The sequence below is a fragment of the Hydra viridissima genome, unplaced genomic scaffold (assembly GCF_058129835.1).
Source record: "Hydra viridissima isolate aposymbiotic clone 2 unplaced genomic scaffold, HvirCarnegie_v1 scaffold_13, whole genome shotgun sequence".
Lineage (NCBI taxonomy): Eukaryota > Metazoa > Cnidaria > Hydrozoa > Anthoathecata > Hydridae > Hydra > Hydra viridissima.
In genome coordinates, this window is record NW_028324312.1 from 7,399,061 (window position 1) to 7,471,149 (window position 72,089).

Below are 72,089 nucleotides of genomic sequence, written 5' to 3' on the forward strand. Positions count from 1 at the left end.
TTATGCAAGGATTTCCATTTTCTGGCAAGTTCTACTTTATATTTTGTGCATGTATATGTGTCGCATAAAAATTGCTTTGTGTATTTATTATGATCAATAAATGACAAAATTACCAGTTGACTTGTTGCGTCACTGTTGTTATACATTTCCACGAGTTTTTCAATTTCATCCGGAATCTGGAAAAAATTGTTATCGATGGCCTAACCAGAAAGATAGCATTGTATATTCTGATGACAGCATCTTATGTAAAATAAGTCCCCCGACTCCAATTAATCAAGCTGGCGATTACTTCTTAACAACAAATGATTTTGAAGACGCTAACAAATTAATGAACAAATGAGCTTAAAAAATAAGTTAAGAAATTAACTGTAAAACAACATGTATGCTTTTTTGAATAACTATCAAATATGCGCATACCCCACAACTATTATTTTTCTATCTGATCATTAAAAGAACAATGTTCACGTTTCTCTTATACTATTTCTTGTAAACCCAGGGCTTTAGCCATTATGTGGTCACGAAAAATGCGCCAAATGACTAAACTTTCATTTTTCAGTTGGATTTTGCGATTAAGCCTTTACTTGCCCATAGTTTTTTTTATATTTTAAGGTAATTAACTAGTTGAAGATTTGTAATTAAAAAAAAAAATTATGGGATTCTCGCGGCTTTAGATGAAAACGAAGATTCAAAAAGACTAAAAATAAATTTTGGCGTACTTTTGATGCGTGATATTTAGACAGGCCAAAGTCTTTGTTTTATCTAATTTATAATTTTTAAGTCTAAACTAGCCAATAAACAATAATCAAGCGCAATTCCTAATTTAAAGTATTTAGTTTGTACTTTTTTTAAGTTTAAAAATGCTTACCGCACCATTTAGTCAATATTTCTAAAAATTTACTCAAACTTTGAAATCCAATATCTAGAGAACCAATGAATATTTTCTGTAAAAATTTTGGAATTGAGCTTCTAGCGTGAATATCAACAACATATAAAAAAATTAGTGATTTTGAAGAGGGTCACTCTAAAAAAGTTGTATTTTTGCCTGATTCTTACTGAAAGTTTCTCTTAAACATGAAACTACAAGATATCTATACTCATCCAAGGAAGAATTATCTAATATTTAAAGGTAGACTAGCTAAAGCTAAGAGAGAAAATTATGCTAGTGCTGGCAATGCAACTCTTTCTAACAATGAATTGATGTGTTTTTTTACTAACATCAAGTGATTACTAGGAGATAAAGAAATCGAATCATCTAATCATCCAGGCCAGTGTTCAACTATGCTTGGTTTACTAAAACATACTGATAACAAGTCTCATGTATTGAATCAACAACGGCAAAGAGATGCATAAATAGTATTATCTGTTGCTGGCAACTCTTCTTTTGCTGTTAGACATGTATATATTTATCAAGGTCAAGTTCTGATTAATACATTTAGTTTAAAGGTATAGTTACGTCCTATCTTCGGATTATGTATAAATTATCTTAAGGTTGTTCATGATATTAAGCACGCTCTTCCCTTAATAAGAAAATCAGGTGATGGTGCCATTACAGGATAAAACATAGCAGACGCTAAAAATTAACACTTGATGGAATATATTTTGGATTTCTCAAGTCAAGCCTTCTTTTGATGAACAGTTTAAATTTCTCACTGAAATAGAATGTAAAGTAACATTACCGTTAGCTTAAGGAATAAGGCAGTGATCGTGCGGGTATAACAGGATCATTTAACTTTACTGGAAGTCTCTCTATAAAATCAATACCAGCGGTACCAAGTTACATTGTAATTGCTTTCCAAACTCAGGGGCGTGTCTAGGGGATGTCCACTACGTCGCTGGACATACCCAAAGTGTCTATATGAATATATATATATATATATATATATATATATATATATATATATATATATATATATATATATATATATATATATATATATATATATATATATATATATATATATATATATATATATATATATATATATATATTTCACAACTTCATTATTTTGCTGAATAAATATGATGCGTCGGTAAATAGAAGCAAACAGAGCGAATGATTATAGCAAACTAAAGCAATAATTAAGCAAAGTATACAAGGTTAATTGTTCGAACGGATGGTAAGAAGTTATTAATCCGGGCTAACAATTAGATTTACAGTTTAGTATTTTATTATAGTGCTTGTCAAATCGAGAACGGTCTATAGTTTATTAAAAAAAAAAAGATTTATATACTTAAACGGAGGTTGTTTTAATTTTTGACTTATATAAATTAATAAGAAACTTAAATGGACATACCTTTTTTTATTAAGTTATAGAGTACTTCATTTTTTAAATATTTTCTTTTATTAATTTAAAAAAAATAAAAGTAATTATTTCTTAGAGAACAAATTCCGGACTTCCCTTTCTAATTACACCCTGAGTAAAGTTTTAGTCAAATTCTATTGATATTTATCATCAGTAGGAGAACACTATAGTTAACAACAAGCATATATTAAAATATATCAATGGACATCCCCAATTATTTTATACAAAGCTGTGTATCTTTTTAATTACTTGCATTTTGAACAATATTAAAAGGAAAGAAAGGGTTTAAAATATTAAAAATTAAATTCGGACTTCCCTTAGTACATACACTCTGTTTGGTATGCATTTATTAAACACTTATTAAACATAAATTTTAGACAGTTTAATTATTCGCATAAATTTCGACCAACTCTCAAGTTCAAATAACTCTCCAAACAAAATGTTAATCGGAGTTAGTCCATTGGAAAGAAAGATTGGAAAAAAATATTACTTGTTTTAAAGTCAATAATATTTGGATGTTTGTCTATAAAACAAGTAATATTTTTTTGATATAAGAATAGTTCGTGTGTAATTGTTAAGCGTTGGTGCTGACTATGGTTATCATAATTTTCTTCTAAAATAGATAGCGTGCGAAGCGATGATGCTTGATAATGGTTAGCATCATGTGCGATAAAATATTGGGCGATTGCTAAGCCGTCTTACCTCACATATGTGTTTGTCAATGAGGAAGGGGGGATGCTAAAACTTAACATTTTTGGGGAGGGGTTAAAATTGCGACTTACCCAAGAAAATTCCTGTACATGCCCCTGAAACTAGTCATGATAATGATCAGTTTCAGACTCCATCATTCTATCGTAATGAAAACTTGACAAATGCTTACGCAGCATCGATTTTAACTGGATCTCCTACTGCTGACTATGATATTCATTTTGCATAACAAAAGTTGGGTCGCGCGTCTGGTGACTAAATACCATTCAGATCAGAGTTTACAATGCAGATGAGCATGTATCAAATCCGAATTTAACATAATCTAATTTAAAAACGATTTCCCCACCGTTTGTTTTTGATGTAAGTAAACAGGTTTAGTGGATAAAGTCATCTGTTACTGAAAACCATGTAAAGTTCTGTTTTTCACCAAATGCTCTCGCTGGAGCACAAGCTTATGCTGTTGTTATTAGTGACAGAACTAAAAACCGTCAGCCTAATAATGAGAAGTTTAGACTGCTGTTTTGATTCGAAAATAAAATCGATTGCTTAATGAAAATGATTAATTAAAATCCAAAGATTTAATACATTAGTTTTATTAAGTAATGTATCACATTTTGATGTTAAGCGGGTGTGCAAATCCGAAGTATTTCTCCAGCTCGCAAGCATTCCAATCTGGAATAAAGTTTATGTATATATAAAAAAAAGATAAAGCCAAGAGTTGAAAAAGTTATTTAAAGATAACCTAAAATGAATAGTCTAATCTTAAAAAACAAAAAATGATATACCAGTAGGATTTGAACTGCTCAGAAACAGTCGTATGAAGTGGCGAAACGGCTTTTGACAAGAAACTTTTGTTAGCACAATTTGAGCGGATTTTATTATGAAGGAAATTGAGAGGATTTTGAGAAGTATAAATTGTATGTAAAAGCTATGTAAAAGAGAGAAGAGAAAATTTAGAACTGTAATTTTAAGTTCGGTGCGTGTAAGCTACACTCCTCAATAATAAAACTTAGTCGGATTCAGTAAAAGGATATTAAAAACAAAAGTTCCACTAATGAATATTGGTTAGCTGACGAGCATACCTCAAGCGGACAAAATATTTTATCAATAGCTTAGTGAAGCAGACCAAGCACGAGAAATCGCAGACGGTTCGCCTGAAATTCTGTTGAAAAAGGAAAAGAAGTTGATTTTTGTCGCTTGCACAAATTTCTCAGTTTATATGTAAGAGATATAGGACAAAATTGTTTAAGGATGTTTGGAAGTGCATTAATAAATATGGAATTAATGTTGAGAATAGTTGTTGTTCGAACCAAAGATAAATCTCAAACTTTCATTTGGTATGAACTGAAAAAACGGTCTTATAAGAAATGGGAGACGGTAAAAGAATCATGAAGTGGTGCGTAGGAGTTTTGCGTAACTGGTTTTTCATGACCTAGGCCAACTTGATTAAATTAACAAACCTACATTCATCTGGGGAGCGAATTACAGCATTATTAGATCAAATGGATCAGACAGATCTAACAGATCTTATAATATAATTTTATGTGATGACAGATTAAACTCAAAGTCATCAACTGTAAAAGAATTACGAAGAGAAGCGAAGGAGTGTAGCGTAACTGGTTATTCACGATTAAGAAGGCTGAGGTCATTAAATTAACAGATGAACCCGCTAGATTAAACCCACGCGCTACTAACATTAATGATAAGTAGATTTCTCAAATTAACTCTTATATTTGAAAGGGTCAGGGCGAAAACAGGGGATGTCAGTTTTTGACAATTTTGAGATTTTTTTATTAACATGTTAAACAAATCATAGGCTGCATTCTATATTGAATTTTTTATTAACATGTTATACAAATCATAGGCTGCATTCTATATTGAATTTGAAGCAAAAAAAAAAAAAACTAAGGGGAAAATTTAGGGATTAAAGAATACCCCTGCTCAGTGCCGGATTAAGGCTTTGTTGGCCCTAAGGCACATTTTAGTAAGTGGCCTGAAAATACAGATAATACGGACTTTCCCACAAAAAGAAGAAAAGTAAAATTTAAAAAAGAATATTTATTAGGCAAAAACTACATAATTTAAAATTTTCGCGCTTTTATAACTGCAAACTTGTCAATTTGTTCTTTGAAGTTGGCTTTGTTGAGCAAATCACTTTCAATACACAGAAGTGAAAGTACAGAAAGACGCCGTTGAGCCATTGTTGATCGTTTTGCATCTTTATTTCTTTTCAATTGAGAAAACGAACGTTCTCCTGAACAATTGGTTGACATCAGACATAAGTAGATCCGGAGTGCTATTTCAGTATTTGGAAATGCTTGATATACACCAGAATTGTGCAGCATTTTAAACATCTTCTGAGCACTTGAATCAACTTGATTCTGTGCACTTGATCCTTCTTCACAGTTTCTCTGTTCTTTATACCAGCACATAAATTGTCGAAATTCTGTTGGAAAATCAGAACAAAGGTCTTTCGAGTACACAGTAACCATTCCTTTAATAGCAATGTCAATATCTTCATCGGTCATGGAGTCATACTCAGTCAAAACTCCAAATCTCTGCAGCACAATTTAGTAAGCTTTAATACGTTTCTTTAATGCATTTTTCAGCTGATCGATGATGACATAGAAGGTATTGACCTTGAAGTTTTGCTGGCTTGACATCCCTTCCATAGCATCTGCGGCATCTCCGTCATTGATTTGTCTCTTACGCTTTGGTTGTCTTCGACTTTCAGATTTATATGTGCTGATTTATATTTACATGTATAGTGTATATACGTTTTCTATGTTATAGCAAGAACTAATTTATAAATTAAAATAATATTAATTAGAATATGTAAAATGGATATGTGATATAATAATGATTAAACATATTGTTTTATGTATATATGATAAAAAATCATACATATATATGTAGATAATAATGTATGAAAGTGAAAGTCAAAATGAAAGTCACTCAGTATAGTTGAGATACATGGATCTAATCCATATTATATTAGTGAGCTTTATTATATTAATATCAACAATAAATAAAATATGTGACAAATATGTTTTGATAGAAAAGTTTAAAACATAGCATTTTGAACAAAAAAGCTATACCCAGTTCTTTCTGCAGTAAATATGATGCTTTTTTCTTCTTTAAAACTACTAATAAATTTAAAGGATTACAATTTTGCTAAAACCATTAATTTTATTACTACGCTTTGTTATTGTTTACGAAAGAGTTCCACTGTTTAAAACAAATGTTATCGAATTTCAAAAATACAAAAAAACACAATATTTTTCGAATATTTTATTTGAAATATTTTAAATCAATATTTTAGAAGAAAAAAATTATCACATAAGAATGAATTAGTTACAACTTTTGACATCGTAAAATTGATATATGAACAAAATGTGTATAATAATTGGAATAATTATAATAATTTCATCAATAAAGATAAGACATAAATATAAATTTATGTATAAATTTTATGTGGCCTGGATTTTTTGCTGGCCTTAAGGCATGTGCTTCATTTGCCTAAGGGTTAATCCGGCACTGCCCCTGCTATGTAAAAGCAGGGAATGCATAGACGATAATTTGTCTGACTTTTTTTCCCATGAACTTTGGGAAGTCAGACGAGAAAACTTTGGTTATTTAAAAAAAAGAATAATGGCGAAATATAATTACGTTTCGCATGTTTAAGGACGGGGGTAATAAACTTTTTAAAAATCAACTATTTTCAACCAATTATCAACCATTTTGCCAAATATAAATATACGTCGAATATATTTTGTAAACCCGTATTTTGAACTTTCAAATTAAAGTTTTTCACAGCCTGTTGGTCGGCAAACAAAACAATCTATGCCATTGCTGAGAGCTATTAAAGCTTCTTTTTGGTAATCCTTTAAAGATATAATAAAAGATAAATCACAAACTGTTTTAAAAGCATACTCTAAATTATCCTTTTCGTTTGTCATATTGCTTCTGAATAGCACTGACAATTTAATTAACTAAATTTTGGCGCAACCTTTAATTAACCCCCCGAAACTTTACGATATTTCATTAAGATCAGAGAAAAGCCGCAGGAACATATTTGTTCCAGTAGATGAAAAATTGCATTAGCGCAAAAACCAAAGTTTTCTCGTCTGACTTCCCAAAGTTCACGGGAACTGCCCAAAGTTCAAGGGAGCTGCCCAAAGTTCCCGTGAACTTCCCAAAGTTCACGGGAAAAAAAAGTCAGACGAATTATCGTCTAGGAATGTATTGCTGTTGCAACCGTAAAAGCAGGAATGTTACATATTTTTTGTTTTGAAAAGGATAAATACGGCCAAAAAAATAATGGCAGACGCATATCCTGAAATCATAAAAAAAACTTAGAAAAAGATAAGTAAATGGGAGAAAAGGAGATAGTAAAAAAAAAAAATGAAATTTTCAGGTCATATAATGGGCGAGTCTTATAACTGCATTCGTTTAAAGTGTTTTAAAGTTATTAGTTTACAAGATAGACAAACAATTTTGGACAAGTTTAATCAAATATCATGTAAAGACCAACAGGATGCTTTTTTGACATCGATTATAACTCCAATGGAAGTGAGACAAAGAAGACCTAGAATACGAAGTAATGAGAAAGATTTGCACCGCTATTCTTATCAATATCATTTATTAATAGCAAGAGACTCCCTTGTAAAAATTCAAATCTGTTATAAAGCATTACTTTCTATATTTAACATAAGCAAATCTAGACTTGAAAGAATACAGAAGGTCTTAACAACGGCTGGTAAGTAATTGTACATTTTCATAAAGCAAGTAATTTTTTTTCAAAATATTTTCAGGGTACACACAAACCTATTTATTGGCAAGTTAGTGCAAAAGCAAAGTCAAAACTAATAAAAAAGTTGTCAAGTACATTATTAAATGTTTATTGGATTATGATTAAAAAAATGTTCATAAGTTTTTGGTATAATATACCACCATAAACCAATGAGCATATATTGGATTTTTATTTGTAATTTATAATAAAACTAGAATAATTTAAAGTTTCAGAATATAAATATAAAAATGTTTTTCAGCCTAGTAATCATAATCGTCATATCCATTTTCCACTTTCAGTTTTAGTTCTTTTAGTTTAAGAATTGGTTTGCTCTCTTTTTAAATTCTGTTAAAACATATTACTTTTTTTAAAGGAATGTCACCCAAAGATTAAAGAGGGAAACACATGAACCATCCTCGAAGTTTTACAAAAGACAAAAATGAGAGGATCATAAATCATATCCAATCTTTTAGAGGGCAGCAGTCTCATTACTCTCTCAAAGATTCTAAGAAAGTCTACCTTCCTGAAGATTTTAATCTTAGCAAGATGCATGCAATGTATTTAGAAAGTCACTCAGGTGAATCCTGTTCAAGAGAAAGTTATTGGTAAGCAAAAAAACAAAACAAAAATTTTTTGTGGCTGATTTTTGAGCAATATTTATAACATTGTAGGTAGTTCTTATTTATCTTAATAATATCAAATTTTATTAGTATTATTATTTTTTTATATTCAGATGCATATTTAATAAGAAGTTTAACATTGCCTTTGGTAACACAAGAAAAGACACATGTTCAACATGCGATAGATTTAAACTAGATTTGTCAAATAGTCATCCTCAACATGAACTAGAAAAACTTCTAGCTGAGCGAGAGCTTCACTGGAGGAAAGGAAAAATTTTTTATGAAAGGAAAACTGTTGCTGTACACAGTGCACACTCTTTGACCTGGTTTGCTGCAATTGCGTTTGATTTTTGGAAGAATCTTCCTTGCCCTAATATTACAACCAATGACACATATTACAAACTAAAACTTTCTTTGTATACTTTTAACATACATAATCTGGGAGTTAATAAGGTTTACCTTTTTTCCTATGATGAGACAATCGAATGATGTAGCATCAATGTTGTTGCACTACTTTATTAAAATCCTGTCTAAAGTAGTTATTCACCTTCAACTCTTCTGTGATTCATGTCCTGGACAGAATAAAAATTGGACTATGCAACGATTTCTTCACTACATGGTCTATCTTTTCCTATTAGAGGACATTCTTATATGGAATGTGATCTAGGCATGATCGTAATCAATCAAAAGATGCATATAGACACTCCAGCTGACTGGCGTAGGCACTTTGAGGATGCAAGAAAAAGCCCTTCTCCTTTTCATATGATTTCAGTTGAAAACACTATGCTGCTAAATATAAAAAAGCACATTAGAACTTTATATTTTACCTCATCTCCAATTCAAACTCAGCCACTTCGAGAAATTGTAATTTCAAAAACCCACCCAGATAAAATAATTTACAGAGATAGCTGGAATGGACCATTCCTTGAAGTTACTGTCACAAAACCAATTAAAAAGAAGAGAATATTGTTGGAGCCCCTTCAGCCTTTAAACAGAGTCCTCATACCTATTTCATCAGCAAAGTATAAAGACCTACAACATCTCGAACTCTTTTGCAAGCTTGATGCACAAGAATTTTATGAATATATTCCGTATGAAAGAGATGGCCAACCATCTCCTGTAAATAATTACTCTGACTTTGATGAAGAAGAAATTGAACTGTAAAACTTAAATTTAATCTTGTTTTTTACTTTTTGATTGATGGTATATATCATATATTCTTGTTATCATTCTTTGAAATGTATAAGTTCGTTGAATACATATATTCGTATATATATATATATATATATATATATATATATATATATATATATATATATATATATATATATATATATATATATATATATATATATATATATATTCTTATATTCTTTATATATTCTTATATATTCTTTTGAATATTCGTTGAAATAAAAAGTAACTTAAAAAAAAAAGATATTATTGGTTTCTGAAGGGATATTAGAGCTTAAATTGCTCAAAAGTAACCCGAGTTTTAAAGAAATGTGTTGTGCAAATCAAAAACAGGTAACGTCATATTTAGAGACAGGTTGCAAAATTCAATAGCAAACCAACAGTTTTAGTAAGTATTTGAAAACATTACATTTTTTCATTCATCCTAAGGTCAATAAAAAAAATAAAAAAATCAAGATCAAACTTCTTCTTGTAAGATTAAGGGGTAAAGGAAGTCTTTGAAAATTGATTTTTGAGTTTTCTCAGTTTGCGAAAAACTGACATCCCCTGTTTCTGCCCTGATCCCTTCATTTATAAACTGGAAATATGATATTGCAGTTTTTGGGATGTGTGGCAAGATAATATTGATGAAAAATAGGCGAGGTGGCGAAATACTAACAGAGAAGATGTTAACCATGATCCAAACTCTCTAAGAGAAAAGGTTGAAGAAAAAAGTTGAAAGCTAAAAATAGAAAATCAAGGAAAAATAAATCTAAAAGAATATTTCTAATCCAAGAGCAGATGTCTGCCTTTAAAGAGATTAAAAATGTAATAGTTGTTGATGCAGATGAATTACAACGAGTTAAAGACGAAACTTATGATCCTGTATCTTTTCTTTCAAAGCAACAACAGCTATAGCTACCATTTATTTCAAAAATAAACAAAAAAAACCGAGCCGAAACCAATTTTTAAATGTATAATGCAAAAAGAGAGTATTTTTAAGAGATAATGTGATTTCTGAAGAAGTTGATTTTTATGCTAAAGTAGAAATAAATTTGGAAGGAACCACCTTAAACATTCATAAAACTCACAATAAAGACACAATTAATAAAAATAGAATTTTATTTCAATTTCTCTAAACTCTTCATATGAAAGAAAGGCAACAATTTTCGGAACAGCCGGAGTAACCTTCTTTTTTGCACATAAGAAAGCTGTAAATGAAAAAAAACAATAAATCAATTTAATTATTCTTAAATTTTAATTTTAGGGCTTTAGAACAATTAGCTAATAGTTGTATTATCACATGCATGAATACTAAATGCAAACAGAGCCGTCAGGATACGGTGGGCAAGATAGATATTTGCCCAGAGCCATCCGCTAATAGGAGCCCACATAGTGGAGCATATAATTGTTTTAAAATGGCTGATCAATCTTTGAGCAGTAGCACTATTCTCCAAAGAGGCTCAGAGCGGGCGTTTTCATCGGAGCGCTCTGATTCTGAGGAACGATTTGTACCTAATAAACCATATGAGTAAACATCTGTAAAGTCCATATTTCTCTCAGGAAGCGCTTAAAAGTGACACAGAAAGTGTAAGAAAGTACCTTCTGCACTTCACAGAGAATGGACTTTCTTCCAGTCAAATAAATGCTGAGCAGACTGCAAAAAAACTAGACAAATAGAAAAAGATTTCAAAAACATGGACCAGAAGAACATCTACAAATGTTTTGTTCTAAGTCAGTAGAAGAATTAGAAACTGCACAGTCCAAATGAGGCATTTAGAAGAGAATTTATTCTTCCTTTAGTGGACTCAGCCCTCAGAAGTCTCAAAGGTTGCTTTGCAAAAATGGAAGATGAGTATGGACTGTATAGTTTTCTGCTCTCACTGGAAAACATCACACAAACAGATATGGGGAAAAAACTGATAGAGAGATGCAGAATATTTGAAAAAGCATTTCAGCATTGAAATTGTTTAGCTATTCACATCTTTCTCGACCACGTCTCATCCTTTACGCAAGACACGCTGAACTGTGAGTGAGCAGCTTCTAGAGTTGTACTGCAGTCTCAGCAACTTCTTGAGTTGTACTGCAGTCACAGTTGCGTCAGAAGAAAGAAGCTTCTCTGCTCTAAAACTGATCAAATCAAGCCGAGATAATCCATGTCACAAGAGAGGCTCAAATGACTTTTGTCAAACAGTTTTTTCTGAGGTGCTAAATGCTTTGCAAAGCTTGATAATCACAGCAGAAGGCTACGGAGTAAAATGGTATGCAAGTGCAAAATTATATCCACATTACTTGTTTGTGCACGTTGTAAAGTTCTTTTTCCTTTTAAATTATATTTTAAACTGCTTGTTTTAATTAAGTTGTTAAAACCTGATCTAGAATTGAAAATTTGATTAGGCTATGCATGTTTAGGTGCACTGCATTGAAAATTAATTATTTTTGATATAGGCTCCCGTAATGTCTAGAAACGGCTCTGCATACAAGTATCGCATATAAAAATATTGCATCAAAAAGTTACAGTAACTGAACTGTATCAAAATGAGAAAAAGTATAAACATCAAAAAGTTTTTCACGCCATTTAAGTCTTATATGGGAAACAAAAATTTTCCTACCACAGAATGTTTAACGGATTTTTCTCACAACGAGATGGTAAAACCACTAAACAGAAAAAGAAAAAAGTTAACTCGCTGAAGCTGCATGAAAGCAAAGGATTAAAAGTTTTAATCGCAAAACAGGTAGAGAAATTATTCAACATACATGTTCTTTTTTCAATAAAGTCATCGTTGTCAAAATCCTCGTTATAATCATTTCTGCGACCCTCAATTGCAATTAATGCAATTGCAAGGCAGAATAGAAATACAATACAACTTTTCATCACGGCTAACAGATTGTCAAAACCAAAACTTAATAGCAATCTCTGTTCACGGGTGTAGTTGGTTTAAAGAGCTGTAAACAGGTTGAACCAAATCCTTTTTCAATGCACCTTTAAGTTGATCTTAAAATGTTTTGTTTAAAATCCGCTTTCTTAATTTTCTAAGGAACCGAAGAATGCTAATGATAATTCTGAAAAGAATGTTGACACCAGATTACTTGAACTCAGATCCCTCTTTGAAGTTATCTATCTCGACATAAGGAAAGGGAGTTTGGCGAAACAGAACCAGTTTACTAGCATTAATCTCATCCACTAGATGGTTTGTTAGGTCTAGCGCACCTCTTTCTCTTTTTTAAAATCTTAGATGGCTTATTAATTATTCAAACCTAGTTTCTTTTTTAAAAACATCCTAATGAATTTGGCAAAGTTATCAGCAGTTGGTAAATTACAACCTTATAGCTTTCGTTTTATCGCAGCGTTTTTCCTTATCAAGTACTAAAATTGCCGAATTCTAAGCGATATGAATTTTCCCGAAAGAATATGAAAAAACCAAGATTGCGCACTTGCTTCGCGGTGCAAATTACTAGCTCCCGTTTTTGATATATTTTGTTTTAGCCTCAATATCGAACTCGAACAACTTTTGTATCTAATATGTTGAAAGTAAATAGCTTTTATGATAACATAAATATGTTACTAGCATTTCTTTTCTTTTTTTTTTTTTGAAAACATTCTCATCACTTTTTAGTAATTATGTGCAGTCCAGAGTATGACTAACGCTTTAAGATTGATAAACGTTCTTTTTTTTCAATTAGGGTTCCAACATTATTAATCCCAGATTCAAAGATTAAGTTTTATCAAACATAATATTTTTTTCAGATTCATCAAATAGAATTAGCCTATAGGAAAAAAAAAAAAAAAAAGAACAACTGTGTTATCATTACTACTAAAAAAAGAACAACTATGTTGTTATTACTACTATTAACTTGTTAATATATGTACTCGGCTAAAATAGTCGCGAGTTAAACTATTTTACAAAAACGACTTCTGATGTATATCTTGTAGAGTTGGTTAACTAAAACCTGGTTAGAATGACGTTATGAATAAATGAATGAATGAAACTTAACATTTTGTAAAAGGCGAATGTTTTTGGCGTGTTATTAAGACAGCTAAGAGTTTTTGTTACGAAACTTACTTTGCCATTTGTCACGTTTTAAGTTTGGATCTGTTTTGCCTTTAAAACTTTATGCTGTTTGGATATGAATTTTTTAAACGCAAGTTTTTAACGAGTAATAAATGTTTAAACTTTGTTTATTTTCAAGAAAAATGAAAAGCGTTTTATAAATCTCTTTCTACTCTTTTTAATTGTTTTGAATACATGCAGATCAACAGATAAAAAATGTTATTTCAAATAGACGCTTTGGCGACATCTAAATGTTTGTCTGACACTTTTAATATGCCATTGACAAGTTAAAGTGCTACAAAACCTTTTAATTTAAATCTAAATATTTACAAGTTTAACTCAAGCTTTCAAAAAACCGTTTTACTTTTAAAAGTTTTGAAACATGCCTCAGAAATTTTTCTCCTGAATAAACTCACATTAACGGAGTAGTTAATGTTAGCAATATCATAGCTAGATGCAGGCCATGCAAGACCCAAACGACTTCTAACGTGAATCACGATCCGGAGTCAATCCAAAAAAGACTTACGGAAATTAGTAAAAACAGACCTGTACCACAACCTTTAAAAATGACAATTAATACTAACTTTATGTCCCTAGGAAACTCCTATAGGGGTAATAGTATATGGGTACAAGGTTCACTACAAGAAATTTCAAATTCTAATATGGGCGTCCAAGCGAGGTATTCACATTCAAAGTTTTTGGTCCATAAATCTCATTTTTGCCATACAGATATTGTCAAAAGTTAACACATTTTTTTTTTTCTATATTTAGAAGCTATTTATTGCTGCTAATAGAAACAGTAACTATTTGCACAATTGGTACCACAACCATGTACTTGGCAGATTGAATATACTAGGGTGTAAGTTTTAACCATATCATGTTTTTTAAGCCAAAACATGAAACAGACAAGTAAGGGTGACAAATGAAATTTTTTTTTGGTCAACTCATTTCAGCATGTATAAAGAACAAACTCTGAAGCTACAATTTCTGCCATTCCACATAAATTTCCATATATTTACTGTTTAAGTCCACAACACATTGTAACAGTTGAAAATTGTAATCAGTATGAGTTTGACTCCTCTTTATTTGCTGCCAATGATTAGCAAAAATGGAATGCATTTCCTCAGTTGTTTGTTCACTAAAGAGTCTCAAAGAATAGTTATTTCTAGAAATGAACTGAAGAACATGGTGGAAAAAAGCATAAACTTTTGGTATCAAAGTTATTAGAAGGAACAAAGATTTGAATGCCTCAATCTTCTGAATGTAGTAGGTTCCCAAATAGTTTCCAAAAAAGCCTGATAAAGAGACATGAAGTGTTGGAAAGACACCAGTGAGCTTTGCCACTTCTTGAGCTCTGTCAATTGGTGCAAGAGACTCCAACAGAGCAAACTTTTCCAAAAACATATTTCACTCGTTTCCATTGAACTGAAGCCCATGGTATGGTTGCATGCTAATGTGTAGCTTCGAAGGCCATTTTTTGGCACCTGGCCACACTTGAAGCATGCCCTTGAACATGTGATTAACAACTCGCAACATGAGATGCAGGGCCGGATTAGGACATTTTTAGGCCTGGGGCTGTAAGTATAGGAGGGCCTAATGTGGCGGTAAGGTAGTATAAAAAAAAACAATAAATATAAATTGTAGCATAATTTATGTACTATTTAGTTAATCAATTAACTTTAAAATAGTTTTTTATATATTGACTTTTCTGGCCTTTTTTGAAGCAAACTTCTTGATCACTACTGTGAAATCTCTTGATCTAACTATGTCACTTTCAAGAGAATGAACAAAATCACCCAAAGAACGAAGCAGTTCCGTAGCGGTGTTGAGATCCATGTCTGCCCCTTGTAAGTAATTGCTAGTGAAATTGAACCTATTCAGAATTTTTGACCAAAATTGAACTAGGATACCTGTTTCATGATGACTCATTATATCTTTCAATCCTGCGGCTTCAAGTCGTGTTTCTGGCTTTTGGGACATATCTAGACACATGATATCCAGTGTAGACTTCACTTGCGCATCATAATGTGCTGACCATCTGGTATCAGATAACCTTTTTAAGGTAGGCATATTAAGTGGCTTTAAAACTGCCATCAAACGATTCCAACGAGAGATGGAGGCAGAAAAAAATACAAACAGCTTATTTACAAAGTTAAAAAACGTTACAGCCTCAGAACAACATCCTACAGCACATTGACCAACAAGGTTAAGCGAATGAGCACAACATGGTATGTATTCAGCTAAGTTATTATGTTCTTTTATTTTTGCTTGCATGCCATTGAAACGGCCACTCATGTTGGCAGCATTATCGTAGGATTGACCGCGGCAGTCTTTAATTGAAATGCCAGTATTTTCCATAAAATCAAGTAACTTTGTTGTTAATCCTTCCCCAGTGTGCTCTTCTATAGGGATAAATGTCACAAAACGTTCAACTGGTCCTTTAGAAGTCATGTAACGGATTATAATGGTAAGCTGATCTACATGTGAAATATTTGGTGTTGAGTCAACACTAACTGCAAAGTATTTTGCTTCTTTAATCTCAGTTAAAATGTGGTCCAAAACGTCACGACTTAACACATGAATAAATTCTTCACATATAGTTGATGACAGATATGACACATGACCTCGGCCTTTGTTCGCTCTTTTCTGAATATGTTCTGCAAGCAATGGGTGAAACTCAGCCACTAGCTCTAAGCAACCTAAATAATTGCCATTGTGGACAGAACCCACAATTTCGTTACTGCCACGGAATGACAACCCACGCGATGCTAACATTTTGATTACGGTAAGAATACGCAACAGTATGTCATTCCAGTACTTTTTCTCTGATTCAAATTGCTCTGTGAGCCTCTTACTAATGTGCTCTCCAGCTTTCCTACGTGTTAAAAGGGTTTCAATTGATTGAATGTGGGTTTCACTTGTTTCATGGCGAGCTAAGTCTCTTGCAGCGTGTTTCCAATCATCATATCCTGATGACATCAAAGCAGATGCTCCAATTCCACATTTTGAATTAAATAATTTACAATGGGCGCAGAAAACCTTACCAGTTGATGGGGAATAGCAAATCCAGTCTCTCTTAATTTTCTCACCATTCACTTTTTCCCGGAAAAAAAGGGACTTTGTACACTGTCGTTTAAACTTAAAAGTGTCACCAGGCAGTACTTTAGTAGATAATTTAAAATCGCTATCCATATGTTGGCATGATAAAAACCCATCTGCACTTTTGCTGAAATACTCACGCAGATCGTCGGTTATAATCCACTCAGCCACATCGGTGTTTACAGTGTGGGTCGTCAGAGCCAGGGGTAACACTGCTGAGATAGTTGAGACGCTTGAACTTGCTGTAGCTGAGTCTGCAGGGACACTATTAGCACTACCTGGAACTGGTGCTGACATTATTGACATAGTTAGTGAATTTGAACTCGCTCTCGCTGTAGCTGATACCGAGACACTACTTGCAGTATTACAAAATTCAGTCATTTTTTTATTTTTGTTCAATAATTCATTTGATTGAATCTCATTCTTCTTCTTTTTTTGCATTTTGTCCCAACCGCTCAGGCCGCTCCTTTTCATTTTTTATTTTAATTTTGTAAACGAATGAGCAATGCTGTAATTTTCTGCGGTAACGGAAGTGATCATAAAATAAAATAAAATTAATTTTTTTTTGATGTTTTAATGTTTGAGAACATTCAAGTTTATTTATGTTTCCATCTATGTCCGCACAACTATTAGTTTTTTAAATACACGCTAAAAAATTAACTTCGTGACAAATTTTCTAATCAAATAGGTTTTATAAGAGAGTGCTTTAAAATCATTCACTAATATAATTGTTTTTCCTTTGAAAGGTTTTTACATCAACGAATGTTTTAAAAGCATTCTCTTATAAAACCTATTTAATTAAAAAATTTATGTCACGAAGTTAATTTTTTTAGCGTGTTTTTTAAAAACTGATAGTTGTGCGGACATAGATGGAAACATAAATAACTTGAATGTTCTCAAAACATCTTTATGCGGAAAGATAATTTAAAAAATATTTGCGAATACCAAAATTCCGCCAAATATACGAAGATAGAGATATAGTATATCTCTATTCATTTATTTATTCACAACGCCTCCGCAGCTCCCAATAAATTGATTTAAAAAAACTGAGAAGCATAGGATATTTATCTGGTTTCCTAAAAAAAAAAAAAAAAAAAGTAAAAAAAAAAAAAAAAAGTCACGGGCCTTAGGGCCTATTTTTTTTATAAGGGCCTGGGGCTGCAGCCCCATCCGCCCCCGCCTTAATACGGCCATGATGAGATGCAATTCTACAGGCAGAATCAGGTAAAGAATCAATGATAACTCATTTCCTGGAATGATTAACCAAAAACATTGAATTTAAATGTCTCACTTGGACGACCATTTTTGATTTTGAAATTTCTTGTGGTGAACCTTGTACCCATATACTATTTACCCCTAAAGGGATTACCCGGAGACATGAAGTTGGTATTAATTGTCATTTTTACAGGGTGTGGTACTTTCAAATTGCAACTTACGACGCACTGTGAGTCAGAAAGGTGAAAAAACGGCAAAAATTGTATAACCATCTAAAAAAAACAAGTTATAAATTAATGCTAGTATTTTTGGGTCAGAAAAGTTATATTTGTTAATAGAAATAAATTTTACGCGTACCCAAGACGTGCATAACGCATGCTTAAGCATCTCAGTATCATTTACGAGCGAATATAATTTCTGTAAAAATTTGGATTCCTCGATCCTAAATATCATATAATACCATCTATAAAATATGAGCCACGTATTTTTAAAATAAACTTTACATTTATCTAAAGCGCGTACAACACATGCGTATGATTGTTACTTTCACAAAGGTTATTTTAAATTAAAAAATTTAGGTTTCTCAAACCAAAATATACATACTAGTTAAAATAAAGAATTTAGATTCAAAAAATACCTTACTATCTTATCTTATCATTCTATGAGCAAATCAAAAATGGAAAGAAGTATTATTTGTAAAAGCAGCTTTATTTTGCTATTACGTCATTAAAAAGACGAAACATCGGTGGAAGCGGTTTTCCATTTTCATATTTGTGATATTTGAAACTAATACGGTTAGTGAAACTGCAATTTTCAGAGATCGTTTTCTGCTTCATCTAACTTTACCTCAAAATTGACCAGTCAACTCATTTCTGCTTTAAGATGTTCATCTTCGTTTCTGATCAACTCTTTTGTTTCTTATTGGAGATGTATGTAATAATGATGTGTACTAGAGGATTTCTTTTTTAAACAACCTGTTTCTTTTATAATTGTTATTTAAGTGGAAAAATAGCTGTTTAAAAAAGTCTTTGATCAATAACTTGGTTCTCTCTAGTATTTGTATCACTATGTTTTTGTTTATACACGCTTTAGAGACACCATCAAAAAACCCTTAAGTGAAGAACACCTTAAAATCTTCCCTCACTCTCAGCAAATATTCTCATAGAGTCTTGGCATTCAGTAAAAGCTAGTATCCTTGTCAGAGTATGATAAACATACTCCGTAGAGGAGTTTAAGCAGACATTTTTATCAGAACTATACCCTCAGTAGAACATTTCTGTCTAGACCCCCAATCCACGAAACTGAAGTGGAAGAGCCTCAAGAAATTATCATGATTAATTCCTAACTCTTGAATGATAGGAACTAAATTTGTTCTTATCGTGTTGAATGTAACCAATTAAGTACTATTCGTTATTTTGAATATAAGTTTTATTTTTAAACGTTTAATTCAGACAGTAGGCAGTCAAATCATACAACTTTTATTTTTTGAGGTTTGAAGTTTAACATGATTTGTTTGAAAATGAGTTTTTGAGTGTTTGATTTTGAATTATTACAAATTAACTTTGTAGTGCTAATGTACTGTGAAAAATGTGTGAAAAATAATCAACATAAAATTTTACATCTGACTTTTTTTAAAAGGTTGTATATTGACTTATTTTACATGTAACATTTTTTAAAAGGTTGTATATTGGGGCAAGTTAGGCCAACTGATTTTATAACTACCTATCATTGGGAAAATGTCAAAACTATTTTGGAATTTGGTGGAGTGTCTTAGTTTTTCAGCCAAACTCATGATTAAATAAACAAAAAAAGAATCAATATGGGGAACTTTATTTAAGATCTTAGGAATGACAATCTAAAATCAAAATGCAGTGTCAAAAATATTGTTTGCAGTTAAAAAAAATCTTTAACATATGCCTTCAATTTAAATTTTGAACTGTTTTACCCGTATCAACCTTAAAAGAGTGATACTAATGCGAACATTTTGTGCGCGAGTTTCGCGATAAAAAACAAATTAAGTAATGTGTCTGGAAAAGGTGCAAAAAATGGTCAATACTTAAAAGTTAACCAAAAAAACATTAGTTCCAGTTTTCTTGTGTTATTTGTTACATTACAACTCAATTTATTAGTTCCAAGTTATTGTTATTTGTTGGGGGTTTTTGCCAGTTTCTTGGATTTTGAGCCTCTGCACAACGCTGTAAATACAGACCTTTAAAAATTTAAATTTTTTCTGTAAATACAAAGTATAGACCGGTATTTCTGTAATTTTTTGCTATTGGCTAAAGTTGTTAGGGTAAGTTAACTTACCCCCTAACAACTTTAGTTACAAAAAGTAACGACTGCAAGTTACAAAACTTTTAGTTTTTTTGCGAGTTGCAAAGTTAAAAACTTTTAGTTTTGTAACTTGCTGCTTGAAAAATGAACAATACAAGCTTGAACAATAAAAATTTTAAATAACACTTTACAAAGCCATCTACCAGCATGAAATTAGAATATCGCAAACAGTCTTTTGAATTATTCACCAATAAAGCATTAAATTAGAGGTGCAAATGAAGTTATTGGTTGTCATGGATGGGCTTGCTTAATTTTTTAATCATGTGATCTTCCTATATCTTCAAATTTAGAGGATCCATAAGTAGAATTGATAAAGTGCAGTAGCATATGGCATTTATCCTGACGCTATATCATGTGGGGTCTCTGAATGGCGTCTTATCAAGTTATGTTTTCTTCAATGACTGGTTGTGTAAATTCAGAAATTCAGATTAATTTCGGTCATTAGAAGTTTTCTGGAAATTGCCACAGTGTTTACAGGTTTACACTACTTAGAGTTTCTGATTTTCAGAACCCTCAGTACTCAGATGCTTTCAGTATTTCTTATAAAGTGTACTTCGTACATTCAATATCCATATACAGTATTTTACGACTGATCCTGGCTGGATATTTATAGTGCGAATGCTTAGCAATCGAATTTTTCTTTTTTTTTTTTGTTATCAATACTTTTTTTTTTTTTGATATTTCTTTTTTCTAAGATCTTTAAACTCCCCGAAATAGGCATATATCTACTTCCAATAACTAAATTAATATATTATATAGAGTCACCCCGCCTTAAGGGCCCCTTAAGGGTCCTTTTGTGGTTCAGGGTATCCTATGAGCAACTTTTCTCAAATAATTTTTTTCATCAAAGCTTAAGTATAGTAGCTTATGTTTCTTTTCAGTACAAAACTAGTATATTTTTATTGATTTTTTTAAATTAAGGTGTGTTTAGGGCGGATCATAAAAAAAAATTCATCTGTTAAATGAGCAAGTGCTGAAATTTCAGATCAAATGACCATTGCTAACTCAAGAAACTGTGCTTTGAAGTTTAACCAAAAACGAAAAAATGCGAACTGGGATAAACAGCTTTGAAAAATTCTTGATATATTATTTACATAATTTACATTCATTTATAGCTTAAGAAAGATAAATTATTTAGCTCTGAAACTTTAGCTTAACGTTCTTTGATTAATTTGACACATATTTTACACAAAATTGAAAAACTCAAAAAAATTCATAGTTTCCTTGTTTTTTTGGTGTTTACCACCTTAAACTAGCTATGTTAAATAAGAGTAAGTAAGTAAAAAATATGCAATTAAGATTGTTTTAATTTTTAAACATTCCTCTATTAATCTTTATTTTTGTCTTGACAACTGTCAAAGTACGCTTTGTTCGAAAAATAATTTTAATTGAAATTTTTTAAGAACTTTAACATAAAATGAACTATTTAAGTTTGTCGGTATTACCAGAAAGTTTTCTTTTTTTCAGAATTCCTACTTCTGGCTGAAATTGTGGTTGAGGAAGGTATAAGGTACGACGTTATGATGTTGTCTATTTTGTATTCAATCATTAAGACAACTGTTGGTAATTTCCGTCTAATACTAAAGTTAAAGTTAACTTGACCATATCAAAAGTGGCATTCATCTAATTTGCTTTTAGCGACGAAGAAGCTGTTAAGCTCATCTCAATAGATACGCTGGGGCACAGCGAATGAAGTTTAGAGTTTAAAGATGCAAGAAACGTTACTTCTTTAATACATTTAGAATATATTTATCCTCAAAGATTTGAAACTTTTTTTGCTCGTGAAAGACATTTTATTCAATAGCGTAATTGATAAATTGAAAGACTTGCATGAAATAAAGACGAAATAATTGCGCAAATAAAAAAATTCCTTCTTCTCATCCTCACTAGAACTTCAGTCATTGAGGCTGGATGTAAACCTAGATTCAAACAGTGATGAAGATGATGGCAATGATCCGTTTTGTACAAAGTTAATGTCTTTTGAGTATGGTGGAGGAGAATTTCTTCCTGTTTGTGTTGGACATTCAGTTCTGAAGAAACTACATCGAACTGAAGTATTCATTCGAAAATGGACTCGTCCTTTGAATTATCAATACTTCCGGAACATACTTCCAGATGTAATAACAACGATGTGTAAATCATGTTATAAGGTAAAACCAAGTTGTATTATTAACTTCTATTCTATTAGTAATAATAAAACATAATCTAGGTGTGTCTATACCCACACTAATGCTTGTTTGATACGCATTTCGCCGACCTTAATGTGATTTTGAGACGTTCGCATTGAAAAGCAAGTTTTTTAAAACTGCGATAATGTTTGTTCTTTTATCAAACTAATTATTTCTGTACATTTATATATATATATATATACATATATATACATACATATATATATATATATATATATATATATATATATATATATATATATATATATATATATATATATATATATATATATATATATATATATATATATATATATATATATATATAGTTAAACTTTTCTGCTTTATGAAAGATTCAAAATAATTGTTAAATTGAGCTAATAAAATCATTATAATTGTTAAATTAAACTATATTATTGTTAAATTGAACTAGCAACTAAAAATTTTGATCCAATAGAAAAGAATAAAAAAAAAAATCAGAAGGCAAGACAGGCATTATTCTTATTATTCTGATGGAAGTTATATGAAAACTACCATACTTTTGCTAAAAACTAAATAAATAATCAAAAAATGTTCCAAGCAATAAATATATTTAAAAAAATGACGCAAGCATGTATGGAAAACTCTAAAATTTGTCTCATTTAACCAAAATTGCTGCAGGGTTAATTCTTGTTTGTTCTTGGTCTCATTTTTTTAGTTTTCCTATAATTAATATAGAAATCAGAGAGAATAATTGAGTTTCTAAAAAACTTATTTTCACTCCACCCTAGCGTAAGTTAGAAAAAATGGAATACCAGTGATTAGACTTCACAGAGAAATAGTATATTGCCGTTTTTACTTTTGACTTGTAGTCTATAATCTTACAGAAACTGCGTACCTTTTCTTCGTTAAATAACTGACAAGAATTGAGGTTTTTGTAACACCTTGAATGTTTGTAAAACAGAACTTGAAATATCAGACCTATTTCGTTTTTCAAGTCCTTTTTAGAACATTCTGCAATTCCTACCTTCTTAAAGATTATACAATTATAATCTTTTACAATTAAAGATACAATTAAAGATTTTATTTAAGCCATCATTTTATAAAAATTGCTATTATAAACTAGTACCAATAGAGATATTCCAATTAGAACGTGGAACTTTTTAATTGAAAGATTTACCATTAACACATATCTTTATTATCGCATAAATTTTGCTAGATGAATTAGAAAAGTAGAATCAAAATGACGTCAAATAAAAATAAAAACAGTTTTGTAAGCGGATTATGAAAGCCCTTTTGTTAACAATTATTTGATGTACCAGAAAATGGCAAACGAATTGTAGTGTATGCAATGTAAAAAGCCACAATATTGTAAATGTCAAATGTGGAAATCCAATTTGTTGTAATATGTCTGCTGTTAAAAAGAAAACGCAATCAAAAACTTGTAAACGATACATTAACTTAAATTTGTATGAAATTCATTGTGTTGTGAATAAAAGTTGTATTATATATTATCAAAGCCTTAGCCAACTAACGTATGACTAGATGTAACCACCTAATGTATGACTATTCGTGAAGTACAACCAAGACACCATTTAAAATGAGTTCTAAATTACCAAGTGTTTCAAATTCCAATTCAATGAATAACAAAACACTTTTCAAAAAATTAAAGGTAAAATATTATCTTGCACGCATTAAAATTGTACTCTCAACACAGCAAGTACACGATGTTGAAACAACATTGAAATAACGTTGGTCGACGTTGATCAACGTTATTTCAAAATTGTTTCAACGTCGTGTGCTTTCTGGGAAGGAAATTAGATGAAATTAGGTAAATTCAGTCAATAAGGTAAAAAAATTTCAGAAACTTTATTTGGATTATAAATGATACAAAATTTTTGTAGAAAAAAAACATAGCTGTTTTGATTAGTTATGATTTAGTTTCAATACAATTTCGTTTTAGGGTAAAGAATTTGTGTGTACTTATATTTGGCAGTTATGCATTTCTGTACGCTGTCTATGGCATCTCAGAAACAAATGGTGAAAACCATAACTTTAACATTTGTTTAGCATACCTACTGAAAATAGTAACTTTTATAAGAAAACTATAAATAATAAAATAATTGTCTAACTTAACAGGTTGTCAAATGCAAAGGTGATCTCTTAAATTAGATATTTATTTTATTACTTATAATGTTTTTATAAGCTTGAGAGAAATACCAGCTCTCCACATCTCATAGAAATTATATCAAAATTTCTTCAACATTTAAAGCGCTTATATTATTTCTTTGATATCAAAGTGGCTGGAGTTCTTGCAACAAATAATAAATGCACTGAATCATGAGAATATAATGAATATGTTGAAAAGCAAGTAGAAATATTCCAATTAGAACGTGCCATCAAAGATATAGATAAGGAAACCTTTCTTATTCAAGTAGCAAGTGCAATCGAAGTACATTGTAACCCTGAAAATACGGATTACTTAAAATTGATTTACGAAGATAGAATTGGACTGTTAGAATTGGCGAGAACAGAATATATATCCATAACTATATCAAACGAAAGGGTGCAACAGGAAAACCAGTGATGTGCAATTTTCGGATTTTTCGAGTTATACTCCCTACTATATAGCAAGTATGTTGCTGCATCATTACAATTAAATAAATCATTAAAAAAAATTCACCCCTAAATTTATGCATGAAAAAAAATACCACAAGAAATAAACCGGTGATGTCCATATCTTTTAAGCTGTAAAAGAGCGCTGTTCATAATTAAGCCAATCAAAATCTTTTTAGGATAACGTTATCCTTAACTGTTTATTAAAATGGTTGATAAATATAAATTTCCTGTTATTACAGAAAATCCAAAAAAAAGACAAAAACTTGGTCGAAAGTGGGGAAAAGAGAGAAATGAACGATTATCATCACATGTAATGGGCCTTACCTTCTACTGCAACAGTTATAAATGTTTTCAAATAATGACAGCGGAAGAGAGGGAATTTTCACTAAAACAGTTTAACAAAGTAAAATATAAAGATCACCAAGACATCTCTCTTGCTTTGATGATTGAGGTTTTTAATATAAAACAATGAAGACCTCGAAGAGTAGAAGAAATATCATTACTAAATGACCATTCATTCTCTTATTGAATCAAAGTGGCAACAGTAGGGATTCCAGTTTGTATTAATACGTTTTTATCAGAGATAACAGTACTGTAGGGATTCCAGTTTGTATTAATACGTTTTTATCAGAGATAACAGTACTGTAGGGATTCCAGTTTGTATTAATACGTTTTTATTAGAGATAACAGTACTGTAGGAATTCCAGTTTGTATTAATACGTTTTTATCAGAGATAACAGTACTGTAGGAATTCCAGTTTGTATTAATACGTTTTTATCAGAGATAACAGTACTGTAGGGATTCCAGTTTGTATTAATACGTTTTTATCAATCTTTGTCGTTAGAAAAGCAAGACTAGAAAGAATCAGAAAGGCTCTTGCAAAGACTGATGAGTATACAAGAATATTTAAAATATTATTTACTAAATATTGATTCAAGTAAATAATCAAAAAATTAATATAACAATGTACAAAATGTAATTTTCTCTCAAAATTTATAATATAAACTATTCTTTGTATAGTTTGATGGCTAACAATCTTAAATAGTTTAACAATCAATTATATTGCTTGAGAAATTGCTTATTTTTTTAGGAATTCCTCTTATGAGCCTGCAAAGAAAAAAGAAACCGTCCTCTTGCCTTTTCTGCACATTGTGAAGTAAGTACTAACCGCATGGAAGTTAAAGCTTTTGCTAAAACTACTTCTGTACAGGTGGTTTTTGAAAGTAAAATATGTTGCCACAGAAAGAGAGCATATTCTATATCGTGTTGCATATCCACTGAACTTCACTTTATATAAGGCCTGAAAACTGCACCGGATGATAAGCAAGGACGATATAAGGAAAACTAATTTTATTAATGGTATGCAGAGAGGAGAATACCAAATATAATTTCGTGTTGTCAAACCAATTCTTATTTTCTAAATTTCAAATAGAAAATAGAAAATATAATTTTCTTCAAAAAAAGAAAACCGTTTTTTCTTAACTTAAATTTATGGTGAAGTATGCAAAAAAAAACTGCAAGTGACATTTGGGCGCTGTCCATAAATAAAATCATTATGTTGATTGAAGTCTTTTATTACTTTTTAAGGTTAGACTTCTGATTTTAGTTTTAGAAAAAACTAGAGAAATTCTAATACTAATATCTGGATGACAAGATTAAAAAGAACATAATAATTGTTGATCATTCATGAATTCCTTAGATAATTTTTTAATTTCATTAGCAGAATTGAGAATTCGGAAGCCCATTTCTTTAGCCTAACTGGTTAATTAACAATAAAAAAGGCTGAGTTAATTAAATTAATAAAGCCGTTTGCATCTGATGAAATAATTGCATCTTTTATTAGATCGATCAAATCTAACAGGCCTGATGATTCACGTTCATTTGATGACAGATTAAATTCAAAATCATCAACGTTAAAAGAATTAAAAACAGAGACAAATTATAAGTTCGGCCCAACAAGTTATTTAAGACTAAGAAAAGCTGAGTTTAAAAAGTTGATAAATGGATCCGTTGGATCAAACCCACGCCCTACTAACTTGGTACGAAAGTTCCTCAAATTAAAACCTATATTCTTAAATCAGAAAGATAGTATGATAGTTAATGGGATATTAATTAAAATGATAATGAGATAGGAAACAAGATGATTTTAATAAAAAAAGATATTTACCAAGATCTTCATTTGCAAATGTTGAAAAAATAAATAAAAAGGCAAAAAAACAAAAAACAAGAAAAACCAAGGCTTTCAAGTATTAAATCTAAAAAGAAAAGGCTGTTTTGAATTAGCTTTCAAGTGTAACAGATGCATATATAGCACAATGAATTAATGATAAATACTTAAATCTAGAATCTTTTTTCAATGCAATAAAAGCTGTAGTTACATTTTATTTCGAAAATGACATAAAAAATTGAAGGAAAGTAAGTTCATAAATGTATAATTCAAAAAGATAAAAGTTAAATGCTACGTTAATGCTGAAGATATTTTTTATTCTAAAATAGTAGTTTATTGTAAAATAGTAGAGAATTTAAGAGAAACCAATAATTATTTTTATAAAAATCACATTAAAGACACAACCAAAATAGAGTTTAATTTCAACTTTCTTTAAAATTCAGATCATACAAAAACTCGGCAACAAAGCCTTTGACAGGGAAGGGTATAGATTCTTCGTTCACACGATGTAAGGCTGTAAAAAAAAAAAAAAAACCTTTTTATTTTTCTCTTGAATTGTAAACAGTTACATTACGTATTGAATATTCTAAATTAAAGATTATTGCATACAAACGGAGCCGTCGGGCTACTGTGGGCAAGCTGGTCATTATGTCGAGGTCCACAGCTGATGGGAGTTCCAACTGTCTAGCAAATAATTGTGCTAAAATGACTGGGTAATACTCGCGCAGTCACGTTCCTCTCCAAATGAGCTCCGTGCAGGCGTTTTCTTCTGAGCACTCTGATTTTTTTACCAAATCAATAATGTGAGCTATCATCAGAAAAAGTCCAAATGTCTTTTGGAAAGACTTAGAAGGGAAACAATTGGTATAAGAAGGTACCTAAAGCACTTTAGAGAGAACGGCCTTTTTTTCTGTTAAATGGTTTGGAGCTTATAGGAAAACTAGCCATAGAGAAAAAGCTTCCAAAAAAAATGAACGGAAGAACACTAAAACATTTTTGTTCTAAGTCGGCAGAAGAATAAAGACTAAACATTCCAGATGAGGCATGCAGAAGAGAATTTTCTCTTCCGTTAGTGGATACACGTACGGTGTGTATGGGGTGTACAGTTTTCTCTTCTCATCGAAAAATTAGAGACAAAAAGTCTTAAGGAGAAAAAACTGCAAGTGAGGCTCTGAATGCTTAAAATAAAATTTCAAGACTTTAAAGAAGACCACTTAGCTTTGAAAGTCATTTCAGTCATCCCACTTTTCCAAACCACGTCTCTTCCTGTCCGCAAGACATGCTGAACTACATTTACAGCAAGCAGCTTCTAAAGTTGTACGGCAATCTCAGCATCGCATTTTGTCTCTTCCTTACACATCCAGCCACAGTGCTATCAGGAGAAAAATTCTTCTTTGCACTAAAATAGATCCAGTCGTATGTGAGATTACCCATATCACAAGAGAGGCTCAAAGGACTGTTGTCGAGCAGTTAGTTTGTGAAGTGCAAAATTCTTAGCAAAACTTGATAGCCACATTAAATGGTAACTTAACATAACGTTATGCATGCATAGTATGACATCCGCATTACATGTTTGGGTATGTTGTAAACTTTCATTTCCTTCGAAACTTCATTCTGAGCTACTTATTCTTAATGATGGAAAACGCCCATATAGGGACTGGAATTGAAAGTAAGTCTAGACTATGTTCATTTTTACATATGGTATTGTGAAGATGTCACATTTTGCCGTGAACTCCCGCGGTGTCTAGAAACGGCTATGCATGAAAATGTACCGTTTATATAAATATTCCATCTAGAAATCACAGTTACACAACAAAATAAATATAAGAAAAAGTAGAAAATTCGAGCACTTCATTCCTTTCTACAAATCAAAAACTTACCAATTAAGCATTTTATTACTCTTTATACAATTTGGTGGGATAATACCTAGACAAAAAATAGTTAACTTGCTGAAGTGGCTTAGAAACAAGGATTTAAAAGTTTTATTCTAAAACATATACAGAAATTACATACAAAGTAATAATATTATACATACCTTGATTTCCAATGAGTGCATCTTTCATCAAATACTGGTAATAATCAATTATGCGACATTCAATTGCAATTAATGCACTGGCGAGAAAGAACAGATATACTATACAACTTTTCATCGCTGATTACAGTTGGCTAAAACGCAAAGCTTAATGGCTGTCTCTATACACTGCTGTGATTGGTTTAAATAGCTGCAAACATGTAGAACCAGTTTCTATTTGAATACACATTCAAACTGGTTTAAAATGTTTTATTTTAAATCTGCTTTCTTTATTCTCCATGAGCGTTAATTCTAACAAAAATGTTGCTTCGTTAATTTGAACCTAGATTCCTCCTTGAAAATATTTGAAGATTAGCTGCATTAATTATTTCCTAGATTTCTGTTTTAGTTTTTCGTAGAGATAGGAATTTGGCGAAAGATAATTAGTTTACTATTATTATCCTCACCAAATTGAGCACTTTATTCTCTTTTATATAATATTAGATAATTTATTAACTTGTCAAAACATGTTTCTTTTTTCATATCTTAGTGGATTTCGCAAAGTTATCAGCAGTTGATTTGCTTGGATAGGTGTTGTTTGTTGTTTTGTGCAAATTGCTAGCTGATGGATTTTATCTTGTCGAAGCATTTTTCTTGGTCAAATAGTAAAAATACCGAAAGACAAGTGATGAGAATTTTCCCGAAAGAAAATGAAAGAAACCATGGTATCATATGAAAGATTTAGTGAAGTCAAAATCCTAAAAAACCTTGACCTTGAAAATATTGCTTTTGCTGACAAATATGCATCGTTAAATATATTGCTTGCCTCTTCATATACAGAATCGCCTGTTTTTTAGATCTTTTATTTCCTTTTAGCCTCCATATCAATCTTATTTTACTTTTGCTCTTAAGTTTTTAATAAGTTTTCTAATTTTTTATGATAAATATGTCCCTTAATAATTTTTCTATTAGAAATATGTAAAAACTTAGTAAAAAATTGTATTGTTAGCTTTTAACTTTTCTCAAGAAAACTGAGCTGCTAGAGGAGGAGTAGCGTTTTATTAATCTCTACTTTACATTATGCTGCTGATTACATGCTGCTCAACAGATTAAAAATGTAATTTCAAATAGACGTTTACGCGACTTTCAAATATTTGTCCAACATTTTTAATGACTCATAAACCAATTAAACTGCTGCAATATCTCTATGTATAAATTCTACAGGTTTTTTGTAAACAAGTTTTATTTTGATCTTTGAAAAAAGTATTTTATTTTTAAAAGTTTTGAAACATGCCTCAGAGTGTTATCTCACATAAGTTGAACAAACTTTAACAGAGAAGTAGTTAATGATGGCGACATCATAGCTTAATGCAGGCCTTACAAGACACATATGACCTCTAGCTTTAATTAAGTTCTGGCACCATTCTTAAACACACGATTTTGTAAATGCTAATTTGTATTTACGAACTGCATTTTACAGCTCTGTAAATACAGACTTTTTAAAATTTAATCCTATAAGCTCAAAATATTCTCAGTAATTACAAAATACAGGCTGAATTTCTGAATTTTTAGCAGTCGACGAAAAATATTCTTAGGGTAAACTTTTAATTTAGTAACTTGTAAATAAAAATTCGAACAATGAAAAATAAAAAGTCGTAAATAACAGTTAACAAATCCATCTACTAGAATCGAATAGTCCTAATTGATTTATGAGTTAAATCTTCCTATACAGCATAAAGTTGAATTAGTAAATGAAGCTACTTATTATGATATATTATACTTATTATATTTGTATACGTAATTTTTTGTACGTATGCATTTCCTACATCTCCAAATTCGGTGTGTGTATAAGTAGAAATGCTAATGCAGCTCTTATCCTGATACTAAACTTGTGGGGCCCCTGAATGCCGTCACATCTAATTATGCTTTTCTCAATGACTGGCTCTATAAATGCAGAAACACACCCAAATTTAGGTCTGCAAAATTTTTCTGTAAAACACCATTTCAAAGGATTTAATGATGCAAGTAATGCATCATATTAGGTGCAGAAAAGATTGACGTCTATTTCGCACTCATTCAGGACGTTAGTTCAGACATCTTTTTGACCAGTTTTTGATGTATATTAAATGCATTTTAGATATTTTTCTGCCTGCTTGGTCGTCCATATAGCTTAATCCAAGAACTTCTGAAGCTAATGGGTATTTTTAGAAGCATTTTTTTGTGTGTTCTTGTGTCACATACTACGCCATAAAAGGCAACCAGTTGATTGCAAACACCATTCGATTAAAACTTCTGCTTCTTCTTTGATATGCAGACTTCTCCACAAAATCCAAAAGTGACTCGGATCGTCCTGGTGTATTCCGAATCTTAAATACATTTCCGATACATCACAAGCCAACGCCATCAGGTATTTTCGAAATCTAAGTAGAACTACCACTAGATCTTGTTGAAGCTTGGGACCTTGATAAATGACATCGTTCACTGATTTCCTGTAAGCAAGCCCACCTAGAGCCAATTGTAGGCATCCTCACTTCGGTCCTAAGTGTGTCTGATGTTATGTTTTTTTGCGGGACCAATATGGGCAAACACATTTAACAAATAGTGAGCACAACTTTACGGGACCGGTCTGGTTTTAATATGGGCTTCCCATATATAAATTTAGAAGTGGGCAAGTGCACATAGGGCCTGTTACAGGCTGACTCATATCAGTCATAAGTGTGTTTGATAGTTGGTTTGTTTATGAAACCAATGTGGGCAAACACAACAAAAAAAATGTTAAAAAGCAAGATAATTCAACTTTACTGGACCTGTGTAGTTTTAACGTGGGCTTATCTTTGTTAAAAATAACTGACATCGAGGCAGATATAAAAAAGGTTAACTTGAAAAATTAAAAATGAATAATCGCCTCGTGAATTTAGAGTTTACGAATCAAAAAATGATGTTATTGATGATGTTAGATGATGTTAGTTATTTTTGTTGTTGTTGTATTTTATTTAAAACATAAGAATTTCCTTAAGGTATAATGCCTCAATGCAGTTTTAGTATTAATAACGATGATTCAAGAAATTGCTTTACTAAGATTATCTTTATAAATAAATTTATAAAACTAAATTTATCATAATGACAAATTTACTTTGTGATGTGTCATTTTTTCCTGTTTATAACTATCGTGAATGGCAATATTTACAATATTGCATTGCATTAATATATTAATGCAATACAATATTGTGCTTTTAAGAAACAGTACTCTTTTTTAGAAAAAAGTTCTTTTTATACCATGGAAAGATGTTCAAGAACACAGCGTCGTAAAGTACAAAAAATTGTTAGCACAATGCTAACTAAAATAAGTCAAGATAATTTAATGAATGAAGAAGTGATATTAAACGATGCGATTGAAATTATATCTACACGCGACTCACATGTATTCTGTAAATGGGGTGATGAAATAACGGAAATCGAATAGCCACAAAATGCATTTACAGAAATTCCATCATATTGAGCTTGTTCAACTTTAAATAATGATTTTGTTTAAAATGACTTATCAGAATTTAGCAATAATTCTGATAATGAGTCAATTTCAAGTTCATTGAGCAGTGATGACTACATTATACAAGAAGAACTTCCGCTATGGATAACAGAATTCAATGTTTCCCATAGGGCTGTTAATGCTTTGTTAAAAATATTTCAAAATGTGAGCTTTATTAAAAGCACCATCTAGTGTTTTACAAAAAGTAGTTAAAGGGGGTGTGTATCATCATGTTGGAGTTGAAAATGCCATTAGAAGGCTCCTACAAACATAAAAGTTGCTTGCTGATTGTCTAAATCTAAGACTAAATAGCTCAAATGCGTAGCTCAAATGTGCAGCTATGGCCTATTTTAGGTTCTATAATTGAAGTATCTTTAAATGATGTGTTTATTATTGGACTGTATTAAGGTATAACAAAGCCATCTTCACTGTTTGATTATTTAAACGATTTTGTTACAGAAATGAAACAACTGGGTGTTGAAGATATACATTGCTTAGATAAACACTATGCAGTTACTATAAATGATATTATTTGTGATGCACCTGCAAGAGCCTTTATAAAATCTGAAAGAAGGAGTTTATTGGGTCCAAAAAGAAGGAGTTTATTGGGTCCAATATGGGCCAACCATCGAATACGCCATATAGGTCAAAGTTAGTAAAAGAAAATGGGAGTTTATTGGGTCCAATATGGGCTAACTCTAAAAAATTATGCTTGGGTCAAGGTAAATCAAAGAAAATAGGAGTTTGTTGGGTCCAATATGGGCGAACCATGAAAAACTCTGTTAAGAAAAACAAAATAAAAACAGGAGTTTGTAGGGTCTAATATGGGCTAACTATATGGACTAGCCCATATAGGACCCGTTGATAAACTGCGGACAAATTTTTATGAGTCTCATATAGGCTTCCAACATAGGCCCCATTAAACAGCCCACATGGGTCCGATATATGACCCATGTACCATTGTTTACTGAGTTACTTTTGTACTTTGCAAAAAAAAAAACGGTACCAACTTTAGTATTTGATTTATAGAGGCGGACAACTGGAAAATGTGCTAGATACCAACTATCGGATACATTTTTGTTATCGACTTTCTCTAAGTATCCTTTCCGTTGATATTGCTTTATAACGATATTATAGTTACTTAGGAGACTTTCGTTTTTCGTTAGATATTTTTCCGTGTTTACCAAACGGTTTAATGCTCTTTTATAATTGTTATCGAAATGTCTTCTTTCCAGAGCTTTTTCAGTTTGTATCTACCGTTGTTCATTTTTAGAGATTCTGCATTACATTTAGTGCTTTAATATCATCTGTTCTCATTGTATTTCCTCTTTGCAAAACTTTATCTTCTTCAACTTCCCATAACCTTTTTAGGTTGTTATTGAGGTCTGTCAAGTCCTTGTTACATGATGCTAATTTCATAAAGTGTGTTGATAAGTACCCAAGCTCTTTAGTTTTTTTAGCTTTTTTTAGTTTTATCATTGCTATTTCGTGTAATAATTTATATTCTGTTGTTGCTAAAGCTTGATCGATGCACGCGTTAAACAAAGCTTCCAAATTTTCGTAAACTTTTTTATCGCCATTAGATGTTGGTAAGGAGACACAATTCAGCTTTTTCCATATATCTTGTCCAGTTTTGTTAGATTTCTCATCTGAACTATTAGTTACATTAACCCTTTTACCATGGTTGCTTGAAGACTTGATTGCCAGTTAATATGTTCTATCATTACTCATCCACCCAACTTCGCTATTATCTTCTTTGTTAATAGTATTTTCTAAATCAGTGTTACTTTTTTGTTCCGACCTTTGACGTTTTGTTTCAGATTTATTACTTATTTCTTTATACATTTATTAATATTGTCTAAAATTCTTCGCGTTGTTTATTGTCTATGAGATCGTTTATCGTCCATGAGATCGTCATTATATTTATCTGTCATGTCTGTCATTATATTTATCTTTCGTGTCTGTCATTATATTTATCTGTCATTTCTGTCATTATATTTATCTATCACGTCTGTCATTATATTTATCTTTCATTATATTTTGGTGTAGTCCATAAATAAAGTCATCATTTTAATGGAAATATTTACTTTTTTTAAGATTAGATTTTTGATTTTAGTTTTAAAAAAAACTTGAGGGATTCTCATAGAAAAATATCGATGACAAGATGAATTTCATTATCGAATTCCTTAGATAACTTTATAATTTCAATGGCAGTATAGAGAACTTGGAGTTCCATTTTTTTAGCCTAACTCTTTAGCCTAACTGGTTAAACAAGACTAAGAAAGGCTGAGTTGATTAAATTAATAAAGTCAATTGCATCTGTTGAAATATGCGCATCAGTTATTACATCGAACAAATCTTATTGGTCTGATTATTCACTTTCGTTTGATGACAGATTAAATTCAAAATCATTAACGTTTAAAGAGTTATGAAAAGAGGCGAATTACGAGGTTAGCCCAACAGGTTATTAAAGACTAAGAAAGACTGAGTTGATGAAGTATATTATATTACATCAAAGAAGAAAAGGGAGTTATGAAATAGTTTGTAAGTGTAACATTCATTAAAGCTGAATTAATGAAAAATTCTACAATTTAGAATCTTTTTTCAAAGCAATAAATGCTATAGTTACCTATTATTTCAAAAATGATGCAAATAAACAAAGAAAAGCAAATTCATAAATGTACATTTCAAAAAAATAAAAAAATCGACATCTATATGATTGAGGAAGATGTTGATTTTTATTCTAAATTAGTCGAGGATTTAAAAAAAACCAAATGCTATTTTGATAAAACTCACACAAAAAATACATCTATCAAAAATAGAGTTTTATTTCAACATTTCTACATATCATACAAAATCGTGGCAACAAAGAATTGTACAGCTTTCTTCAGAATGGCGTTTTAGATAACACAATACATAGCTGTAAATAGATAAAAAAAAACAATAAAAAAAAACATTGTTTTACTTTTGAATTATAAAAACAGGGGGAACAGTTACCAAATAATATAATATTCATTATAATATTAATAATGTAGTACGCATGAATATTCTATACAAAGGAATATTTTACACAAACAGAGTCGTCGGGTTACATTGGGCAAGCTGATCATTTTACGAAGGCCTCAGCTAATGTGATTCCCACACCTTCGAACACATTGTTGTGTAAGATGATTGTATAGTAGTTGCTCAGTCGCGCTCCTCTCTAAATGAGCTTCGAGCGGGAGTTTCCTTCTGAGCACTCTGACGTGGTACAAAATTTTGTACCAAATCAATAATGTGAATAACCTTTTGAAAAAGTGCAACTGTCTTTCCTGAAACACTTAAAAGAGAGACAGATGGCAGAAGAAGGTACCTCGTGCGCATTAGAGAGAACGGCCTTTTTTTTATGTTAGATGTTTTGGAGGTTGCAGAAAAACTAGACTTAAAGAAAAAACTCAAGGAAAAAAACTTTATTCTAAACTGTTATTCTTTAAGGTGTTAAAAACCCATCAAGGGACGGGAATTGAATATTAGTCTAGTCTATGTACAGTCCTCATTGAAAGTTATTATTTTATCTCGGAGCATTCTATCAAGTCATTTTTGTCAATTGATGTTATCCCTGTCGGACTGAAAAAATCCTAATATAAGTATAATCTCTAAATAAAAAAAAATATAGTTCGCCAAGCCACTCAGTGGCCTAAAAAGTGTGAACAAGGGCTCTAAGCTGATATGGAGCCCAATCTCATCATGGTGGTTTCAAATCGGCTTTTTAAATCTACTGGAAAAAGTCGTAAAAGTTCCTAAAAAGAAAATGAAAACAATAAGAAAAAAAAAAAAAAATTTGAGCAGCTCTTATACAGTTCCTTCGAAAAGTTGGTATTGATTTTGATTGGTATAAGATTTTCTACCAAAATGGTCTGCAATATCTACAGATATTAAATTGAAGTTTGAAACCTTAACCAATCAATAGTTTCGCTGACAATTGACAAACATCAATGCTGTAGAGGAATTTCACTTCTTTTTTAATAACATAATAATATTACTAGTAATGTTAAAACGCTTGCTCGGTGCAGAAGTCATTAGAATACAGAAAATATTGAGTTAGTTCGGCAAAGATGGAAAGTGTGGTCTGGTTACTATTCTACTAACTTAATGAAATAACGTTTGGATTTTTAACGTGTTCGGTAAGACCAAGACGTTTTATAGTTCCAATTCTAGTTATGCATGCTTCATTTCTATAAACAATATTCAGACCTGTATTTACAGGCTCCTGTATTGTATTTACACTTGGTAAGAAACATTTAAGAGACTACGTATGAGACATTTATAGTAATTTACGCATAAACTCAAATCCATAATGCCTCGAAATTCAAGCATAATATGGATTGACTTTCGAGGCTAGTGAAAGTCTTATATAAATACAAATGATACATGTTAAAACTAACCAATCAACATTCTTATTAATAACTTATCTTTTAGTAATTGTGTCTGTATCAAACAAAGCACAGATATGCCATGCCTGAAACTATGGTTTACCTGTGAATTGGCACATAATTCCCGCGGGTTTTAATATTAATAAATGAGATGGGTTATAATAAAAGCTGGGTTATGATATTTAGCACAATAGTTTTAGTTGTCGATTTTTAAACAAATGTATGAAGCTACAAAGATGGGTGCTATTTAGTTACTTTCTTTACTATTCAAAATAGAAATTGATTTCGACAACATTGGTAAATAACTTTATTCATACATAATATATATATATATATATATATATATATATATATAAAAATATATATAAAAATATATATATATATATATATATATATATATATATGAGACCGTCAGCTTCAAAACCGGCCCTTTGACATTTTTTTCGATTTTGAATGAAGCACGCTAAATGTTTCGTAATGGCTCGCATTATATTGAAAAATTAAAAAAATGATGCAAAACCTGTTCAACCCTATAGTTTTTACTATGTAAAATTCAGCAAATGGTTCAAAACTGGCTCTTTTTGTTTGCGCAGCTGCTTCAAAACAGTTTATTATTTCAGCCAATAGGAAAGCACTTATCATACCACGTGATCACAACAGCTGATATTGAAAATACTTTCGTTTTTAATGCTTTTATCCTCTGGAAATTGCAAATTCTTCGTGATTTGTCTTGTAAGTAATAGAAAAAGTAGAAAATATTTATGAAATATTAATTAACTAAACATTTACAGACTTTTTGCGATGGAAAACGATCGAAAAGTAAGAAAAACAAGCAGACTGCAGTCACGCAAACGCGTGGCAGACCCCAAAAACACAAAACGAGCAAGGGAGAAGAAAGCTAGGTGTGCATTACTGATGAAGTATTGTTTGTAATTATGTTTATTAACTTTTAACTTCTATTTTTCTGCAGGCATTCAAAGAAGAGTCCACCAAAAATCCCTTCATGCAAGCACAAATTGGGTGCTTTCCAATGTCACTGCCTGTCACAGAGTGATGTCATCACTTTCAATGAGCGATTTTATCAAACAAGTAAGAAAATGGACCAGGACAACTTCATTTTGAAGCATTGTTCATCCCTACAGCCGAAACGTGTTAAAGGTGAATCAAATAGGAAAAGAGAATTTACTGTAAAATATTTTGTTACAAAGGCTGTCTCTTCCTCTATAAGAATACCAGTTTGTAGGAGAACATTTATGGGAATATTAGGCATAAAAAAACATAGACTGCTTGGAGTTATCAGTAGATATCAAAAATCTGGTACTTCAGCCAAAGAAAGTAGAGGTGGAGACAGGAAAGCAGAGAAGTTTGTTGAGAAAAAAGAGAAAGTAAATAAATTCATAGAATCATTTCAAGTTAGTGAAAAGCACTACTGTAGGTCACACTCAAAATGTAGGCAGTACTTCCCAGCTGAACTCTCAACTGCTGCAATGTGGAGGATGTATAACAAAAAGTGTGATAGTCAATTAAAAGTTACCTATTGGTTTTTTACTAATATATTCAATACAGAGTATAATCTAGGTTTTGGGACCCTTAGAGTTGACACCTGCTCTGCATGTTCTGAACTTAAAACTAGAATCAAAAATACAAAAGATCTCCAAGCGGAAGAGAAAAAATAGTTTTAAAATTAAACATCCATTGCCAAAGAGCTGATGCTTATTTTGACAAGCTGAGGGAAGAAAGTGATGACCTTGTTACCCTCTCATTTGATTGTGAGAAGAACCAAGTCTTACCTAAACTATCAGATCAAGCTGCATATTATAGGAGGCAGCTCAACTTTTATAATTTTACAATTGTAAAAGGGAGCTCACATAATACACTTAACAAAGAAAATATTGATTCTCACTATTGGATAGAGGGGGAGCAATCTAAGTGATCAAATGAAATTGCATCTGCTTTTTATTTTTCTCTAAATAATTTAAGCATGTCTAGCAACATAAAAAGATTCAGATTGTGCTGTGATGGATGCCCTGGGCAAAATAAGAATACAGTAATGATTGGTATGATCAGTTATTGGCTCCACAATAAAGCTCATCCTCATATTCAAACAGTGGAACTGGATTTCCCAGTAACAGATCACTCCTTTATCCCTCCAGATAGGGTGTTTGGCACCATTGAAAAGGTCATTAGTAATAAGGAGACCATTGTTAGCCCCAAAGAGTATGTGGAGGTCATTGAAAAACATTCTGCAGTTTTCCACTTAGGAGAAGATTATGAAATTTTTGATTGGAAAAGTTATTTGAAAACAGTTCTAAGAAATAATGTTTCTTGGCATTTCAAAATAGCTAGTTGTAAAAGAATCATTGTGTTAAAAAGACCAAGAATTATTGAGGTGAGAGGTGAACCTTTTTATACAGTAGAAGTTAAAAATTCAGTTTTTTACGACAACGACGATAAGGTCAAACCGTGAGGTAAACTAGCACGTTTAGACATTATTCGATGTCTTGCAGAGTTGGGTAAATAAATGCAAGTTAGAAAGTAAGTATAAAATTTAGTAAAAGGCGAAATATTTAGGTATGTTACAAACACAGTTTATTTTCAGATAAATTGCTAAATGGGGGTTTTAAAATAGAGGGGAATGGTGAGAGCCATGCAACATAAAAGTTTTAAAAATTTGGTTTTCGTTAGTTAAAAAATTTTCCCGAAAAAACTGAGTTGTTGTAGAAGGAGGAGCGTTTTAATAATTTCTACTTCACCATTTAGAATATATGCTGCTCAACAGATTTAAAGTATTATTTCAAATACACGCTTACACGACCGTAAAATATTTGTCCAACATTTCTGTCACAAACCAATCAAGTTGATTGAATGCCTCATTATATAAATTCTAAGGATTTTTTGAAAAACACATTTTATTTAAAAAAAAAAATGGTTTGAAACATGCCTCAGAGTGTTATCTCACTTAAGTTGAACAAACTTAAACAGAGAAGTAGTTAATGATGGCGACATCATAGCTTAATGCAGGCCTTACAAGACACATTTGACCTCTAGCTTTAATTAAGATCTGGCAACATTCTTAAACACACGATTTTGTAAATGCTAACTTGTATTTCCGAACTGCATTTTACAGCTCTGTAAATACAGACTTTTTCAAATTTATTTCTATAAGCTCTAAATATTCTTAGTAATTACGAACAATTAAAAATAAAAAATTGTAAATAAAAATTAACAAATCCATTTAGTAGAATCGAATACTCCTAAATGATTTTTGATTTAAGTTAAGCACTTATCCTGAGTTGAGCACTTATCCTGATATTAAGCCTGTTTAGGCCCTTAATTTTATTATAAAAAGTTATGATTTTTCAGTGGCTGGCTCTGTACCTACAGAAAGAGATCCAAACTTAGGTTAGTAAATATTTTGTGTAAAACCCTAATCTATTTACAGGCATAGTCAGAGTTTTTAATGAGTTTCATATGCTGATAATAAAGTTAAAGAAAGTCCGCTTCGATTTCATTTTCGCACAACTTTGAAGATCTCAAAAAAAATGTATTATTTTAAAAGTTCTTGTTTTTCAAACCTTTTTAGCTTATCTTAATGGAGTTTTTTTTTATAACAAAAACTAAACTGTTTCTGAAACTAAAATTTAAGCACTTTTAGAAAAAATATCAAATTCGTTCCTCAACCAAATTTTTAAGTTAACGAAATATTGAACTAAAAAAGTGAGATATTTTAATTAAGTACGTAAATAGGCGACAGCTGCTCTTAGTTTTTACCTGTCGTGTCTAATAAAACTGTTCAAACTTTGGAGATTACATCGGCAATGACTCATTTGCTATAACAGTTCTAACGATTAGAATTGACTTAGGTATAAAAAGACAGGACAGACACCCACCTACCAAAAACGTTTATGAACTGCTATTAAGTAATGTAATGCCATAAAAGTGATCTGGACGAGGGAGTCAATGAAATCATGCACGGTTTTTCCGGGCTATCTTGTATGTGTCAGGAGCTTATCGACATAGCTGATATTCCACAAAAATTAATATGTGTCTGAAAGGTATTTCTAATAATACCTTAAACACAAAAGAAATGTTGACATTTATTAAGTAAGACAAAAAGAAACGATGTCTTTTATTAATTAGTGAGATTTTTTCTTTAATCTATAGAGATTAATAAAACTCATCGCATTTAATTTCTACCTGATAAAACTAATTAAATGTGTCAACTAGCAATGTAAACATAACATTAAAAAATATGACATTGAAAGTATTTTTATATATTTGTATCATAGCTCTGCAGACTAAAACAAGTTCAAAATACAAACATTACAGGAGAGATAAAATTTGTATCATAGCTAAAGGTTTAACTTAAGGAATTATCAATGGTTCATGGGATATTTTTTGTGCCACGCCTTCAAAAAAAAGGCAATTTAAAAAAAAATGACAATTTCGAACTTTTTTTTTTTTTCAATAGCTTGCACAGTTTGTATTGCTGAAATAATTTTGGTCACTTCAAAACCAAAACCTTTCTTATTCGGCCTCTATTTCGGATTATCTCTCACGCAATGATAGCACCCTTCAACGCAGTACTCTAACGCCTATCAAACTACACGCCTTTAATCTCTCCGAGCAGTTCTCAGCCGCCTGGCTGGTGGCTTAACTTCACGTACTATGCCATCTATCAAAGACATGCATGATGGTTGCACAAAACCATATGCCTTTTAATTCGATGACTCTTTTGTTAAACACCCTACGCCCTTCGTGCTTCCCCCAATGAGTTTATCCCCAAACTCAAATTAACAAACCTTAACACCCAAACACCCAATTCTCAAACCCTGACAATTCAATAGTGCCATCCCGGCATTACTTGTTAACGACAGTTAACGAGAGTTATAAAATTCATAAAAATAGACATGTTCCCAAAGATGTAGGGAATTATATTAACCTTCCTTGAAACACTAATGAGTAACTGCTTTCTTTAAGAGCTTTATATTACTTTTCCCGTCTGTGAATCATACAATTTACAAACTCCACTCCCTTTTTATACAGTTTTCCAACCGCGTAACCTTCTCTGAGACAAAGAATTAGATAATGGATTTGCTCACTTTGCAAAATAAAAAATGCGCCAAAAATAGATCTTATTCATTTGAACTTTCTTCTTGTGAGTCTTGAGTAACATGCTTTTTCTTAAAGTTAAAGTATTTATTTCAAAAAAATAAATATTTTTTATTTACTAATTAATAGTGCCATGTGCTTATCTATTACTTTTTAGATTATATATATATATATATATATATATATATATATATATATATATATAAATTTAAATCCACCAATAAATATTTGATAAAAGATAAAAATTATGTATAAGCTTCAAAAGTGCACGTAAAGACAGGATTATTGCTGTATGGAGACAAGCTGAATTCCACATAATGACTGGATTATTGTTTAACTGAGAGGAGTTATTTTGTCAGATGAAACTCTTTTTGGCTTTAAATGCGCTCGAAAACTCTGTGTTGATAAATTTATAAAATGAAATGATGAAATTAAAAGAAGAGTATATAATGATGAAGCTTGCCTTTTCGAATGCGTTTAAGAAGCGTGAAATAGCTTAGAACCATTGTTATTAACAAGGCTTGCTGATAGCATGCCTCTGAGAATTTAAGCAGTTCTCGCAGCAAAGGTGCTTTAATACTTTAAAAGGCGCTTTGATACTTTAAATAAAATCACTCGTTAAATGTTTATTTTTTTTTAGTTTCACTTTGAATATTTGTAAAAAAAAACACCCACACAAAAGTTCTAGGCCAGTTTTTTTGACATTCTCTGTAAATAATATAGATAACTTGCACAACACTGTCTTTTGTAGTGCAACAATCATAACAAAAAAAACTAGTTGAGCAGTCGTAACAATAAAAATTTGTGATGTGAATGGAGACGTATTGGAGGTCAATAAATGCTCACGTTGGTTTAGAAAGTTTTCCAATGTTGATTTTGAGTTGTCTGATGCTAATCGAAGTGGGCGGTCAGTATGTTTTGATAATGACGCTTTAAAAACTTTGGTGGAAGTGAATCCCAATCTGAGTGTGCAGGAAACAGCAACCACTATACAATCTACTTGGTCAACTGTTCAAAAACATTTTTTTCACTATACGCCGTTCTTTAACATTTATCAATGAGGGTAGCCAGCCTTTGATCATATACAGGGTGCGGCAGCGATTTGCGAACTGACTTTTAGCTAGGTTTTGTTTTATAAATAAAATACTTTCGCAATTTGTTTTTGTTGGTTAATGAACAATGACCGTCTTAGATTTGAATAAAGTTGCGAATTGTAAAAGCTTTAGTTGAAGGTTTTGCAGTGGAAGCCAAAAGAACCGATTTTTTAATTTAATTCTAGTGGGTTTGCCTGAAAAAGAAGTGATTCGTAATTCTGGAGTATCTAAAACTTCATTTTATAAAGTCAAAATACGTGACAGGGATGAAAGAGCCAAAATGCTCCTCTCCAGAGAACAAAAAGTTGATAAAATGTTCACAGTAAAGCTCAAAAATTATGTTGAAAAAGAATCCTGTTTTATCCATCAGAAAGACAGCAAAACTGTTCAATGTTGATGAGAAAACAGTCAGAAGAACTCTAATAACACTTCGAAAAGTCAGTGTGGCCCAATCTTCATATCAACTTTTGAGAGAAAGACTAAAAACTTTACGACTGGATTTATCAAAGAAGCTTCTAAATCAGCTAAAATGCCATGCTTCGTCAAAAGTTAAAGTTTTCTTAGATGAAAAATATTTTAGTGTTGACGAAGGGCTCAATAGGCGAAATGACAGATTTATCGCAGAAGGGTGAAAAAGCACCACCTGTGTGTCACACCCATTACCCTCAGCCCATCATGATGCTAGAAAGCATCAATTCAAATGAAGAGAAATGTTCACCAATCTACATTAATGAGAAAGAAAAAGTTACCTCTAATGTGCATATCAGGTTGGAAAACAATTATATCTTTCAACAGGATAATTCACTTTGTCATGGGTCCAGAAAGATACAACAATATCTTCATGACTATATGACTAATTTTACGCCCAAACACTTTTGGCTACCATCCAGCCCCATCTGAATCCCCTTGACTATAGTGTGTGGAGTGTAGTTGAGAAAAGAGTTTGCAAAAAGGCCCACTTAAGTGTTAACTTACTAAAGTCCTCTATTACTCATGCTTGGAACTTAATGTCAAGAGACTATGTAATCAGCACCTGCCAGTCCTTCCGTCCTAGGGTTGAGAAAGTGATCAAAGAAAAGGCTAACCTAATTGAATAATAATGTGGGAAAAGCATTTATCTTCAACTTTTCTACCGTTAATATTCCATGAATATAATTTTTTAATGCTTTAAAAATTAATTTTAAAAATAGTTCTAAAAAATTCCCGATATGCTCCAACATTCTGTATTAACTGTAGATTGGTGTCCTGCTAGTCCGGTTGAGCAGTTGATTTTTTTACTTGCTTTTACATTTAATAGCTAAGTTTGTTTATTTCTTGATATTAACTGGATGTAAATTAATAGAATTTTAGAAACAATAGCAAATGAACTAAAGGAAGTTTTACGAACTACTTGGCCTAATGAATCAACTCCAAAACTACATATTTTCTAAAACCACCTGGGGGTGTTTTTGAATAAATGGGTAGTTTGCCTCGAATTATGCAGGGAGAAGGTGGCGAGAGTGTTATTGGAGAATTATTGTTAATATAGGAAGAATATTCTCAAGCATGTCTTGAAGCCAAAAACTAGAATGCTGATACTTTTTAGTATTTAAGAGACCATTACACAAAAAAGAACCTAACTTTTTTTTTCAATTTAAAAACCACCCATCATCTCTCAATAAAAGAAAGTTGAACATAAATGATATACTGTTCAGTTATTGTTACATATATATATATATATATATATATATATATATATATATATATATATATATATATATATATATATATATATATATATATATATATATATATATATATATATATATATATATATATATACTGTAACGCGCAAAAGTATGTAAACAGCTGAGTTTTTCAGGTTTCTTTATCATAACTTTTTAACTTAAATAAATGAAACTTTTAACAAATGTTCCAATAATGTGATTAAATATTGTAAATAACTCAAAAAAATGATAAGTTCAAAAAAGAAGTGCTGTTTTTTATTCCTCCACAATAATTCATCACAGCACATTAGGATTTTGTTGGATAGCCTCAAGATTTTAAAATTGCTTAAAAAAAACAAGGTATAGAGTCAACTAAGTTGATCACTTGAATATTTGAACATCCCCGTAAGCAAGCCCACCTAGAGCCGATTGTAGGCAACCTCACTTCGGTCCTAAGTGTGTCTGATGTTTGGTTTTTTTGCGGGACTAATATGGGCAAACACAATTAACAAATAGTGAGCACAACTTTACGGGACCGGTCTGGTTTTAATATGGGCTTCCCATATATAAATTTAGAAGTGGGCAAGTCCACATAAGGCCTATTATAGGCTGAATTATATAGGTCATAAGTGTGTTTGATAGTTGGTTTATTTATGGGACCAATGTGGGCAAACGGAACAAAAAAAATGTTAAAAAGCAAGATAATTCAACTTTACTGGACCTGTGTGGTTTTAACGTGGGCTTATCTTAGGGAGCGAAAACCCGACACGAATACCAGCGGGTACTCGTAGACGGGTAATTTTAATAACTTTAGTTACCCGATATCCAAGCCTTCGGGTCGGGTATTACCCGATTTAAACTAACCAAGTATTACCCGTAGAAGTACCCGATTAACGGGTAATTTTATTACACGATTTCGTTACCCGAAAATCGGGTAATAAAATTACCCGATAATTCGGATAATAAAATTACTCGAAATCAGGTAATAAACCCGATCCTCGAACCGAAATTTTCGCGCTATCGGGTATTTTCGTTCATTTTTTTTTTTTTTTTCTGTGCTTTTCCAAAATTTAAATTTATTTCAATTCTTTTAATATCACATTTATTTCTATTTATTAGTTCCACCCAGCTTGTGTAAGTATTAATTTTTAACTAATTTAAAGTTAATACTTACATGGAGTGGGTGGAACTAATACTCCATGTAAGTATTAATTCCACCTACTCCATATAAGTAATAATTTTTAATTGAATAATTTCAAATGTTTTTAAACTATTTTAGAAAACATTTGGTGATAATTACATTTATTTTTTAGGATTGCAACTAGAAAAATTTCATCAGATTTTGAATCTGAAATGGAATTTGAAAATGACATTAATTATTTCCCTTTTAAGAAAAAAAAATTAGCTGGGAAAACTCAACTTAGTGCCACAACTCAAATTCTTCCCCCTTTATTTTCTGTGCCATTTTCTGTCACGGCGTCAAGTTCACCAACATTAATAACAACTTTACCGATTATGCCTATATCTTATGAAACACCATTTTCATCTCTTGACATAGCAGCATTGATGACACCAACCCAGTGTACTAGTTTATCAAACACGTCAACAGGTTGTATGTCAAAGACGGTAACAACGACATCACCAGTTTCAAATATTGGTGAGTTACATAATTTAAAAAACTCATAAGGATGTCTACCTTGCATATTTTTTAATGCATTTGATCTCAAGCTGAATCAGCTGTTAGTAATTTGATTTTTATTATTTATGATTTATGGCATTATAGTACAGTTAACACTATTTTAGATGTTTTACAGTACAAAACATTGGGAGTGCATTATCTTGCAGTAATATATCTAGTAAGTGATTATTGATTGTTGATTACTTGGTTTTTTTCAGATTAAAAGACTATATATGTGATAATGTAAGTAATTATTTACACTTTACCAAGATCAAACAATGCATGGATTGGTGGTACAGTTACTGAAAGTGTGTGTGGATATTCAGCAAACCCAGACTATCCACACCAATATGCTAAATGCTATCCTTAGTCAAGGGAATAAAATGGTACAGGCTTCACGTTTACCAGACGGGATAATATTTCCGATGGACACTATGGAAGCTTTTGATGCAATTAAAATGAAGCTAAAATATATCAATATTGCAAACATAATTGTAAGATAATACTTATGACCTAGATATTAGTTTAATTTACAGTTCAATATAAAGTAGGAAAGCAATATAAATGAGTAGAAGCAACTACTTATCTATATTTCTTTCCTATTTTATAATGAACTTTAAGCTTTGTTAATTTTAGCATAATATTTTTAGTCTATCGTATTTTAAGATTGCAATATCAGTATTCTGGTGTTTAGTAAATATCATGTATCATTCATACAAACTGTATATGCATTTTTGCTACTATATAATAAATTTTTAATTTTTATATTGTTTAAAAAAACCTTTTTTAGATTATCTTAATGTGTTTGATTAAATGTTTTGCAGGTTAACTTTCTAGCCGGTATCGGAGGGAGAAAAGTCGACGAAGCTGTTCGCCGTATGATGCAGCAGTTGTTTAACAATAACTTAGCTCTGCAATTTAATTGTCAGCGAGGGCAGTCAAAAAAAGTGTTAAAGGGTACTGAGCTATTTCAAGTGATTTATAGTGAGTATTCATAGTTTTAAATAAATTTTGGTAATATTTCTCTGCTATTTTGCCAGATATTAAATACAATTGAACATATGTAAATTTTGTTTGGTTAGTTTTAAAAATTGTGCACTCTATTGTTATGTTTAGTAAAAACCCTTATGGTTTGCTTGTAAGAAACCTTGCTTTCTACAGCAGGGTAAAATTGTTTTTAGTCAAAAGTTAAAGAACTTTTGGCGAAAAAACTTGAAAAACTTAGTTGTTTATAAACTTTAGTCCGCGGTTTATCAACGGGTCCTATATGGGCTAGTCCATATAGTTAGCCCATATTGGATCCAACAAACTCCTATGTTTTTATTTTATTTTTCTTAACAGAGTTTTTCATGGTTTGCCCATATTGGACCCAACAAGCTCCTCTTTTCTTTTATTTACTTTGAGCCAAACATAATTTTTTATGGTTACCCCATATTGGACCCAATAAACTTCTATTTTCTTTTATTAACTGTGACCTACATGGCGCATTCGATGGTTGGCCCATATTGGATCCAATAAGCTCCTTTTTTTTGGGACCTATATGAAACTTTAGTTAGTCAATCCATATGGATTCCAATATATATTGGTATCAATAAACTACTATGTTAAATATTTAACTTGACCAATAGATCAAGTTAAATATTTAACAACTAAACTCTTACGTTCTCATATATACATATGCATATATATATATATATATATTGGATAAAAACAATAAATAATATGTTGAGAATAATATATATTTCCTGTCAATGTAAATATTATATTATACAAAAAAAAGTATGAATAAATTAGAGCTTGTTAGACTGTTTTCTTGCTTCGCCACGCTTAGTTCTATTACCATCTCGATCGCGAGCACCAATAAGCCATTTTGCAAGGGACATTTCGAAATCTTTCATCGTGCATGTCGACGTCAGTTTGTTAAGCTTTAAGGCTTCTATAAAAAATAATACATTTCCAGTAGTTAAAGAATCTTAAATACACAATATTCTTATCGTCTTTGAAAATCTGAACCAGGGCCGGATTAAGCCTTTTTAGTACCCAAGACACAAACCCACATCGGTTCCCCCTTCTGCCCGGGGCCCCTGATTTTTCGCTAACTGTGACCGCTGGTATGTTCAATATTATGCAAAGAAAACAGTTGTTAACAAATATATTTGTAGTTTGTACTACTATCACTCATATAAAACCTACAATAAAGTATTTCTGAATTAAAATTAATAGTTAATAAACTGAACACGCTTCATTTTGGGATCTGAAATTGAAAAAAGTATGCAAAAAGGTGTAAATAAAAATGATTAAATAATGTAAAACGAAAATGTAATTTACATAAAAATTAAAAAATTATGCAAAATAAGGCTAAAAAACAACAAACGTAAGGTGTAAGCTCCTATAAATAAATCCTTAATATCAGAATCAATAAAAATGATAAAACAAATGATAAAGCGGCTTTAATAATAGTTTCACGTTGTTAATAAAAAAAATTGCCTCAAGTGAAGTCGTTAAAGCGCAAAAAAAGTCATTAAAGCGCGAAAAAAATAATTAGTTTAAAAAAAAGCTAAATAGAAAAAACCTGCTCATTCATAGCTTAATTTTTAAGCATTCAAGATTTTACCAAACTTGAATGTGAATTTTTATTATAAAGTATTTCTTCATTTTCATAGCACTTGTTCTATTTTCAGTTGTTTCTGGACTTATATTTGTTAAAAAAAATATTTCTTGAGGACTTGTGGTGCCACCAAACGCTTGGTGCCCGAGGCAAATGTCTTGTTTGCCTAATGGTTAATCCTAGCCTGATCTGAACCATAAGGGTTTTTACTAAACATAACAATAGAGTGCACAATTTTTAAAACTAACCAAACAAAATTTACATATGTTCAATTGTATTTAATATCTGGCAAAATAGCAGAGAAATATTACCAAAATTTATTTAAAACTATGAATACTCACTATAAATCACTTGAAATAGCTCAGTACCCTTTAACACTTTTTTTGACTGCCCTCGCTGACAATTAAATTGCAGAGCTAAGTTATTGTTAAACAACTGCTGCATCATACGGCGAACAGCTTCGTCGACTTTTCTCCCTCCGATACCGGCTAGAAAGTTAACCTGCAAAACATTTAATCAAACACATTAAGATAATCTAAAAAAGGTTTTTTTAAACAATATAAAAATTAAAAATTTATTATATAGTAGCAAAAATGCATATACAGTTTGTATGAATGATACATGATATTTACTAAACACCAGAATACTGATATTGCAATCTTAAAATACGATAGACTAAAAATATTATGCTAAAATTAACAAAGCTTAAAGTTCATTATAAAATAGGAAAGAAATATAGATAAGTAGTTGCTTCTACTCATTTATATTGCTTTCCTACTTTATATTGAACTGTAAATTAAACTAATATCTAGGTCATAAGTATTATCTTACAATTATGTTTGCAATATTGATATATTTTAGCTTCATTTTAATTGCATCAAAAGCTTCCATAGTGTCCATCGGAAATATTATCCCGTCTGGTAAACGTGAAGCCTGTACCATTTTATTCCCTTGACTAAGGATAGCATTTAGCATATTGGTGTGGATAGTCTGGGTTTGCTGAATATCCACACACACTTTCAGTAACTGTACCACCAATCCATGCATTGTTTGATCTTGGTAAAGTGTAAATAATTACTTACATTATCACATATATAGTCTTTTAATCTGAAAAAAACCAAGTAATCAACAATCAATAATCACTTACTAGATATATTACTGCAAGATAATGCACTCCCAATGTTTTGTACTGTAAAACATCTAAAATAGTGTTAACTGTACTATAATGCCATAAATCATAAATAATAAAAATCAAATTACTAACAGCTGATTCAGCTTGAGATCAAATGCATTAAAAAATATGCAAGGTAGACATCCTTATGAGTTTTTTAAATTATGTAACTCACCAATATTTGAAACTGGTGATGTCGTTGTTACCGTCTTTGACATACAACCTGTTGACGTGTTTGATAAACTAGTACACTGGGTTGGTGTCATCAATGCTGCTATGTCAAGAGATGAAAATGGTGTTTCATAAGATATAGGCATAATCGGTAAAGTTGTTATTAATGTTGGTGAACTTGACGCCGTGACAGAAAATGGCACAGAAAATAAAGGGGGAAGAATTTGAGTTGTGGCACTAAGTTGAGTTTTCCCAGCTAATTTTTTTTTCTTAAAAGGGAAATAATTAATGTCATTTTCAAATTCCATTTCAGATTCAAAATCTGATGAAATTTTTCTAGTTGCAATCCTAAAAAATAAATGTAATTATCACCAAATGTTTTCTAAAATAGTTTAAAAACATTTGAAATTATTCAATTAAAAATTATTACTTATATGGAGTAGGTGGAATTAATACTTACATGGAGTATTAGTTCCACCCACTCCATGTAAGTATTAACTTTAAATTAGTTAAAAATTAATACTTACACAAGCTGGGTGGAACTAATAAATAGAAATAAATGTGATATTAAAAGAATTGAAATAAATTTAAATTTTGGAAAAGCACAGAAAAAAAAAAAAAAAATGAACGAAAATACCCGATAGCGCGAAAATTTCGGTTCGAGGATCGGGTTTATTACCTGATTTCGAGTAATTTTATTATCCGAATTATCGGGTAATTTTATTACCCGATTTTCGGGTAACGAAATCGTGTAATAAAATTACCCGTTAATCGGGTACTTCTACGGGTAATACTTGGTTAGTTTAAATCGGGTAATACCCGACCCGAAGGCTTGGATATCGGGTAACTAAAGTTATTAAAATTACCCGTCTACGAGTACCCGCTGGTATTCGTGTCGGGTTTTCGCTCCCTAAGATAAGCCCACGTTAAAACCACACAGGTCCAGTAAAGTTGAATTATCTTGCTTTTTAACATTTTTTTTGTTCCGTTTGCCCACATTGGTCCCATAAATAAACCAACTATCAAACACACTTATGACCTATATAATTCAGCCTATAATAGGCCTTATGTGGACTTGCCCACTTCTAAATTTATATATGGGAAGCCCATATTAAAACCAGACCGGTCCCGTAAAGTTGTGCTCACTATTTGTTAATTGTGTTTGCCCATATTAGTCCCGCAAAAAAACCAAACATCAGACACACTTAGGACCGAAGTGAGGTTGCCTACAATCGGCTCTAGGTGGGCTTGCTTACGGGGATGTTCAAATATTCAAGTGATCAACTTAGTTGACTCTATACCTTGTTTTTTTTAAGCAATTTTAAAATCTTGAGGCTATCCAACAAAATCCTAATGTGCTGTGATGAATTATTGTGGAGGAATAAAAAACAGCACTTCTTTTTTGAACTTATCATTTTTTTGAGTTATTTACAATATTTAATCACATTATTGGAACATTTGTTAAAAGTTTCATTTATTTAAGTTAAAAAGTTATGATAAAGAAACCTGAAAAACTCAGCTGTTTACATACTTTTGCGCGTTACAGTATATATATATATATATATATATATATATATATATATATATATATATATATATATATATATATATATATATATATATATATATATATATATATATATATATATATATATATATATATATGTAACAATAACTGAACAGTATATCATTTATGTTCAACTTTCTTTTATTGAGAGATGATGGGTGGTTTTTAAATTGAAAAAAAAAGTTAGGTTCTTTTTTGTGTAATGGTCTCTTAAATACTAAAAAGTATCAGCATTCTAGTTTTTGGCTTCAAGACATGCTTGAGAATATTCTTCCTATATTAACAATAATTCTCCAATAACACTCTCGCCACCTTCTCCCTGCATAATTCGAGGCAAACTACCCATTTATTCAAAAACACCCCCAGGTGGTTTTAGAAAATATGTAGTTTTGGAGTTGATTCATTAGGCCAAGTAGTTCGTAAAACTTCCTTTAGTTCATTTGCTATTGTTTCTAAAATTCTATTAATTTACATCCAGTTAATATCAAGAAATAAACAAACTTAGCTATTAAATGTAAAAGCAAGTAAAAAAATCAACTGCTCAACCGGACTAGCAGGACACCAATCTACAGTTAATACAGAATGTTGGAGCATATCGGGAATTTTTTAGAACTATTTTTAAAATTAATTTTTAAAGCATTAAAAAATTATATTCATGGAATATTAACGGTAGAAAAGTTGAAGATAAATGCTTTTCCCACATTATTATTCAATTAGGTTAGCCTTTTCTTTGATCACTTTCTCAACCCTAGGACGGAAGGACTGGCAGGTGCTGATTACATAGTCTCTTGACATTAAGTTCCAAGCATGAGTAATAGAGGACTTTAGTAAGTTAACACTTAAGTGGGCCTTTTTGCAAACTCTTTTCTCAACTACACTCCACACACTATAGTCAAGGGGATTCAGATGGGGCTGGATGGTAGCCAAAAGTGTTTGGGCGTAAAATTAGTCATATAGTCATGAAGATATTGTTGTATCTTTCTGGACCCATGACAAAGTGAATTATCCTGTTGAAAGATATAATTGTTTTCCAACCTGATATGCACATTAGAGGTAACTTTTTCTTTCTCATTAATGTAGATTGGTGAACATTTCTCTTCATTTGAATTGATGCTTTCTAGCATCATGATGGGCTGAGGGTAATGGGTGTGACACACAGGTGGTGCTTTTTCACCCTTCTGCGATAAATCTGTCATTTCGCCTATTGAGCCCTTCGTCAACACTAAAATATTTTTCATCTAAGAAAACTTTAACTTTTGACGAAGCATGGCATTTTAGCTGATTTAGAAGCTTCTTTGATAAATCCAGTCGTAAAGTTTTTAGTCTTTCTCTCAAAAGTTGATATGAAGATTGGGCCACACTGACTTTTCGAAGTGTTATTAGAGTTCTTCTGACTGTTTTCTCATCAACATTGAACAGTTTTGCTGTCTTTCTGATGGATAAAACAGGATTCTTTTTCAACATAATTTTTGAGCTTTACTGTGAACATTTTATCAACTTTTTGTTCTCTGGAGAGGAGCATTTTGGCTCTTTCATCCCTGTCACGTATTTTGACTTTATAAAATGAAGTTTTAGATACTCCAGAATTACGAATCACTTCTTTTTCAGGCAAACCCACTAGAATTAAATTAAAAAATCGGTTCTTTTGGCTTCCACTGCAAAACCTTCAACTAAAGCTTTTACAATTCGCAACTTTATTCAAATCTAAGACGGTCATTGTTCATTAACCAACAAAAACAAATTGCGAAAGTATTTTATTTATAAAACAAAACCTAGCTAAAAGTCAGTTCGCAAATCGCTGCCGCACCCTGTATATGATCAAAGGCTGGCTACCCTCATTGATAAATGTTAAAGAACGGCGTATAGTGAAAAAAATGTTTTTGAACAGTTGACCAAGTAGATTGTATAGTGGTTGCTGTTTCCTGCACACTCAGATTGGGATTCACTTCCACCAAAGTTTTTAAAGCGTCATTATCAAAACATACTGACCGCCCACTTCGATTAGCATCAGACAACTCAAAATCAACATTGGAAAACTTTCTAAACCAACGTGAGCATTTATTGACCTCCAATACGTCTCCATTCACATCACAAATTTTTATTGTTACGACTGCTCAACTAGTTTTTTTTGTTATGATTGTTGCACTACAAAAGACAGTGTTGTGCAAGTTATCTATATTATTTACAGAGAATGTCAAAAAAACTGGCCTAGAACTTTTGTGTGGGTGTTTTTTTTTACAAATATTCAAAGTGAAACTAAAAAAAAATAAACATTTAACGAGTGATTTTATTTAAAGTATCAAAGCGCCTTTTAAAGTATTAAAGCACCTTTGCTGCGAGAACTGCTTAAATTCTCAGAGGCATGCTATCAGCAAGCCTTGTTAATAACAATGGTTCTAAGCTATTTCACGCTTCTTAAACGCATTCGAAAAGGCAAGCTTCATCATTATATACTCTTCTTTTAATTTCATCATTTCATTTTATAAATTTATCAACACAGAGTTTTCGAGCGCATTTAAAGCCAAAAAGAGTTTCATCTGACAAAATAACTCCTCTCAGTTAAACAATAATCCAGTCATTATGTGGAATTCAGCTTGTCTCCATACAGCAATAATCCTGTCTTTACGTGCACTTTTGAAGCTTATACATAATTTTTATCTTTTATCAAATATTTATTGGTGGATTTAAATTTATATATATATATATATATATATATATATATATATATATATAATCTAAAAAGTAATAGATAAGCACATGGCACTATTAATTAGTAAATAAAAAATATTTATTTTTTTGAAATAAATACTTTAACTTTAAGAAAAAGCATGTTACTCAAGACTCACAAGAAGAAAGTTCAAATGAATAAGATCTATTTTTGGCGCATTTTTTATTTTGCAAAGTGAGCAAATCCATTATCTAATTCTTTGTCTCAGAGAAGGTTACGCGGTTGGAAAACTGTATAAAAAGGGAGTGGAGTTTGTAAATTGTATGATTCACAGACGGGAAAAGTAATATAAAGCTCTTAAAGAAAGCAGTTACTCATTAGTGTTTCAAGGAAGGTTAATATAATTCCCTACATCTTTGGGAACATGTCTATTTTTATGAATTTTATAACTCTCGTTAACTGTCGTTAACAAGTAATGCCGGGATGGCACTATTGAATTGTCAGGGTTTGAGAATTGGGTGTTTGGGTGTTAAGGTTTGTTAATTTGAGTTTGGGGATAAACTCATTGGGGGAAGCACGAAGGGCGTAGGGTGTTTAACAAAAGAGTCATCGAATTAAAAGGCATATGGTTTTGTGCAACCATCATGCATGTCTTTGATAGATGGCATAGTACGTGAAGTTAAGCCACCAGCCAGGCGGCTGAGAACTGCTCGGAGAGATTAAAGGCGTGTAGTTTGATAGGCGTTAGAGTACTGCGTTGAAGGGTGCTATCATTGCGTGAGAGATAATCCGAAATAGAGGCCGAATAAGAAAGGTTTTGGTTTTGAAGTGACCAAAATTATTTCAGCAATACAAACTGTGCAAGCTATTGAAAAAAAAAAAAAGTTCGAAATTGTCATTTTTTTTTAAATTGCCTTTTTTTTGAAGGCGTGGCACAAAAAATATCCCATGAACCATTGATAATTCCTTAAGTTAAACCTTTAGCTATGATACAAATTTTATCTCTCCTGTAATGTTTGTATTTTGAACTTGTTTTAGTCTGCAGAGCTATGATACAAATATATAAAAATACTTTCAATGTCATATTTTTTAATGTTATGTTTACATTGCTAGTTGACACATTTAATTAGTTTTATCAGGTAGAAATTAAATGCGATGAGTTTTATTAATCTCTATAGATTAAAGAAAAAATCTCACTAATTAATAAAAGACATCGTTTCTTTTTGTCTTACTTAATAAATGTCAACATTTCTTTTGTGTTTAAGGTATTATTAGAAATACCTTTCAGACACATATTAATTTTTGTGGAATATCAGCTATGTCGATAAGCTCCTGACACATACAAGATAGCCCGGAAAAACCGTGCATGATTTCATTGACTCCCTCGTCCAGATCACTTTTATGGCATTACATTACTTAATAGCAGTTCATAAACGTTTTTGGTAGGTGGGTGTCTGTCCTGTCTTTTTATACCTAAGTCAATTCTAATCGTTAGAACTGTTATAGCAAATGAGTCATTGCCGATGTAATCTCCAAAGTTTGAACAGTTTTATTAGACACGACAGGTAAAAACTAAGAGCAGCTGTCGCCTATTTACGTACTTAATTAAAATATCTCACTTTTTTAGTTCAATATTTCGTTAACTTAAAAATTTGGTTGAGGAACGAATTTGATATTTTTTCTAAAAGTGCTTAAATTTTAGTTTCAGAAACAGTTTAGTTTTTGTTATAAAAAAAAACTCCATTAAGATAAGCTAAAAAGGTTTGAAAAACAAGAACTTTTAAAATAATACATTTTTTTTGAGATCTTCAAAGTTGTGCGAAAATGAAATCGAAGCGGACTTTCTTTAACTTTATTATCAGCATATGAAACTCATTAAAAACTCTGACTATGCCTGTAAATAGATTAGGGTTTTACACAAAATATTTACTAACCTAAGTTTGGATCTCTTTCTGTAGGTACAGAGCCAGCCACTGAAAAATCATAACTTTTTATAATAAAATTAAGGGCCTAAACAGGCTTAATATCAGGATAAGTGCTCAACTCAGGATAAGTGCTTAACTTAAATCAAAAATCATTTAGGAGTATTCGATTCTACTAAATGGATTTGTTAATTTTTATTTACAATTTTTTATTTTTAATTGTTCGTAATTACTAAGAATATTTAGAGCTTATAGAAATAAATTTGAAAAAGTCTGTATTTACAGAGCTGTAAAATGCAGTTCGGAAATACAAGTTAGCATTTACAAAATCGTGTGTTTAAGAATGTTGCCAGATCTTAATTAAAGCTAGAGGTCAAATGTGTCTTGTAAGGCCTGCATTAAGCTATGATGTCGCCATCATTAACTACTTCTCTGTTTAAGTTTGTTCAACTTAAGTGAGATAACACTCTGAGGCATGTTTCAAACCATTTTTTTTTTTAAATAAAATGTGTTTTTCAAAAAATCCTTAGAATTTATATAATGAGGCATTCAATCAACTTGATTGGTTTGTGACAGAAATGTTGGACAAATATTTTACGGTCGTGTAAGCGTGTATTTGAAATAATACTTTAAATCTGTTGAGCAGCATATATTCTAAATGGTGAAGTAGAAATTATTAAAACGCTCCTCCTTCTACAACAACTCAGTTTTTTCGGGAAAATTTTTTAACTAACGAAAACCAAATTTTTAAAACTTTTATGTTGCATGGCTCTCACCATTCCCCTCTATTTTAAAACCCCCATTTAGCAATTTATCTGAAAATAAACTGTGTTTGTAACATACCTAAATATTTCGCCTTTTACTAAATTTTATACTTACTTTCTAACTTGCATTTATTTACCCAACTCTGCAAGACATCGAATAATGTCTAAACGTGCTAGTTTACCTCACGGTTTGACCTTATCGTCGTTGTCGTAAAAAACTGAATTTTTAACTTCTACTGTATAAAAAGGTTCACCTCTCACCTCAATAATTCTTGGTCTTTTTAACACAATGATTCTTTTACAACTAGCTATTTTGAAATGCCAAGAAACATTATTTCTTAGAACTGTTTTCAAATAACTTTTCCAATCAAAAATTTCATAATCTTCTCCTAAGTGGAAAACTGCAGAATGTTTTTCAATGACCTCCACATACTCTTTGGGGCTAACAATGGTCTCCTTATTACTAATGACCTTTTCAATGGTGCCAAACACCCTATCTGGAGGGATAAAGGAGTGATCTGTTACTGGGAAATCCAGTTCCACTGTTTGAATATGAGGATGAGCTTTATTGTGGAGCCAATAACTGATCATACCAATCATTACTGTATTCTTATTTTGCCCAGGGCATCCATCACAGCACAATCTGAATCTTTTTATGTTGCTAGACATGCTTAAATTATTTAGAGAAAAATAAAAAGCAGATGCAATTTCATTTGATCACTTAGATTGCTCCCCCTCTATCCAATAGTGAGAATCAATATTTTCTTTGTTAAGTGTATTATGTGAGCTCCCTTTTACAATTGTAAAATTATAAAAGTTGAGCTGCCTCCTATAATATGCAGCTTGATCTGATAGTTTAGGTAAGACTTGGTTCTTCTCACAATCAAATGAGAGGGTAACAAGGTCATCACTTTCTTCCCTCAGCTTGTCAAAATAAGCATCAGCTCTTTGGCAATGGATGTTTAATTTTAAAACTATTTTTTCTCTTCCGCTTGGAGATCTTTTGTATTTTTGATTCTAGTTTTAAGTTCAGAACATGCAGAGCAGGTGTCAACTCTAAGGGTCCCAAAACCTAGATTATACTCTGTATTGAATATATTAGTAAAAAACCAATAGGTAACTTTTAATTGACTATCACACTTTTTGTTATACATCCTCCACATTGCAGCAGTTGAGAGTTCAGCTGGGAAGTACTGCCTACATTTTGAGTGTGACCTACAGTAGTGCTTTTCACTAACTTGAAATGATTCTATGAATTTATTTACTTTCTCTTTTTTCTCAACAAACTTCTCTGCTTTCCTGTCTCCACCTCTACTTTCTTTGGCTGAAGTACCAGATTTTTGATATCTACTGATAACTCCAAGCAGTCTATGTTTTTTTATGCCTAATATTCCCATAAATGTTCTCCTACAAACTGGTATTCTTATAGAGGAAGAGACAGCCTTTGTAACAAAATATTTTACAGTAAATTCTCTTTTCCTATTTGATTCACCTTTAACACGTTTCGGCTGTAGGGATGAACAATGCTTCAAAATGAAGTTGTCCTGGTCCATTTTCTTACTTGTTTGATAAAATCGCTCATTGAAAGTGATGACATCACTCTGTGACAGGCAGTGACATTGGAAAGCACCCAATTTGTGCTTGCATGAAGGGATTTTTGGTGGACTCTTCTTTGAATGCCTGCAGAAAAATAGAAGTTAAAAGTTAATAAACATAATTACAAACAATACTTCATCAGTAATGCACACCTAGCTTTCTTCTCCCTTGCTCGTTTTGTGTTTTTGGGGTCTGCCACGCGTTTGCGTGACTGCAGTCTGCTTGTTTTTCTTACTTTTCGATCGTTTTCCATCGCAAAAAGTCTGTAAATGTTTAGTTAATTAATATTTCATAAATATTTTCTACTTTTTCTATTACTTACAAGACAAATCACGAAGAATTTGCAATTTCCAGAGGATAAAAGCATTAAAAACGAAAGTATTTTCAATATCAGCTGTTGTGATCACGTGGTATGATAAGTGCTTTCCTATTGGCTGAAATAATAAACTGTTTTGAAGCAGCTGCGCAAACAAAAAGAGCCAGTTTTGAACCATTTGCTGAATTTTACATAGTAAAAACTATAGGGTTGAACAGGTTTTGCATCATTTTTTTAATTTTTCAATATAATGCGAGCCATTACGAAACATTTAGCGTGCTTCATTCAAAATCGAAAAAAATGTCAAAGGGCCGGTTTTGAAGCTGACGGTCTCATATATATATATATATATATATATATATATATATATATATATATATATATATATATATATATATATATATATATATATATATATATATATATATATATATATATATATATATATATATATATATATATATATATATATATATATTTTTATATATATTTTTATATATATATATATATATATATATATATATATATATATATTATGTATGAATAAAGTTATTTACCAATGTTGTCGAAATCAATTTCTATTTTGAATAGTAAAGAAAGTAACTAAATAGCACCCATCTTTGTAGCTTCATACATTTGTTTAAAAATCGACAACTAAAACTATTGTGCTAAATATCATAACCCAGCTTTTATTATAACCCATCTCATTTATTAATATTAAAACCCGCGGGAATTATGTGCCAATTCACAGGTAAACCATAGTTTCAGGCATGGCATATCTGTGCTTTGTTTGATACAGACACAATTACTAAAAGATAAGTTATTAATAAGAATGTTGATTGGTTAGTTTTAACATGTATCATTTGTATTTATATAAGACTTTCACTAGCCTCGAAAGTCAATCCATATTATGCTTGAATTTCGAGGCATTATGGATTTGAGTTTATGCGTAAATTACTATAAATGTCTCATACGTAGTCTCTTAAATGTTTCTTACCAAGTGTAAATACAATACAGGAGCCTGTAAATACAGGTCTGAATATTGTTTATAGAAATGAAGCATGCATAACTAGAATTGGAACTATAAAACGTCTTGGTCTTACCGAACACGTTAAAAATCCAAACGTTATTTCATTAAGTTAGTAGAATAGTAACCAGACCACACTTTCCATCTTTGCCGAACTAACTCAATATTTTCTGTATTCTAATGACTTCTGCACCGAGCAAGCGTTTTAACATTACTAGTAATATTATTATGTTATTAAAAAAGAAGTGAAATTCCTCTACAGCATTGATGTTTGTCAATTGTCAGCGAAACTATTGATTGGTTAAGGTTTCAAACTTCAATTTAATATCTGTAGATATTGCAGACCATTTTGGTAGAAAATCTTATACCAATCAAAATCAATACCAACTTTTCGAAGGAACTGTATAAGAGCTGCTCAAATTTTTTTTTTTTTTTCTTATTGTTTTCATTTTCTTTTTAGGAACTTTTACGACTTTTTCCAGTAGATTTAAAAAGCCGATTTGAAACCACCATGATGAGATTGGGCTCCATATCAGCTTAGAGCCCTTGTTCACACTTTTTAGGCCACTGAGTGGCTTGGCGAACTATATTTTTTTTTATTTAGAGATTATACTTATATTAGGATTTTTTCAGTCCGACAGGGATAACATCAATTGACAAAAATGACTTGATAGAATGCTCCGAGATAAAATAATAACTTTCAATGAGGACTTGAAAATTAGCAAAGAGCTGAAAGTAATCAGAGTCCAGCTAGCAACTCCGCATCCAGCATCCAAACCACAACCACCATAGACTAAGCCTGTTTTATCACCCTAGCCTACACTGATACCTATACCAAAGCTAGCTCTACCACTAAAACCAAATCCTGTCCATAAGCCGAGTATGAAAACAGTTCTTGATCAAGGACCTGAGTCTGCGTCTTTGACGCTCAGCAATGAAGATATGAACATGATCAAGGAATATTTGGGATTGACTAGGAATGAGTGAGAGTCACACAAAAATCTGCCAGCCTTTGCCATAAGGATAAAAACTTCTTCAAGAACTACAGAGCCATCATCCCACCGGGTCGTATGCCAGGGGGGAAAGTTTTGCATCCTTACGGTTGAACTGGAAAAGGCTAATTTTGCACTTGACGATGTTAATGTTGATGATCGGGTAGAAAATGTTAAACAAATCGTTTACCTGAGGAGCAATACTATGACCATCTACAATAAAAATGATATCGAGAAAATGCGGGTGAGATCTAGGAAAAGAATCATAGAGCGACTGGAAAAGCTCCAGAATGAAATATCTGGCTGGCTACTCGTTCGCTACGAGTCATTAGACAATTGTACTGCCGTGTACCGCCCTTTCCGCCGGAAAAGCTATGTGAAGACGCCTAACTATATACCCAAGTGCTTAGGAATATAGTTAGGCGTCTCCAATAGATGCTTCAAGTGGGTTGTCCTCTCCACAAAATATCAAGTGAAATATCGTATTAAGCGAACGACCAAATATTAGCAATATCTAGGGGAGTTAAACTTTACGGGGAATGATTTCCCTGGGAAGATCAACGATTTCAGTTTGAGAGTTTAAATTCTTAGTTCTCGGTACATTTGCTCACCAGTCATCTTGTTATTTGAAAGCAAAAAACAAGAGAATGTGAGTAGTTGTAGGCCTATGAATGAGTAAGTGTAGGCATATTGCATCTTTTTTTTTTAATGTACTTATTGCTCAGGTAATTTTTTGATTATTTACTTAGCTTTTAGCAAAAGTATGGTAGTTTTCATATAACTTCCATCGAATAATTAGAATAATGCCTGTCTTGCCTTCTGATTTTTTTTTTAATCTTTTCTATTGGATCAATTTTTTTAGCTGCTAGTTCAATATAACAATAGTATAGTTAATTTAACAATTATAGTAATTTTATTAGCTCAATTTAAAAATTATTTTGAATCTTTCAAGGCAGAAAAGTTTAACTATATATAAAAGTTTAACTATATATATATATATATATATATATAAATGTACAGAAATAATTAGTTTGATAAAAGAACAAACATTATCGCAGTTTTAAAAAACTTGCTTTTCAATGCGAACGTCTCAAAATCACATTAAGGTCGGCGAAATGCGTATCAAACAAGCATTAGTGTGGGTATAGACACACCTAGATTATGTTTTATTATTACCAACAGAATAGAAGTTAATAATACAACTTGGTTTTATCTTATAGCATGATTTACACATCGTTATTATTATATCTGGAAGTATGTTCCGGAAGTATTGATAATTCAAAGGACGAGTCCATTTTCGAATGAATACTTCAGTTCGATGTAGTTTCTTCAGAACTGAATGTCCAACACAAACAGGAAGAAATTCTCCTCCACCATACTCAAAAGACATTAACTTTGTACAAAACGGATCATCGCCATCATCTTCATCACTGTTTGAATCTAGGTTTACATCCAGCCTCAATGACTGAAGTTCTAGTGAGGATGAGAAGAAGGAATTTTTTTATTTGCGCAATTATTTCGTCTTTATTTCATGCAAGTCTTTCAATTTATCAATTACGCTATTGAATAAAATGTCTTTCACGAGCAAAAAAAGTTTCAAATTATTGAGGATAAATTTATTCTAAATGTGTTAGAGAAATAATGTTTCTTGAATCTTTAAACTCTAAACTTCATTCGCTGTGCCCCAGTATATCCATTGAGATGAGCTTAACAGCTTCTTCGTCGCTAAGAGCAAATTAGATGAATGCCACTTTTGATATGGTCAAGTTAACTTTAACTTTAGTATTAGACGGAAAATACCGACAGTTGTCTTAATGATTGAATAGGAAATAGACAACATAATAATGTCGTACCATTTACCATCCTCAATCGCAATTTCAACCAGAGGAAGGAATTCTGAAAAAAAGAAAAACTTTTTGGTAATACCGATAAACTTAAATATTTCATTTTATGTTCAAGCTCTTAAAAAATATCACTATTTTCAGGAAAAAGTTCATATTAAAAAACGCATGCAGCGCGATATATAACGATCGTAATTTTGTTAAATAAATGTAAAGCTTACTTAGTTTTCTAGGACCTAATATTCTTATATTTTAACATTCGCATTAGATAAAGCTGGTTTTTAAACTTTTTGGAAATGACCAATTGAGATGTTTATCATTTCGGCTAGATTTTTGGGGAGATTTCTATAAAACTAACCTTTTTGAGGGTATTATAATTAATCTTTTTGAGGGTATTGTAAAAGCTACAATATCGCTGAAATTCTGAGGGTGTTGCCAACCTATTGAACCTTAACAAAAGCTGTGAAAGTGTATCTTTTACTTATAATGTATACATTCGTTGATACAAATAGAATTGTTATATTGAGATCTTGTTTTTTTTTTAAAAGTAATTTCAATTACAAGATGGCTTCAGTAATGAGATTATCACCTTAGATGGTTTCTGGAGACTAAATCAGTTTAGTTTCACTAAAATAGTCAATAGTACTACACTTAAAAAAATGAGATTTCTCATAGCTTTAATAACGTTTAGAAAAAGCTAAAGACGGCTCTTTCTTAACATCGTTATATTAAGGAGAAGTTGTGATACGTTTTACATTTGGATTTTTTTCAAAGTTTTTTTTCTATTTGGTCTAGATTTATTCTTTTCGCTGTTCCTTTTATTGTATATCATTATTAGTTTCTGTTAAACTATGCTGGGGATATAAATAACACCATTCAACAATACAAATAGATTTTTGAGCAATTTTTTTTTTATCATTCGAAAACATGTGTTCAAAAAAACATTGTCCTTCTCTTTTTTGTTTACATTCAACTTTTCGAAGATGTGTGTTGTAATTATATTTTTAAGCTATTTAGATTAAAAAAGTATACCATTAAGTCTAAGTTAAGAGTATGGTGATGTGCACTCTACTATTAAGTGGATATTACTGGCGAGACGTTCGTAAATTTGCCACTTTGGTGTTATTGTTTAATAAGCACTCACCGCAAGGAAGTCACAGATTTTGTTGAAGTTACTTCTGAATTCTCACTCTCTTTGATGGATTCCGATCCATCAAATAATTGACTCTCAAATTTGAGACAACATTGCCTTTATCAGCTTTTCGGTTTTTCCACTGGTAATCCTCTTCTATTTACCATTCAGTAAAAGGCATTAAGAAACAAATTAGCATTCATGTTGTAAGCGACCTCGAGATGTACATGATTGCTTCCCATCTAACTCAAAATGTTCGAGCATGTTCGAGCACGTTCGACGAACTTTAGAAACTTTCGGGCACGTCCTAAGAACGTTCCGTAAAAGGTCTGGATGCATATTCACTAAACTTTATTTTAACGTAAGTTATTAGCACAAGTTTGTCATTAGTTCAAAACTGTAAAAGTTGTATTCACCAAACTTGCGCAGTTGCTCTTCAATAAAATTTTCGTAAGTTTTTGCATAAATTCGGCTCTAAACTATCGGTATTCACCAAACTGAAATGGATTCATCAAACTTTTTAGAAACTTGCTCAGCCTAATTTACGCAAGAAAAGTTAAGTTTGGTATGAGCTGTCTTAACATTTGCGTAACTTTAAAATCACTAAATAAAGAGAATGGCATTACATTATTATGATGCATATGTATTTCTATTTTCAGATTGATATATCATAGGGATCTTAACATATATAAATTGTATATATTATAATAAGGGTTAACAATAATCTTAGATATCAATAAAAGTAGTTGCATCATAATGATATAACATCTTATGAAGATATTGTATTATACATTAAGCTTGATGTATCTTATATTTAAGGATATAGCATCTTACATTAGATGATATATTGTCATTTTATTAATATCGCGTAATTTAACATCTTAGTAATGTAACATCTTATTAAGATGTAATTCTATTATATACATACATACATACATACATACATACATACATACATACATACATACATACATACATACATACATACATACATACATACATACATACATACATACATACATACATACATACATACATACATACATACATACATACATACATACATACATACATACATACATACATACATACATACATACATACATACATACATACATACATACATACATACATACATACATACATACATATATGTATAAATATATATATATATATATATATATATATATATATATATATATATATATATATATATATATATATATAAACGTTAGATCAACCTCCGCTGTTTGTTATTAAACGTTTGATATGAACGTTAAAGTGTCAAAATAACGTTTGCAGTGAACGTCAAAACAACGTTCGCTCTCTGGCGCAATTAGAGATGCAATTACCAGCCTGGTAGAATTGCATTTCCTAATTTTTTTACATTAATTGCATCGAGATTCCGCTTTACGGATTTCTTGTTTTCTTTGTATGACCTATTATCGTTCTGACAATTTTGCTAACATTTGATTCGTTCCTATAACATAATTTCCTTCTTCGTGAAACTATTTTCAACAAGTTTTGTTACAATGTGAAATTTTGCAAAATTTTATAGTTAGAAAGTTTACCTCATAAGGCAGATATTCAGCATTTTTAATCTGCTACAAGAGTGCAATAAACCTTCTTTGTCTAATTTCGGCTTTACAGAAATTATTTTACTTGATATTGATTCTGTCCTCACATTCAACAGTCAATTTTGAAATCTTTTCTTGGTATTCCCAGCTATAGTTTCATCTTTTTACGTAAATATATTTCGCACTGACAGTTGCTTAGAAATCTTTGCATCTATCCGTTCATTCTAACAAACTTTTTCCAGCTTGAGAATCTATTTTTATGTTTTGAATGGAAAACATGCTAATGGTCGATGCAGGCTTTTTCTTTATTTTGCTAGATAACTAATCATTGAACATTCAACCTATCACACCATAATGTAAAATCATTCAACTCGACTTTCAAAGCTTCAGCTACCTTCTCCACAAGTTTTAATCCAAGGACAGTCCCTAGAAAGCTCCTAGTAATGCTTTATCTAATAACTCATAGCATAATTGAATTCCTGTCTTTGATCAACAGCTGAACTGAGTGCATTGTACTTAAAGGTTGATCCAAGAACTGCTTCTGAAGCAAATGGGAATTTTTCTGAGCACTTTTTTGTGTATTCTTCTGTCACGTACTGTGCCAGATTCATTTTTGTAATCGACTTTCTCTAAGTATCCTTTCTCTTGACATTGCTTTATAAAGATATTATAACCACTTTGTTTTTCATCAGACGTTTTTCGAAGTTTAACAAACGGTTTAATGCTATTGTATAATTGTTATTCCAAATTCTATCTTCTATTTAGGGATTTTTGAGTTGATTTCTACAGTTTTCCATTTTTAGAGACTTGTGCAATATATTTAGTGCTTTATTATCATCTGGGCTCATTGTATTTCCTCTTTGCAAATCTTCATGAAATTTCATGGGAAATTCCCATAAACATTTTATGGTGTTATTGATGTCTGTCATGTCCTTGTTGCTTGATGCTAATTTCATAGAGTGTGTTGAAAAGTACCCACCAAAACCGCAAATGTTTGTGCATGCCAGTGGTGTGAGATGAGCAACTGATTCGTTATATCCTCCTTTTCATTTGCTGCACAGTGTAACTTGTTGGCTTCGGTCCGACACTTACGAAATAAATATTTCTTAAACGTTTCCATTTTTTTAAAACTGAGTCCCATTAACTGCTTTTAAACTTCCTGCTACATTTGTAACTACAAATGCTTGTATTGTCATATTCTTCTGGTTATTCCATGACACGAGCTGGAATTCAAATGCTACCGTTTCAAAGGAATCAACGTGACTATTTATTATGTTGACAATTACTTTTTTGGTTTTGCCTAGAATCAACAATTCAGCTGCTACACCAGCGTTTATGTGCGTCTTGGTACTACCATCATCAAGTAAAGCATTGACTACAACCTTTTTAATTTCATTTTGTAGGACAACTGGCACTGTTCAGAGAGATATGTAGCTCATGGCATTCTTTGAAAGTAGGTTTGATGTAAAAGAGTTTGATAACCTCTTTGTTATGTTTTTTTTTTTTTAATTGTTTGGATTTCGTATCAGTTTTGCTTTCGAGTTTTTTCTTATGTTGCAAAGGGTTATGAGTTTTTGTACAACCATTGATTCCAAAAATTCTACTATTTTTACATTGCTTTGAAGTATGGTTAAAGCTTAGATGCTGAAAGTATAACCTTTGCTTCTTAGCAATGTCCCATCGTTTTACTATATCGTGGACTTTAAACGTTGGACAATGTCAAGTTTTAGGATCATTTTTACAAACCACATTTCATTTCGCTAATTCGACTACTTTCTCCAAAGAATGAACTCCCCTTGGATTCTTCTGTTTATTACCGGTATTCTTTAGAAAACCATGGTAGTTTCTGCTGCTGCGGCAACTTGAAACTCTTACTCTTCATTAACGAGCTTTTGAAATGCTTTAACATTATTTATTTCATTTTTATATATCCAATTTTGAATTGTATTAAAATCGTCTTCTGAATCTTCTTCTGGATTCTGTGATAGCTTTTGTCGCCAAACTCTCTAATTTTTTTAGCTTTTTTTAGTTTTATCATGGCTATTTCGAGCAAGTCAGCGAATTCTTTGATATTTCTCGGGTGGTTCTCTAGTATAAGCTTGAAATTATATAATTCATACAGGTGAATTTTTCTTCTAGTTCCCCCATATTTTCTTTAAAGTCTCTCTTCAGCAGCTTCAGAGGCTATTGATGAATATCCAATTCCTTCAATGGCTTTTAATTTATCGCCAGATAGATATTGGCATAACTGTAATAATTTATATTCTGTTGTTGCTAAAGCTTAATCGATGCACGCGTTAAACGAAGCTTCCCAATTTTCGTAAACTTTTTTATCGCCATTAGATGTTGGTAAGGAGACACAATTCAGCTTTTTCCATATATCTTGTCCAATTTTGTTAGATTTCTCATCTGAACTATTAGTTACATTAACCCTTTTACCATGGTTGCTTGTAGTGTTGATTGCCCGTTAATATGTTCCATCATCACTCATCCACCCAACTTCGCTATTATCTTCTTTGTTAGTCGTATTTTTTAAATCAGTGTTACTTTTTTGTTCCGACCTTTGACGTTTTGTTTCAGATTTATCAGCAATTATTGACCTTCTAATTGCTGTTGAGCTTTTCTAAACCTTTGTTTTTTCCTTATGCTTTTAACCACATACGCCTGTGTACGTTCTAAAGCGTCGTGGACAGGGGAGCATTTAGCTTGACTGCACAGTTTTTCTGTGACTTGTTTTATCAGCACAATTGTTTAACACCCATTTATTGATTCTCTCCATAGCATCTGCAAAGTCGTTAATTTTTTCCTCAATTTCTTCGTTGAGACTTTCTATGTGTTGTTTATCGTCTAGGAGCTGGTAATTGTTTGGCAAATCAACCAATATCTTGATGACTTCTTCTTGCCTCAGAGTTTTCTACTTAAAATTCGAATTTCGTCTTCACTAGGAGGTTCATCATTACCAAGCAGTTGGACGAGCTGATGTTTTGTTCGAGTAAATAACGATTTTTAAAGTTTTTTTCTTAGTCGTAGATGAACAGCTATTTCATCTGTAACTTGCCGTTTTTTAGATTTTCGATTTCATTTTCCTTTCGGCATTCTTCCTTTAAAAAAACCACCTTCTGCGAACAGATTATGATCTTATGGTGATTACTGTATAGTACCAATTGCATATTTTTTAATGTTTTTAAGATTTTTACTGCGTTTTTGTCTACATTTGACTTTTTCGAAGATGTATATTTTACTTTTATTTACAAGCTGTTTATATTAAAATGTTAAAGATTAAGCCTAAGTTAAGATTATTTATAACGATGCGCATGCTATCGATAAATAGCTATTACTGGCGAGAAGTTATATATGGCGCGTTGGTGTTTTTTTCATAGTAAGCACTCACCGCATGGAAGTCTCAAATTTTTACTAAAATTACTTCTGTACAAGTGCTTTTGGAAAATTAAGTATGTTGCCACAGAAAGAGAGTATATTCTATATCGTGTTGCATATCCACTGAGCTGGATAATAAGTAAGGACGATATAAGGAAAACCGTTTTTATTAATAGTATGGAGAAAGTAGACCACAGCATATAATTTCGTGCTGTCAAACCAATTTTCATTTTCTAAATTTCAAATAGAAAATATGATTTTCTTCAAAAACAGAAAGCCGTTTTTTCTTAATTTAAGTTTATGATGAAGTATGCAAAAAAAAATTGCAAGTGATATTTGGGCGCTGTCCATAAATAAAATCATCATGTTGATTGAAGTCTTTTATCACACTTAAAGATTAGATTTCTCATTTTAGTTTTAGAAAAAACTAGAAGAATTCTATACTAAAATCTGGATGACAAGATTTAAAGCAATTTAATCACCGATGATCGTTCATGAAGTCCTTAGATAATTTTTTAATTTCATTGGCAGTATCGAGAATTCGGAAGTCCATTTCTTTAGCCTAACTGGTTAATTAACAAAAAGAAAGGCTGAGTTTATTAAATTAATAAAGACGTTTGCGTCTGATGAAATAATTGCATTAGCTATTAGATTGAACAAATCTAATAGGTCTGATGATTCATTTTCGTTTGATGAGAGATTAAATTCAAAATCGTCAACGTTAAAAGAATTACAAAGAGAGGAGAATTACAAGTTCGGCCCAACAGGTTACACAAGTATAAAAAAGGCTGAGCTGATAAAGCTGATAGTTGGATCCGTTGCATTAAACCCACGCACTACTAACTTGGTACAAAAGTTCCTCAAAGTAACACCTATATTCTTAAACCAGAAAGATAAAATGATAGTTAATGGGATAGGGAGCAAAATGATATTAATAAAAAACAGGCGAGCTGGCTGAAACCAGCTGAAAAAAATAGAAAAGACATTTACCATGATCTTCATTTGCAAAAACGAAATATTGAAAAAATAAATAAAAAGACAAAAAATCAAAAAACAAGAAAAACCAATACTTTCAAGTATTAAATGTAAGAAGAAAAGGCTGTTTTGAAATAGTTTGCAAACGAAACAATCTTTGATGCTTATGTAGCAAAACTAACTTATTAATAAATACATTAATCCAGAATCTTTTTTCAATGCAATAAATGCTATAGTTCCTTTTATTTCGAAAATGACAAAAAACCGAAGGAAAGCAAGATCATAAATGTACAATTCAAAAAGATAAAAGTTAGCAGTTATGCCAATAATGAGGACGTTCATTTTTATTCTAAAATAGTAGAGAATTTAGAACAAATCAATAATTATTTTTATAAAAATCACATGAAAGACTCATTAATAAAAATAGAGTTTTATTTCAACTTTCGTTAATATTCAGATTATACAATAAATCGGCAACAAAGAAGTTTACAGTAAAGGGCATCGTATCTTCGAGTACACGATTCAAAGCTGTAAATAGAAAAAAATATATTTTTATATTTTTCTTGAATTATAAATACTGGGAGGGTAAAACCGTTACCTAACAGTTGCATTATGTATGAAGATTCTAAACTAAAGAATATTGCATACGAACGGAGCCTTCTGATTACTGTGAGCAAACTGGTCATTTTGCCGAGGTCCACAGCTAATGGGAGTTCCAACTGTCTAGCACATAATTGTGCTAAAATGACTGAGTAATACTCGCGCAGTCACGCTCCTCTCCAAAAGAGCTCCGTGCAGACATTTTCTTCTGAGCACTCTAATTTGTCACAACATTTTGCACCAAGTCAATAATGTGAACAATCCTCTGAAAAAAGCCCAAATGTCTTTCCGGAAACGCTTAGAAGGGAGACAAATGGTATAAGAAGTTACCTCATGCACTTTAGAGAAAACGGCCTTTTTTTCTGTTAAATGTTTTGGTGTTTGCATAAAAACTAGCCATAAAGGAAAAGCTTTCTAGAAAAATGAACAGAATAAACTAAAACATTTATGTTCTAAGTCGGCAAAAGAAGAATAACTGAACGGTCCAGATGGGGCATGCAGAAGAGAAATCTTTTTTCCGTTATCGGATAGGCCTTCATAAATCTGAAAGGTTGCTTTTCAAAAACCTACGGTGTGTATGTGCTTAACAGTTTTCTCTACTCATCGAAAAATGAGAGACAAAAAGTCTTAAGGAGAAAAAACTGCAAGTGAGGCTCTTAATGCTTAAAATAAAATTTCAAGACTTTATAGAAAACAATTTGGCTTTGAAAGTCATTTCAGCCATCCCAGTTTTCCAAACCACGTCCCTTCCTGTCCGCAAGACATGATGAACTACATTAACAACGAGCAGCTTCTAGAGTTGTACTGCAATCTCAGCATTGCATTTTGTCTCTTCCTTACACATCCAGCCACAGTGCTATCAGGAGAAAAATGCTTCTTTGCACTAAAATAGATCCAGTCGTATGTGAGATTACCCATATCACAAGAGAGGCTCAAAGGACTGTTGTCGAGCAGTTAGTTTGTGAAGTGCAAAATTCTTAGCAAAACTTGACAACCACATTAAATGGTAACTTAAC

The 72,089-nt window shown here is 31.4% G+C and overlaps 5 protein-coding genes, 1 long non-coding RNA gene and 2 pseudogenes across 7 annotated transcripts; 4 read left to right on the forward strand and 4 right to left on the reverse strand.

The window, feature by feature from the left end:
• The first annotated feature begins 7,280 nt into the window (after nucleotides 1–7,280).
• Nucleotides 7,281–9,638, forward strand: LOC149880240 (uncharacterized; annotated as a pseudogene). The gene is made up of 3 exons (XR_016446100.1): nucleotides 7,281–7,770; nucleotides 8,177–8,408; nucleotides 8,537–9,638. The product of XR_016446100.1 is annotated as an uncharacterized LOC149880240 (transcript).
• Nucleotides 9,639–10,704: 1,066 nt separating this feature from the next.
• Nucleotides 10,705–12,597, reverse strand: LOC149880241 (uncharacterized). Its single transcript, XR_016446327.1, has 3 exons — nucleotides 12,354–12,597; nucleotides 12,209–12,254; nucleotides 10,705–10,807 (listed from the first exon to the last, which is right to left on the reverse strand). It is a non-coding gene; the product is annotated as an uncharacterized LOC149880241 (long non-coding RNA).
• Nucleotides 12,598–15,340: 2,743 nt separating this feature from the next.
• LOC149880242 (zinc finger MYM-type protein 1-like) lies at nucleotides 15,341–17,128 on the reverse strand. Its single transcript, XM_090070005.1, has one exon. It carries the CDS (start codon nucleotides 17,126–17,128, stop codon nucleotides 15,341–15,343), a length of 1,788 nt encoding a protein of 595 aa, XP_089926131.1.
• Nucleotides 17,129–32,498: 15,370 nt separating this feature from the next.
• Nucleotides 32,499–33,422, forward strand: LOC149880243 (uncharacterized; annotated as a pseudogene).
• A 4,451-nt stretch (nucleotides 33,423–37,873) lies between these two features.
• Nucleotides 37,874–39,848, forward strand: LOC149880244 (uncharacterized). Its single transcript, XM_090071043.1, has 2 exons — nucleotides 37,874–38,080; nucleotides 38,149–39,848. Exons 1-2 carry the CDS (start codon nucleotides 37,980–37,982, stop codon nucleotides 38,852–38,854), a joined length of 807 nt encoding a protein of 268 aa, XP_089927169.1. The 5' UTR covers nucleotides 37,874–37,979; the 3' UTR covers nucleotides 38,855–39,848.
• A 4,142-nt stretch (nucleotides 39,849–43,990) lies between these two features.
• On the forward strand, nucleotides 43,991–47,820 carry LOC149880245 (uncharacterized). The gene is made up of 5 exons (XM_090070006.1): nucleotides 43,991–44,151; nucleotides 46,404–46,751; nucleotides 46,894–46,946; nucleotides 47,039–47,262; nucleotides 47,593–47,820. The coding sequence occupies exons 1-5, from the start codon at nucleotides 43,991–43,993 to the stop codon at nucleotides 47,764–47,766; spliced, it is 960 nt and encodes a 319-aa protein (XP_089926132.1). The 3' UTR covers nucleotides 47,767–47,820.
• Nucleotides 47,821–48,558: 738 nt separating this feature from the next.
• Nucleotides 48,559–53,481, reverse strand: LOC149880246 (uncharacterized). Its single transcript, XM_090070007.1, has 6 exons — nucleotides 53,321–53,481; nucleotides 50,719–51,066; nucleotides 50,524–50,576; nucleotides 50,208–50,431; nucleotides 49,718–49,877; nucleotides 48,559–48,704 (listed from the first exon to the last, which is right to left on the reverse strand). Exons 1-6 carry the CDS (start codon nucleotides 53,479–53,481, stop codon nucleotides 48,559–48,561), a joined length of 1,092 nt encoding a protein of 363 aa, XP_089926133.1.
• A 4,138-nt stretch (nucleotides 53,482–57,619) lies between these two features.
• Nucleotides 57,620–59,594, reverse strand: LOC145188002 (uncharacterized). Its single transcript, XM_090071042.1, has 2 exons — nucleotides 59,388–59,594; nucleotides 57,620–59,319 (listed from the first exon to the last, which is right to left on the reverse strand). The coding sequence occupies exons 1-2, from the start codon at nucleotides 59,486–59,488 to the stop codon at nucleotides 58,614–58,616; spliced, it is 807 nt and encodes a 268-aa protein (XP_089927168.1). The 5' UTR covers nucleotides 59,489–59,594; the 3' UTR covers nucleotides 57,620–58,613.
• Nucleotides 59,595–72,089: the final 12,495 nt, after the last annotated feature.

What these genes read in the sequence shown, in the direction of transcription:
- LOC145188002 (XM_090071042.1), bottom strand. Translation starts at nt 59,488, where the DNA reads ATGGAAAACGATCGAAAAGTAAGAAAAACAAGCAGACTGCAGTCACGC. An exon ending in GCAAGGGAGAAGAAAGCTAG is followed by an intron (nt 59,320 to 59,387) that starts GTGTGCATTACT and finishes ATTTTTCTGCAG; the next exon opens with GCATTCAAAGAAGAGTCCAC.
- LOC149880246 (XM_090070007.1), bottom strand. Translation starts at nt 53,481, where the DNA reads ATGACAGATTTATCGCAGAAGGGTGAAAAAGCACCACCTGTGTGTCAC. An exon ending in ACCTCTAATGTGCATATCAG is followed by an intron (nt 51,067 to 53,320) that starts GTTGGAAAACAA and finishes TTTATTTTTTAG; the next exon opens with GATTGCAACTAGAAAAATTT. An exon ending in ATCTTGCAGTAATATATCTA is followed by an intron (nt 50,432 to 50,523) that starts GTAAGTGATTAT and finishes CACTTTACCAAG; the next exon opens with ATCAAACAATGCATGGATTG.
- LOC149880242 (XM_090070005.1), bottom strand. Translation starts at nt 17,128, where the DNA reads ATGACTGAATTTTGTAATACTGCAAGTAGTGTCTCGGTATCAGCTACA.
- LOC149880245 (XM_090070006.1), top strand. Translation starts at nt 43,991, where the DNA reads ATGACAGATTTATCGCAGAAGGGTGAAAAAGCACCACCTGTGTGTCAC. An exon ending in ACCTCTAATGTGCATATCAG is followed by an intron (nt 44,152 to 46,403) that starts GTTGGAAAACAA and finishes TTTATTTTTTAG; the next exon opens with GATTGCAACTAGAAAAATTT. An exon ending in TCAATATTGCAAACATAATT is followed by an intron (nt 47,263 to 47,592) that starts GTAAGATAATAC and finishes AATGTTTTGCAG; the next exon opens with GTTAACTTTCTAGCCGGTAT.
- LOC149880244 (XM_090071043.1), top strand. Translation starts at nt 37,980, where the DNA reads ATGGAAAACGATCGAAAAGTAAGAAAAACAAGCAGACTGCAGTCACGC. An exon ending in GCAAGGGAGAAGAAAGCTAG is followed by an intron (nt 38,081 to 38,148) that starts GTGTGCATTACT and finishes ATTTTTCTGCAG; the next exon opens with GCATTCAAAGAAGAGTCCAC.